Source organism: Diadema antillarum, unplaced genomic scaffold (assembly GCF_040938485.1).
Source record: "Diadema antillarum isolate AM-2024a unplaced genomic scaffold, OU_Dant_1.0 seq00001157_RagTag, whole genome shotgun sequence".
Classification (NCBI taxonomy): domain Eukaryota; kingdom Metazoa; phylum Echinodermata; class Echinoidea; order Diadematoida; family Diadematidae; genus Diadema; species Diadema antillarum.
Genome location: NW_027271967.1, coordinates 109533 through 181621, shown reverse-complemented (window position 1 = coordinate 181621; position 72089 = coordinate 109533). Strand labels below are relative to the sequence as shown.

The following is a 72089-nucleotide window of genomic DNA, read 5'->3' as shown; positions in this document are numbered from 1 at the left end:
TTGCTTTTCCTAAACCATAAAAGTGGCTGCTGGGTATTCAAAATAGAGTTAAGCAAATGTTAAGCAGAGATATCATATGAGCTGTTTAGAGTGAAATTATTGATTTCTCGGTGATTGAAATACCACTATTCCTGCCACCTCGGAATTCACGATTTCAATTAGAGCATCTCAGCGCATGGTTTATTGTTGACTATATGTCGATTGGTTGAACCAGGGAGGTTGATGAACGTGGCTATGATTGAAAAGACAAGTTCAGAATTAGGGCCATGTTTGCTATATTGATGAGGTCGAAGGACAAGGTTACTTTCTGCGGATCGGCATTTATGTCACAACGCCAGAAATATCAATAGTTGAGCTTCCATAGCGCATACAAGAAATCAATGTTGTCTTGGCACTTTACAATTTTATATTTCATACGCACACTATAATTCTTCAAAGAGGATCTAAATGAAGCCTCTAAATGAAGCTAATGGGAAATGACTGACGAATGTGCCGTGGTATTAACCCATACAGCACTCTTGGGGCAGCATCCGAAAAGGACCTATCACCAACATTTTGTATTAACTTTAGGGAGTAGAAAAAGAAGTCCTTGATGCTGTGCTCTACGACTACGTGTGGGAACAGGTGGGGTAACTAATCCTTAATATACTGTAGACTACTCAATAATATCATTTTGTGCTATATAAAGAAGAGGAAGAATCTTAGATATGGGACACTTTATTGGACGTCAGTTAAGTTAAGTAAACGTATTAATACGAGATTTCACTATGCCTATGGAGGGAGCTTTTCAATGATGCGAGCAGCAGTATTTTGAATACTTTGAAGATGACAACGATCCGACGTGTATATAGGAAGATTAATTAGACAGTATACTGACAATCCATAGTGTTCCATCTGTCGTAAGTCATGATACCTGAAGCAGTTGTGTGACAAGTGCAATCGTGGATTATATATTGGAGAAAAAGTATTGAAGGTTATAGTTGAAAGGTTAGAGCGAAAGTTTTCATCAGTTGACGGATGATCTGAATATTTCATATTGTCATGCCTTTCGACGAAATCTTCGTCGTAACACAAGACCCTCTGGAGATAGGACTACAATGTCATAAAGGTCTATAGTCAGGTGTTCATTTGAGTTTTTTAATGTTTACATTTGATTTAGGTTCAATGTCAAAAACTCGAAAGTAAGTCGCTGTCTGATTGCTTACTTGCAAAAATTTGCAAGCAAAAACTATCAACCCCCTTATTATGAATCTCGGGGGTATGCCAGCCTCGAGTGTAAAAGCCATCGGATGAACGTGCCTGGATTGCTGGGATCGTCTGCTGCTACATGTCTGCCTGTCAAACACAACATACCCTGTAGGCCACAGGCATGCGTGATGTGCCAGTATATTGGAGATCATGCTCTTTTGTCCCCCTCTTCAAATTTGTTTCCAACACATCAGGCGTATGGCATTGATCTTGATAGTTTTGACAGACCCGACGGAACAGCGAGCGTGGCCCTCGTGATTGGCCTATGTCAACCCATTCTCTGTGACAGTCTGAACCAATGCATCCGATTTTAAAGCAGTTGTTGTCTCGGCAGTCAAAAAAAAAATCCCTGCTATAGATGATAATGCTGAAAGAAGCTATAAAGAAATTAGCTATTATTATTATCATCGTTATTGTTATTTTCATTATCCTTATTATTATTATTATCATTACTATTATTGCTATTATTATCATTGTCATTATTATTATTATTATTATTATTATTATTATTATTATCATTATTAATTTGCCTGTTTGAATTGCACCTATTTATTCACTGTTTTCATGTGTCATCGTTTTCAGTCATTTGACTATTCCGTCAAATTAAGAGTTTGATTTCACGGTTTATTCCTATACCCTTGGAAATATTTAGTAGTGTGAAATTCATGACATTTGGTAATAGCTGGGCTTTTGGAAAAATTGCACCGTCATTATGAAACGATCTCCCCTAAGCATGAGATGTATTACATATTTTGATGAATTTAGATCTGTGTTAAAACAAAATCATCTCTTTTAAAATTGTTTATTATATTTAAGTGATATAATTATAAACATTGAACATTTTGTAGGGTTTTTAGTTTTCATATACACGAATAGACTATCTTATGGTATCAGGCGTCTATTGAACATTGTCTGTTTGCCATTGATAGTCCAAACACTTTCACATCCCACACGCTATACTTTTTTTGTGCAGCTGAATAATACAGCTTTCAAGATGCTTTTTAACGCGTACTTGACCTAACAGCGACTGTTGCAACTAAACATATCAAGAATGTAGAAAGAATTAAAGAGAATAGAATCAACAGTAAAGCATCCACAAACGCGAATATGTTTATCATCATTCTGCAATATCATGCAAGGAGTTAATTTTGCAGGAAGAAAATGTATTTCTTGGTTGGGAGATATCAAAACATTAGAGATAGGTGATATCAGATTAAGATCTTTGCACCCAAAATGAGCAAAATGAGACCATCGCGGAGAGTATATTATTTTGTATTTGATAGCACTAAATGTGCACTTCATTCTCGTAATCATTCTTGTCTCAAGCTACAACTGTCTTAAATCTATGTGAACGAAGGATAGCGTCAACTGCTGCTAAAAGACAGCGATGGAGACAGCCTGGCATATTTCCCGTGGGACCAATTAAACGAATTCCGTCGGTACTATATATTCTTGTTCGTCTCATATCTTGGATATGAGAACCGGACTTTTGGAGAGCAAAACAAGACTGCTCCTGCGATAACAAGAAGAGATAGATGACGAATATCCAAGTAATTGCTTAATGGATTGATATCATTTACGTATCAATGATTGGATAGATAAGTTCATAGATGGATGGATAAATAAATTGATAAAATGTGTAGAGGGACAAGTAAGGAGGTAGATATGAGGGAAGATGTAATCTTATAACATGTATTTAAGATTGTCAGATTTGAAATTTGATAATCAAATAGATAAGTAATTGAATAGATTTCTAGATTGGAAATATATATTGGAATATTATGTATATGTATATATATATGATATATATATATATATATATATATATATATATATATATATATATATTACTAAGAGAGAGAGATTGAGAATGATGTCAAGTGTTTGTTGAATCTGCATTTAATACTTCAAGGGGTAACTTGCAAATTTCTAGCTTCTGTAAATACATTATGAAATAGATTAGCAATGCATTCATAGCAATGTTATATCATGTCCTCTCTCACTCAAAAATAGCATAATGAAGCGCGATATCATATTTTGTCCCTCCGCGTTAATTTGAGTGTCACCTCTTGCCAGTGAGCACCTTTTTCTCTCACTCTCTCCCTCCCTCTCTATCTCTATCTACCTCTCTTTCTCTCTCATCCGTCTTTCCACAAGATATTGAAATCTATACTAGAAGCAGTTCAAATCTCTCAGAGCTGTTAGATTGTGTGGAAGCCTGAAGGAATCTAGCCAGTAAGCCTGACAGATGCTCGGTGAATTATCTCCAATCTCGAGATTTGTTTCCTGCATTCTGTCTTACCGTTCGACGTGAGGGGTTAATGACAACTCTAGATGTCTCAAACGTATGTGTGTATGTGCGTTTGTGCCACTCAAGGTTTGTCATTAAGCTTTGTGATTAGTTTTCAATTTCAAAACAGCATTCTTTTTTCTTTAATAGCAATATTGCGTACTACTATTTCAGTTTATTTTAGTTTGTTGAGATCACGTATTTGTCCACTTGTTTGGAGTCGTCACTCCACGCTGCTTCTTTTTGTCTTAGTGTTGTAGAATATGAGCAATTTGAAGGCTGTGAGAACACAAAAACCCTCTTGGAGAGAGATCTAACCTGTCACATTACAAAAGGCACGGAGTAGACCATTGTGAAAATGATGAACATTTTTGCTGAATTGCCATGGAGTTAGGAGGAAAATGACATGAAATGACCATAGACCGTACACAATAATGTTTTTACTTTGGTGTTTGAAGATTTTTTTGTTTATTTTTTTACTTCTATAAACTTTTGAATTCTTGATTACGCGATTAAGATGCCCAAATTACATTTCCGGTGAGTATTATGATGGACAGTCGCTTAATACTTGCATATAATAATCAACCTTAATACCACAAGTATCAGAACAAGATGGAATGTATGTCACTTGCAGACCCGGCCAAAAGTCCCCAAATGCATCTGTTTATGTTGAGATTTTATCGTCGAATTTATCATTGAACCAGCGATCGATGCACCGTGTTCACTTTCTGTCAGTCTGTTGCATGAACTCCGTATCTTTGAGTACGCAAATAGTTTTTGTTTTCACTCATGATTTCATGGGAGATTCTACAAGTAAGTAGCAAAATCCAAGATTTTCTAAGATTCCAAAATTCCTTGTTTTCTAAATCCGGGTATGTTTTATAACAAAGTTAATGGCCTTGTCTACACAGTTTTGCTTTTGAACGTGATGTTTACTGGTAGGTCAGTATGGATATGTCAAATAGTTTATTATGTAATTGGTAGCTATACCCTTCCCACCAACTTCAGACGAAAGACTGAGAGGGAGAAAATATATGTGCGACTGTGAGTAAGACTATTGACGTGAGTGTATTAAAAAGGCCTCTCTGGTCATTCTGAGTATATCCGATTTGATCATATCTATAATGGATTGATTTGGAATAACCCTGTTTACTCCCAATGCGATGACGCAGATAGCATATATATTTACCAATAACAGCTCAATACTTGTGCCAAGGATTTGCACAAATTAAGAACTTCCTCATTCTTATTTATCTGCCTGATGTCTTCTTTCTTTTCCTGAGGATATAAGACGGGCGACGTCGGTAAACCAGAGTGGGAAATGTAACCAAAATTTAGTTGCTGAAGGGATTGAGGGATATAGCAAATCTGTTTAGAGTGGGAGAGAGTAAATATTACATGACATTGCTTTTGGTTTGATACAAGACATTGCAATACAATAATTATTATGTTTACGATCACTAAGCAGTAAACAGTGGTATGCTTGCTTTGCAATCCAGTTTGCACTTTTCTTTCATTTTTCTTTGTTAATGTGCAGCATCTGAAGGTTACTAGTATATGTTATACAGGGAGACATTGTTCGGAAGTCCATCCCATAGGCCTATACAAGACATTCAGTTGACCATTCTTATGACAGTTGATTATTGTCATAGGTATGTCAAGATGAAATGTAATGTCTAGTTGACCATTCTTATGACAGTTGATTAGGTCTACTGTCTTGCATCTATCAAAAGTCTACAGAAGCTGTTGTACCCGGTATCATAGTTCCACGAGAATTTGAGGACTTATTCAAACTGTTTCGGCCAAACCTGACAAACATTTTAAATACAGTTTAAAGCTTGTTCTTTTGCTAATTCTATTGACAGTCCTAAATAACATATAGCAATAAAGATTTACCCCCCAAAAAAGGAAAAATTGTACCAATAAAATTTGATGTATATTTGGACAAATTAGCCGTAGAAGGCTTATATCTTTGATTGTGACTAGATTCCACCAACGACTGATGAAATTTTGGCTCGATTTGTCCATTTTGGTGTCCAAATTGCCAACCTTCCCGCCGGCCCCAAAGATCCGTCATCAGGAATCAAATCAGTCCGTGAAGCCGGACGCTCTGGAGTGAACCAGGGGCGTGAACTTCCTCCCAGAGAGAGTACTTCAGTCTGGGGAAATGGTGGCCAACCGTGGAGGATGGGGGAAGAAGTGGGATCGTCAGGGTTTGAAGAGACCGACAAGAACTGACTCAAGAGGGTCTAAGGGAAAACTGGCGCCGTTATCAAGGGAACTGCACTTTCCGCACTTTCCAAGAACAGGAAGCATACTGACCACTGGCTGTTTAAGGCTCTTCATGCAGCAGAAGAGAAATTACAGTAACTTGCGTATACGTTAACGGATTATCAGATACAGCAAGGCATTTAATTGCAGTTTATTTTAGCAGGAAGAAGTTGCTGTGACTAACTAAGTATGATTGATATAAGATGCTACGATTTTTTTCATCTTTCATCGATACTTGAATTAATACTGGTCTTTCTCAGTCATTTATGATTTCGTTTACAACCTTTATTTTTATATCTTCGATAAGAGGTTCTGAAATGGCCTGAAATATACAGCGTTGTTATTACAGAAGTGCATACCGTAATGCAGCAGTGGTCCTGTGTGATGCTTATTTCAAGCTATGAGTGTGATATGGTCATTTGAAAGGTAGTACTTTTTGTTACCCAGATGTGTTCTTTTAGATACGTCTTGAACAGTAGCCAGATAGCAGCTGATGATCGAATCTTATTCAGCTGTACTAACGAATTTCGCAGGCCTCTATCTGAGCTGCATAATTAGAAATAACGCAGGTGGGGTTGGCGGAGATAAATTTGTCCTGTCTGTATATGATAGATGGTTCCTTTGCTTGTGCAGGTGATAGCTATCCCGGAAGACGTATATATATTCGTTCCGTTCTCTCCTCCAAAAATAAAGAAATGTATTCCAGATGTGATGGGAGGAAAAGACTAGTGATACCGTTTTATATCATCTTTCAAAATGATTGATTGCAGTAGATGACCCTGTGACATGGTAGGCTATTTCGAGTGCGTGTCGACACTGACTTAAAGGTGCACGCCGACTCTCGTCTTGCTGCCGTAGTATTTTTTTCGCGTTGCTGGGGTATTCATTATTTCATCTTACACAATATGAGTAAAGTGTGTGGTTTAAATTCACAATGATTTTCATGAATGAAATACTTTGGCCATAAGCCTTTCGGAAGGTTTCATTTGCTGTCACAGTGGTACACTCGATCTCTTGTTCTGGCGCAATTCTGGTTGACAGCCGCCCACGAGTGTTAACATGACTTTCTGTCACAAGGCCAAGATCTTTGGGTCTGTCATTCAGGAGTGCCCTTCTCAAGCATTTAAACATGGTACGTCACTTCTAAAGGTAGCTTCTAGAAACGTCCAGTCGGTATAAGTGACGCAAATTTTCCTGCTTGTGACATGGTCGCAGCTGAGAGTATTGGATGAACATTACAACATGTTCATATCTACCGACGTTGTCATGGTGACAAAGGTTACGTATTTATATTGCTGGCACTGACTTTTCATTATTGCATATCGTATGTTCTCAATTTTAATTTCCTCACGGCGTGGAGCTGATAGATGGCCAGATTTATATTTGATTTATGATATCAAAGCTCCAATTATACAATTCTTTAATTACCAACAAAGAAATCATTATTTCATCTTTGTGCCGGCTGCATACTATACTAAAAAGAAACGTGTTTCACGAAATTTCTTGAAGAAGTTGCCATATAAAAGGTTTCAAAAACATTGGGTGTTTTCGTGAAGAGTTAAAATTTCGTATTAAAAACTTAACCCTTTAGAAATTATAGGCTTATACGCGTGCGTATGTGTGCTGATTTTTCATGATGTCTTGCCTGACGCATTACAGATTCAGAGTACACTTCACTGAACATGTTCAAAATTTCTTTGTGACAAAAAACCCTATTTACGACAATGAAAACTGTTTGCGAATTTGGTTGCAATTGTTTACAAGTTTGATTGCAACTGTTAACGAACCCTGAAATTCGCTAAAATTCGCTAACCTTGCAAACATTGGCAGCTCAGTGAGATACCCTCTTAACTCTGAATGTTGTACGACATGACCAAACAAGCGAGGAGCTGTAAGGCTAGCTTTAAGGCCCTGGAAGCTGTCTGGACGTCATTAGCCTTCACGGATTGGGACCGTGACAATATTGTGAAACAGCTGCTATGCTTCAGCGCGCTTAAAATCATTCCCGCCAAAGTGATCAGATTTATAGCATATATAATATCTCGTAAAACATCTTAGCCATGTCCAGTATATTAAAGGGATACTTGTCCTCAATATGGCGCTTGGGCAGACCTCAATTCATAATCGACTCTAATGAAAGTATCGTCTTCCTCAAATCAACGACCGTGCTGCGACATGCAACACCATTATTTGTTCACGAACAGATTTTGTCATTAAAATAGTAGCATATCGGCCGCTATTGGGGTCTTGAAGATATTCATAAAAACACTATCGAAATCTCAATGAAGAAATACACTGATTTAGCAATTTTACCGAGCACTGCTTTGTCAAAAAAAAAATATGAGTGCAGGATGTTTCAGATTGGTTTGGATTGGTTTGGTTTGGTTTGGTTTGGCTCGCTTCGATTTGATTTGCTCACGTTTATTTCTTCATTCAAACAAATACAAATTAAAACTCAAATTTCAAATATACCAGTAACGACGAATGCAATGATTAAGATTACAACAAAATATTAGTATACACAAGCAGAATAACGTAGGCAATAGTGTTGTACAGTAAACATACACAAAACATGTTCATAAGAAGTAAAATAGTACATATTTTTCCAGTAAATGAGAGAGATAATTAAACGCAGGAGACGTATGTATGAGCGGTTAGGCTGGAAATGGATGGGGCCTCGTGGGAAGTTTCAGTTCCATTCAAATTGTACTCAAGCAATTGGACTCATCGGATTAAGCAACAGATTGTATAGATAGATCTCTACCATGACGTTTAATCGTGCTCGCATGCTGCAACGTGACGACAGATGCGTTGCCCCAAGACTACAGTCAAAGGATCATTCACCAAATCATTTCATTCCTTTTCAGCTGGTTCAATAATATGCTGTTGATTGTTCGATATGTGAATCACTCAACAGTTCTACCGTGTTGATCCACCAAAACATATACCGCAGTTTACATCGTTCATATAACCCTGAGTATGATCGTTGATCGACTATATCTTTTAGATATAGGCAACCATTATATTGATCTTCTCGCTCTCGAGTTCTGATTTACAGTTGAATCGTGAAACCATATTAGATAATCTCCCCACACCTATCAAAGGGACATGTGAAATCTCGCCATCAGAAGAGATTAGGTTTTCATTGAACTATCAATATTTTATTTTTAAGAACCATCTGTCAGAAAGAGGGAGTCGTATGCCCATCTCGACCCCCATTATATATCAGTTATAACCATTGAAAGATCATTATAATGTGTTCCAGTGTTGAATAATAGGGCTTTTGTTATATTACAATTGTGGGATTTGCTTGCTTATCAATTCAAGAATATGTATATATGAGATGATAAATGGAACGCCACACCGATTATTGAGCAACTGTGGTAACGATCACTATTTTGCCTCTCCTTACCTCCACTTCCCTGTTCTAACAGAATTCCTCATATTCATCTTTCCCTTTGCGAGCGCGCGTGTGTGTGGGTGCGTGCACGTGTGGGTGTGTTAACGTCCTCAAGGAAAACTAAAGAAAGAATATCGTGGAGAGAACAATACTTTGTAAAAAAGCGTTCATGAGAGCTGTAGCACGACTGGGAAACTGATAATCGCTGCGAATGAAAAATGTGGATGAATCCTCTCATATTAGAACTGAGGGCTTTAGAATTCGACAACGCCCATCTATAGGAGAAAGAAAAAACTTAGGAAGACAGTGGTATCTGTTGTAATAGTGGACCGGATTCAATGATGAACAGAGGACTCAGTTGTTTAACGATAAAATGAACAACTTTAATCCACTATCACAAACTAGCGTCATGTAATGACTGCTGCTCTGACCGTATCACTCAAATATAGAATACATGGAATATGCGTACACTTGTGATAATAGTCCAAGAGCATTAGGTCAAAAAAGGCCTAAACCTGGACATTTTTGGTAACAAGCTGATTTTTTCAGGATAGGTCCACAAAAATGTCTAGAATAACATACTAAAAGTCCTCATGAATCCTCCTTGAGCGTTTTCCGCAATCCAAGATGGCGTCCAAAATGGCCGCCATTTCCAGAAATTCTTATAACTTTTCAACCAGAGAACCCAAATACAAAATTTGAATGTCTAAATATATGTTTTGAAGCATGAAGAACTCAATAAAACACGTATTAAGAGATGTTGATGCACGCAAGTACCGAAATCCAAGATGGCGTCCAAAATGGCCGCCATTTTCTGAAATTCTTATAGCTTTTCAGTCAGGTAACCCAAATACGAAATTTATATGTCTAAATATATGTTTTGAAGCATAAAGAACTCATTGAAACACATATCAAGAGATTTTGATGCACGCAAGTACCGAAATCAAAGATGGCGTCCAAAATGGCTGCCATTTTCTGAAATTGTTATAGCTTTTCAGCCAGGTAACCTAAATACAAAATTTAAGTGTCTAGATATATGTTTTGAAGGATGAAGAACTCAATATAATACATATTAAGAGATGTTGACGCACACAAGTACCACAATCCAATATGGCAACCAAAATGGCCGCCATTTCCTGAAATTTTTATAACCTTTCAACTAGAGAACCCAATACACAATTTAAGTGTCTTTACACGTTTCGAAACATGAATAACTCAATAAAATACATATGAACAGATTTAGACGCACGAATGTGCTGATTTTAACGCTCGAGCTCTTCCTTATATGGAAAATGGGGTGCAAAATGTTCCAATTTTATCTCACAATTATGTAAATAAATGTCAATATATTTCATAAGAAACTTTTTATTTAAAATATAGTTCTTATGTGTAAAGTATACAAATAAAAGCATTTGAATGTAAACGTCAAGGAGTGTGTCCTTGTTACGAGAGAAATATATCACCAACAGATTTTCGTCACCTTAAGCACATGAGATGAAAATTTAGTGCTAGCCCCTTTTTATTACCAATGCATTTGATGTCTACCATGAGGTGAGTTCCAGTTGAAACTGTCAGTTATCACTTGAGAAGTAAAAACAATTCTTTGAAAAGTAAAGTTATTTGTGCATGGAGGGGGGATACTCCTCCACCACACGAGGGACCTTTTTTCTTTCTTTTTTTTACTCGAAAGTGAAATACATAGTGCAAGCGTTTGGTAAGATATTTAATCATTTCCATCAAAGAGTAGGAAATTGGATATAAAGTAGTATTCAGGGAAATGGGCAATATGATTCTGAAAGGGTGTGTGTGTGTGTGGGGGGGGGGGGGTCCCCTCCCCCTCCCCCCTCCCCCCCCCCCCCCCCCCCCCCCCACATGAGGGAGATTTTGCATTTTCAGACCTGATATTCAGACATCCTGATGTACCTTATTGGTGAAATATTAGATTTTTGTTTCCATCAAAAAAGGAACAAAAAGATATACAATCATGGAAGTGCGCGTTTATAGGGTTGCCTGCTCCCACACGAGGGAAAATTTCGTATTTTCACAGAGCTGTTGCATCCATTTGATGAAATACCCGATATTTGTTTTCTATTTGAAAACGTGAGGAAAAATATATATTCAGGAAAGTGTCGGGGAGGGAGAAGTGTGAAAGGAGAATACTCCTTCCCATACCTCAGATTTTTTTTTTTAATTTTCCAATTTGAAATTCAGAGATTTAGCGCACTCTTTGGTGAAATATGTGAGATTTGTTTTTGTCCTAAAAGTAAGAAAATAATACTTATGGCAATATGCGGGGGAGGCGTATGAGGTGATGCACCTTCCCACAAAATGGAGATTTGTTGTTTTTTTCAGGTTACGAGTTTTATGGTGCGCTCTGTTGATGAAATACTAGGTTTTTGTTTCTATTAAAAAGTGTAAGTAGAATAAAGACTAGTATATTCAAGGCAATGAGCTAGTAGATAATGGGGGGGGTCACTTTCGACTGGAGGGAGTTTTGCATTTCGATGATCGTCATTAAACGGCCTAATGCACCCTTGGTGTTATGTGGAGAAAATTATCCATTCTCAAAGAGTAGATAATAATAGTCTCATTATCCCCATCCCCCATCGAAAAGAGGGAGCTTTTACACTTGAATAGAAATGAAATAATTATATCATTTACACACATTTGATGGAATATTTGGGAATTGTTAATCAAAAGGGGAATTTAATATATATTGGGGGAAGTGAGCGGTTGAAGAGTTAGGGCAAATTACCCTTCAATATGAAGGAACTAACTTTTGCATTTTGTAAGTGAAAGATCTAGTGCACACTTTTTGATGACAGATTCGGAAATTTGTTAATCTCAAAAGTGTACAAAGTCTATAAAAAGGGGCCGAGCGAGGGACGATTAGCATTTTCATGATTGCAACTGAATGACAAAGTGCAAATACTTCAGGTTGAATATTTGGAAAATAATGATTGTACAGGCCACCACCTTCCCCAAGGAGGAGGGGGGGGGGGGGTGCATCCAACCCAACCTATACCCGTTTTGTGCACATTTAAGGGAAAGATTCCACTGGACCTTCTGAGTTGTGGAATCTCGAACATTATGTTGAATTTCTTTGTCTCTTGAAACAGGCTAAAAACAGCAAATTTTGATGAACAAATGGCGGCCATTTTGGGCAACATTTGGTTTTCGGGAAGAACTCACGTGGTTTTATTTGTACTTATGTGCTTCATGATCTCTAAATAAGTATTTCGTTGGGTTCCTTATGTCTTAGAATATTTATTTATACATTTACGTGCGTATCGCAGTTACGTAGTTGCAGGGTTATGAGAAAAACAGGAAATGGCAGCCATTTTGGACACCACTTTGGATTTCTGGAAGTGCTCAAGTGCTTAATTTGTGTTTCAAAATCTCTGAATAAGTATTATATTTGGTTCCTTGAGACTCAAAACGTATATTTCGACATTCCAAGTGTGTACAGTTGACATCTACTTGCAAAATTATGAGAAAAAAAAATCAGGAAATGGCGGCCATTTTGGACGCCATCTTGGATTACGGTACTTGTGAGCTTCAACAACTATTTAAACGTACTTAATTGAGTTCTTCATCCTTCAGAACATATATGTAGACATTTAAATTTTGTATTTAGGCTACCTGGCTGAAAAGTTATAAGAATTTCAGAAAATGGCAGCCATTTTGGACGCCATCTTGGATTACGGTACTTGCGTGCATCAAAATCTCTTGATATGTTTTTGAATGAGTTCTTCATGCTTCAAAACATAAATTTAGACATTTAAATTTCGTATTTGGGTTACCTGACTGAAAAGCTATAAGAATTTCAGAAAATGGCGGCCATTTTGGACGCCATCTTGGATTTCGGTACTTGCGTGCATCAACATCTCTTGATATGTATTTTATTGAGTTCTTCATGCTTTGAAACATATATTTAGACATTTAAATTTTGTATTTGGGTTCTCTGGTTGAAAAGTTACAAGAATTTCTGGAAATGGCGGCCATTTTGGACGCCATCTTGGATTGCGGAAAACGCTCAAGGAGGATTTATGAGGACTTTTAGTATGTTATTTTAGACATTTTTGTGGACTTATCCTGAAAAAATCAGCTTGTTACCAAAAATGTCCAGGTTAAAACTAATACTCTTGGACTATAAATGTAGTGCGCTCATATAACACAACATCCCCCTCCTTCTGAAAAGATACAATGACGAATATTTTTAAACTGCACTTGTACATATGGAAACATTCACATTGATCTTCCAAGTATTATAAATGTGAATCTCTGACACAAAATGTTGAAAAATGGAGGAAGCTTGTTTGAGATTTGCATAGATACGTTGAATTACAATCAGGCAGGCAAATAAAATCTATTCTTCTTGAAACAGCCGGTCTCACAAATGCAATATACTCAGTATCAGAAACTCTTTTTTATCAGTATAAGTTTTACATTTTTCATACTGAACAAATCTCGACATATCTGGTATCGAAAGATAGAACGAATAAAACGATAACGTTATTCAAACTTATTGTCACAAAAATGCATGCAGTTTAACACCAGCATATTTACAAATAATTTCACGTATATCTTCGTGATATCTTTAATAATATGAAACAGAAATAATTGTATTCATACGGAATGTACATATGTATGTAATAGAAACATAATGATTTAGCATTTGAGTGTGTACTCAGATTATCATCAACACAGGAAATGATTTATATATGCTTGTATGTTTTTTTTTTAAACATTCAGTTGAGATGAACTTTTGTATGTGAAATTAGTGAACAGCTACATCATAGTTTCAATACACAAATGTGATTAACAGTTATACACAGATATAGCATGCAACAAACATTTTGATAAATGTAGCATATGTCGTAGTTGTTATGGTTCCTGACTTAAATTTCAAATATTGTCTTGTGAAATAAAATGATGTGTATCACTTGGTTACACAAATGTGCTGTAAATAAATCTACACTAAACATAATGAATATATTATTTACACTGACAATGCTGCTAGTTTATCTTCCAGCATTGCATTACTCTTGGTACCGCGATGGGGGTCTGACTTCACGTCCATATCGCGTTATGTACCGGGTAGAGACTGACTTCCTGTCAGATTGTCCTTGTCTTCTGTCTGGATGTTGTCTCCTTTCCTCACTCCTGCCGTCGTCTTCGAAATGAACCCGTTTTGGAACTATTGGTTTCGTTCCAGTTGGCATCTCTCTCAGGTGAGATCTATTTCTCCTCAAAATGCTACCGTTGGGAGTTGCTACTTCATAGGATCTTGGTTCCTGACGTACTTTGCTCACTTCGGCAGGAAGCCAAGTGTTGTCTTTGGGATTCAGAACTCTCACTTTCTGTCCGACGTGCAGAGGTGGTAAATCTCTACCTCCATGCAAGTCGTGATTGTGTTTCATGTTCTCCTGTCTCTGAAACAACAAATCAGGCGTAGACGATTGTCTGGTCAGGTGGTGACTTGGAAGTGTTGTCCTGATTGGTCTTCCAAAGAGTAATTCAGCAGGTGATGGTAGGTTGGAGTCGATTGGTGTGGCACGAAAATGTAGTAGTGCTGTCTGGATGTCTTGTCCAGTTCTGGTACACTTGGTCATGATTCCTTTCACAGTTTGTACCATGCGTTCAGCGAGTCCGTTGGATCTTGGATATCGTGGAGACGATGTAATGTGATCAATTGACCATTTCTCACACATCTCTTGGAATGGTCTTCCAACGAATTGTGGACCATTGTCTGATATCAGAGTTGCTGGTGGTCCGAAAAGACTGAAGATACCACTCAGTATGTTTGCGACTGCCGCACTGGATGTATCCTTCAACTTGCGAACGATTGGATACTTTGAATGGTAGTCGGTCACCAACAGGTATTCTTCCTTGTTGAAAGTAAACAAGTCAGTTCCAAGCTTCGTCCACGGCGAAGTTGGTATGTCGTGAGGTTGCAAGGGTTCTCTTTGTTGCTTGACCTGATTTTCTTGGCAGGCGTAGCAATTCTTTGAGATTTGCTCAATGTCTTTATTGATGTTCGGCCAATACACGGTTTCCCTTGCTAGTCTGCGGGTACGTTCAATACCTTGATGACCCTGATGAAGTTGATTCAGGATGTCTTGTCTGAGGTCTGTGGGAATGATGACTTGATTGCCTTTGAAAAGTACACCATCTGATACTCCGATTTCATCGCGGTATGGCCAAAATGTTCTGACCTCTCTAGGTACTTCCTTGATTGTGTCTGGCCAACCATTCGTGACGATTTGCCACAGAGCTCGCAAGGTAGGATCTCTCGACGTCTCTTGTTGCAGCTCATTTCTCTTCTTTTGTCCAAAGAAGATAAGGTCAATCTGTGATATGTCGATTTCCTCACAGATCTCTTCCACATTGACATCAAGGGGAACGTCTTGATTCTTGCTTGGATTAGGCATTCTGCTCAAAGCATCTGATATGATCATCGATTTGCCTGGCTTGTACTTGACATCATAGTCATAGCCTTGAATTTTGATGAGAAGTCTCTGCAAACGTGGTGGCGCACATCTCGGCGGCTTTCTGGTGATCATCTCTAAGGGTTTGTGATCAGTTTGGACAGTGAACTGGTTTCCGAACAGGTATGTGTGGAAACGTTGTATTCCAAACACGAGGGCTAGCGTTTCTCTCTCTATGTTGGAGTAGTTAGCTTGTGACGATGAGAGAGACTTTGAAGCAAATGCGACATGTTTGCCTTCTTGCATCAAACAAGCTCCTAGGCCTTTTGATGATGCGTCGACTTCTAGGATCGTTGTCTTCCTTGGATCATATAACTGCAAACAAGATTCTGCAGAGATCGCTTTCTTGAGTTCGTTGAAGGCATGTTGATGATCGTCTTGCCATGTGAATGGCACATCTCGCTTCAGTAGTTCACGTAAGGGTGATGCCTTTTCAGAGAAGTTGGCGATGTGTGGAGCGAGATAGTTAAGAAGACCAAGGCACTTCTGTAGATCTTCTTTGTCTTGAGGCGTTGGCATGGCATGAATGTCTTCAATCTTCTGTGGATCAGGGCGGATGCCATCTCTGGTATATACAGAGCCGAAGAAGTTGATGCTGTCAGTTTTGATGATACACTTCTTACTGTTGAAGACAAGTCCTTCTCTTTGGGCAACTTCCATCAGTCTGTGGAGGTTTTTGTCATGCTCTGCCTCGGTACGTCCAACAACTGCAATATCATCAGCGATACAGATGCATCCATCTACTTGACCAACGATACGGTCCATGTGTTGCTGGAACAAGTCTTGGCTGACAGAAAGTCCGAAAGGTAGGCGTGTGTAGCAGTATCTGCCATATGGAGTACGAAAAGTTGTCAGCTCCTGGGATTCTTTGGATAGGTGAACAGACCAATATCCGGATTTCGCGTCGAGCTTAGAGAAGAGTGGAAGACGGGACGTAACTTTTAGAGGAATTATCTATTAAGACGAAGTCACACAGGCTCGAAATCCTATTGATGTATAATACATTTTACAGCAAGAAATTATGATGGCTCTTACGACTGTGCCAACATTTTGCAATTTCATCTGCTTTTATCCAGATTTTATCCACTCTACGAAATTGCTTAATGTTGGTAGAAGCCATACACGTTGTTATTCCCAACCGATGAAAATTTTCTGTATATTACATTCTGTTGTCATTTCGTTGCATATCAGAATGTTAATATCCTTCAGTTACTGTTTCTTACGGAGAAATGTAAAACTCTTGAACGATCAAGGCTAGGAAATTAGATAAATGACATAATATGCCTGTCTAGTTTTTAGGATATAGTCATCTCGTCAACAACTACTAGTATTTCTGACGACTCAGGTAAATAACGATGTTATTGTTGCTGACAATTGATGAGAGCAGATTTATTGTCACCATGGTTACGTCTACTTCTGTGTTGACTTTCATTTGCATCGTTTGACTCCCTATCCCGTCTCTAATGGAACTGCTGTACGTGACTTTGATTTTGCTTTGTCAACATGGGCCTCACTTGTCCCTCCTCTAGCACACCTTTGTCTTTAACTTGGGACTCTGATTCACAATCCAAACTCAAGCTCGCGTCACAAAACTGCACAATCATAGGCAGCGTTGATGACATAATACTTTTCACCTAATATCAGCTTCCTCTCTTTTGCAGTAATTAGCCGCTATGTTGGCTGAACGTACTATTAATTTTTTAGAAGGCGTAATGACCAGACAATCCGCTCATTACAGTTAAACATAGTCATGCTTACCTGCCGGGATACGCCGAGACAGGCATCTCAACCCCCCAGATGATGTGCTGTCATTTTAAATCAGGTTCCTAGCTCTCCTTATTTGCGTATGTTCACGCAACATGCCACTATGTTCCTGCACATAATGCCTCGTTTGATATCCCGAACTATTCCTTTAAAGGAAGGCTGCGAGAGAGATGAAAATTCTAAATTACATTCTGTGAGGCTTACCATGAAACGCTTTTACAATACCTGAATATCTTTGTTGTTGTTGTTTTTTGTAATCGTCCCCATATGTCTGTCCGTTAATCCAAAGTCAAAACGAGAAAGTTTTGCCTTCATTTTGTCTTTCTGTCCAGTTATTTCACGATTAGTTTTATTGTTTATATCATAAAAGATATATACCGTGATCATGGTTTCTTTGAGGCTCTGCCAGAGAGACCACACTTTGCCGCAATGTCGGCAGCAGTGGCTGTCAGAGACTGACTGTGCCCTGCACTTAACTCAGGATATGTCGTTAAAGTGGGTGCTCCTAAACTAAATCGAAACCGTGAATGACTTCTGTCGGTGGAGGTACGGGTCATGACATTCCAATGGCTGTATGTCAAAATGTTTTTGCCACTCAGTCTGCGTCTGTCTGATACTTCCGAACCGTCTCATACAGCCAACGCCTATAATGAACTGCATTGAGATGTACAGCGCCTGAGGGCAATACTAGAAGTCAGTTTATTCCCCGTTATTCGTGTGGTACAGTGTATCACGTAATTCGCAAGAATCAAGTTAAATCAAAATGTTTGCATTCTCATACATGTATCAACAAGCAGGAAAGGCAATATTTTATGCTTGATCGATCATTTCAAGGACATTAAGCTACAGTTCCATAAAGTTATGAGATCTCTGTCTTTTGTATACATTTCGTCATGTTTATACTCCAATATTTTTTTTTTCTTTAAAGTCTGCCCTGGTTTGTGATAATTTGACTTCGGATGTTTTCAGATAACCTACTCTTCATGTAGTCTTTCACCTTTAGCAGCGCTTGTTGTTGCCGAATATGTTATGTAGACTGATTGTGAATAGTGTAGGTCGTGTGTTTGTGTGCATGTATGTTACTGAAATCGTGTTGGATGTTGCCATTAAACGGGCATTCAAGTAGCATCCTTTTTTTTTTTGGGGGGGGAAGAGACATGCCTAAAGCAAAAAGAATGTCATCGCCAAAATACCCCAATTAAATGACTTAATTCACCCCGCACAGCATCTCCGATAGCCGTTTCCCTGCAGTCTGTACTGCAGGTGTGATGTATTCTAAGGGGATTATGTTGTTGTCGGTCATTTAATTGGTCGATTATTATCCCAATATCCGACAGACAGATCCCATCAAGTTGTCCCGTTTAATCCGGGTATTAACAAGAAGGACAGGTTTGGAAAATGGATATGCTATATATAAACCGTCCTTCGCTACTCACTGAGGCCCAAGCATGGAAAGAAATGATAGTTTCTGTTGGATAGTACACTATATTCTTATGAATCCCTGTGAGACTGTATCCGTCGAAGTGTGAAGGATGTCCGAAGAGATTATAATCATAGGTAGAGATACGTGCAATTGTAGCCGAAGATAGCTGATATCCTCTTGTGAGGATTATCGAATTTCGGTTCATGGACGTTCGATGTTAATTACTGTGAGGAAAATTTGGCACCTTCCAGTCACGAGGATTTGGAATATCGTCCATGAAACATCTTTTGGAGAAAACATATATCAAAGGTATGTTCATCGCCAAATAGTGGTAGTTTTGAGCCGTGCGCGCTTTAAACACCTATGATGGTTGTAGCGTTGTATATACATTTTCACTATCATTGCTCTTATTTTACATAAATGTCGAAAAATATAATTTGAAGTAAGATCCAAATGAAATTGAAAATTAATTATATTTCATATGTTAACAGCTGCTTTAACGGGGAGTTGAATCTATTGATTGACTGTAGCGAGCGATGAGTATTTTGTTGCTTGATTGTTTATATTTGTGTTTAACTCTAAGACTTATAGGACGATGACAAACTGCAGAATGCAGTTCGAAAACCAGACCTTAAAATATAGCGCATTTATATGAATTCAGTAAGTATGACATGAACTGTCATCAAGCAGTTATTGGAACAAAGCGCCTGTTTATGATTCTTCGCGGGGGACACTCTAATCTGTGCGATTGACAATTGACGATTGATGACTGCGGATTTCGATATATTATCAGGCCGTGATATAACGACCCTCTGCTCAGATCATGGAGCTATCTGACGTTCGCTCGGTCGTCCAGTTTGCCTATGTAAGAGTTCATTCTTCTCATTTTTAGGTTTTCGTACTCGATGTTCATTATCATATCATGAAAATCAATCATATTTCGCCTACGTTTTGCCAACAGTAATGCATAAAGTAACGCACAATACATGTATATCCAGTTAAAAGCTTTCAACTCGTTTTTGCAATGACTTTGTAATCAAAGTACATGTATATATAGAAGAAATCGTTATTTACCTTCCACATGCATACTATACTTTTACATTCTAAATGCATTTTCGTAATCATTCCTATGAAATCAGTGTGTACCTTTTTTATAGTCCAACATATCGAGTTTTACTATGATGCCCATTTCCTCATTACTATTTTTAATGATTTAAGTGTATGGCATTCAAGAGGAAGTACATGTATATACCGAGTACTTCATGCGGAGGTAACATCAGGGGGGCATTTCATGAAGCATTTTTGTCTGACAACTTGTCGGACAAATTTGCTCTTAGCCAATCAGATGCAAGGATTTCAACAGCTTTTAACATTTTGTCAGACGAAATATCTGACAAAACGCTTCATGAAATGCCCCCCAGGGGGGCATTTCATGAAGCATTTTTGTCCGACAACTTGTCGGACAAATTTGCTCTCAGCCAATCAGATACAAGGATTTCAGTAGCTTTTAACATTTTGTCAGACGAAATATCTGACAAAACGCTTCATGAAATGCCCCCCAGGTTTTCACTTCCCATGATCATTATGCTGAGAATCTTATCAACTCTCGTATTGCGTTCTTCGATAACAGTAATTTTGCTTTTCTATTTTTCTTCGTTGAGCAGCTAGGCACAATTTCTGAGCTGATCGAGAAACAATAATGTATGCCGAACTCGAGAATATGGGAAGCGTTAATTAGGAATCATAGAAACGGGTTTGTTAAACATCCAACCAGGCGGAGCAGAATGTGTGTATCAATTCGTCACCCGATCATACAGCTGCTGCGAACTCATCATATTCTCAATGCACATGTTTGGGTTGTCAACTCGTGCCCAAGCCATCAGCAGTGTTGTAATCAGTCCAAACATCTTTTTACTTCACCATTTTTATATATGCGTTGTCACCAGTGTCAGCTAGTTTTGAACGGGGAAGGGGGAGGGAAGCCAGGATATCTGGCGGAAATGTCGAATTTTCACCGATTTGTTTGCATCCGTGGTGCCAACTAAACTTTTACCTTGAAAATCATACCATTCTTCCATCAGTATTTTGAGTTTTCACAGAAATAAAGCGTCGGGGAGTTAAGCACCCGATAAAGGCTAAAACCCAGGCTAGATCGCATGGTTTCAATGCGATTATTCCCTGCACTTTAGTTGCTCTTTGCCAAACCACAGTCTGCAAAGGAAAATTTAACATGAAACCTGTTATAGAGAAGAGAAAATGTATGCATAAGCAGGTTTTATTCCCGAAGCAACAGTGATTTCAAAATCATCGAACAGGAAAATATCGCATTGATGTATAGGGCTACTGTGGATACACATGCGAACACAAAGCTAAAACAAAACATTGAAAATCAAAAATTATCAAAAGAAATTATGGAACTTGCAGTAAGTTTCCTAACGTTGCCTATTTCAGGTTTCTAAAATAGGAAATATAACTTACGAACATTTTTTAACACATCACTGAAATATCATCTTGTCCAAAGAACCATGATGGTTGTGATGCGTTCGTGGCCAAATAAACTGAAGGTAGTTTTTGTTCGTTTATTTGTTTGTTTGTGTGATTGTTATTTCATTTTTTTTTCCTCTGAAAATATGGCTGGATAGCACATAAGTAATTCAGCAGCACTAGCTGTCTTTCGTAGGGTCCCTTGGCCTAACAATTGATTGAATGTGAGGCGGACCACTTTACTAGGTTATTCACCCTGCTTTGGTCTTTGCGTTGAGTGACTGAAGTGGGATTTAATAGTATACGCGATTTAAGGTGTAACTTTCTCACACATGGGACCTCCATGTAATGTCCTATCCGAGGGGCAGAATCAGGTTTTGCATCTTATTGGAGGGGATGGTGTAATGATTACACACAACACTGTTTAGACCAAGGAGCCTCAGAAGCTCCTTGTTTAGACTCGGGAATCGAACCGACTGAACCAACTCACACCAAACTGTGGTTGTTTTTGTGTATCTGTGCATTTCTGCGTTGTACAAGTGACCATGGCTTCACTTAAAACAAACGGAGGTTAGCCTTTCACCGTTCTGATATCCCTGGAGAGCAAAAAACAACAAAGCAGATGGGACCTATATTAATCAGATTTGAACTAGGTCGGGAGAAGTGTGACTCATCACAGACGGATATCGTTTAATTTTCAAAGTGAGAACGCTTCCGACAGGCAATATCTAGGAGCATGTTGATCAGTTTATCGGCCAGATTTATTCATTTCAACTGCAGATAAAAGTGCCCGGTCAGTATGGCTGATTTTCAAAGTGGCCGTATTAAAGGTAGGGCCTATTATTTACCATTAATAGTTTGCAGATGAAACAAAAACCCAACTTTAGTACTTCAAAATAGTTCTAAAATTGTTGTTAGGGAGAGAAATAACCAATGTAAAAATGTTAATCAGTATGATCAATGTTAAGTATCATTAACTATATGAAATGTGAACAATAGTTATGATAAAAAAATTATAGAATAAACCGTCTTCAGTTGTGGTTTATTGAGAAAAATAGTGATATCCTATTTTAGGCTTTATTGCGATTTTTTTAATTGTGCGATGTTTTGTGATACAACTAACCTGCATATATGCATCAGTTGTGATAACTCGGACATTTCTTTTTAAAATCACTGCTCCCAAAGTTAAACAGTACCTTTAATACAATGTATCTTGTTCAAAAGTAATCATATTCATTTCATACATTACGATAGCTCGATATGATCGCCACGTTCTTCCATGAAAGTGACTTGAATCAATACTGTGAAGCGTGACATGTATATAAACGCCAGTGTGTATAGTATTCAATCCAATTCAATTCATTTTTATTTTCATTCTCATTTTTCTTCCAACAAAACATAACACAGAATGAATAAGGAATTATATCATAAGCATATACATTAGAATGTGCGAAACGAAAAATAACAAATAGAGATATACATACATATCAGCAATATACTGAGTTATATGTTTAGAGTGGGTAAAAGAGAACTGAGAGGTCCACTGAATAGTAAAAGCACATAATTGTTTATTATTGATCTTTCAACTTTCAACTTTCAATTTCATTTTCGTTTCCATTCAATAAACAGGGAAAATTATATACAATGCATTAACAGAACATAATCTTATTTGTAACAATTTCAAAGAAAACGTACATGTGATCACGAGTAACAACATAAATTCATTTTCTAAGGCATATATCTCCATATGCATAATGTAAGGATTGGAATGGAAATGGAGGGTCCCAATAAAAAGCAAAGCTTTTTAATAGCAAAACTACTGAGGTTATCAATCCATCAATCACACCACAACTTCACAATGTGTTTGACTCACCTTGACGTAGGCCATGTTCCCCTAAAGATGATAAAAGTTCATCGGTACGAGACAGGTTCAACGACTTGTATGTATCACGGTTTATCAGTGTAAGTGATCGATGTATACGCATGATTGATCGGTCGGCCAGGATGCTTGATTGATTGCTTGATCGGTCTGTATTATCTTCAGCATAAATGCTTCCAGCAAGCCCCCTGTTATAAATCGCCTTGGCCGTTTTCCTCAAGCATGCCTGTACACAGTGTCATGGCGATGGTTAACGGGCCGTTAACGATCGCCCCGACACTGTACAGGCATGTTAACCTGGAAACATTGAACTGCACATTACTTGAATATGAGACCATTCTGAGGCAAATAATGTTCACACAACAATAGATATATAATGTACTCTTAATGAATCCCACAAGGATTGGAACAATCATCCCCCAGCATTCCCACTGATCAGTTACTAGCCATCCCCTTTAAGTGACTGCAGATTTTTAAAGTTGTAAGGCTGTGTCTCAGTCAATCCCAATGCCAACAATTGCTTGAGTCTTTTGAAGATATATTTCCTAAAGATAGATATTTGTCATTTTCATACAAAGCTACTGTTTTGATGTTACACGTACAAACTTAAAAGCGAACACTTACTGTGTATACGGTATTCCGCGCTTTATTCATCGCTGAGTTCAGCGATAAATTGTATACTATTCAGTGAATTTGATTCAGGAGTACAGACTCTTGTACGGCATGAGAGACATATTTTACTTCGAGACCTTTGCTTCCGCAGCGACAGGAAAATGAGTGAGCTTGCTGTTACCCTCTGGCTCTAAACTCAGTTTTTAATCTCTCCATCATCAACTTGTCATTATCGCAGGCATCCTTTTATTAGTACACATTTTTCACTCATCTCTCGTTATAGCGCAATCATGTTTCATCCGTCTATGGCATACTAGTAATCTCTCATATACGCAGGACCAAACGGAGAGAAATCCTTGTATTTGGCTCTGTGTGTGTGTGTGTGTGTGTGTGTGTGTGTGTGTATGTATATATGTGTAGAGATAGTATTAATCAATGTCTTTGAATTATGAACAATTATAGATAATCAGCAGAATATTGATGATGACAAGGATCATTGTACATGCATTATAATGGTTGTAATAATGATGACAATGATATGATAAAGTCGAGGCTTAGATTATGAACTTCTCAAGACAAGTCACCTTTATAAAGGAGTCTCTAATACACTGCAGAAACATCGGTGTTAGATTTAACACCACAGGTGTTAAATCTAACACCGATCAAGTGTCAATAGAGGACCACACCCACAGGTGTAGAAAGTATGTTGTGATGGTGTTGAAAAGTGTTCACCTGGCACTTCTTCTTGGGTTAATGCAGCTGGTGATATTTTTGACACTGCGCTGGTGTTAATTCAACAATGACATATCATAACAATGGTGTTGATTTGATATTGCTGGTGTTAATGTCAATGGTATAACACCCACCCAGCTTCAATAGGAGACCACAGCAACTGATGTTACTGTGGTGTAAATGTGTTCACACCTTTTTTTTTCAAAAATCAAGAACTTTATCGGAAAATTCTTGATCTTCTTGTTGAAGTGCAAAATCAACAAGAAAAACAGTAACTAAGAAACTTTTCAAAAAACAATATTTTGAAGTGACACCCGGAGGTGTTGATCTAACACCACAAATGAGCACCGAAAATTTAACACCAGCTCGGTGTTTCATATCTAACACCGGACTTTTTGCAGTGTATAATGCAGAAACAAATGAGAAGTTCTGGAATGGACATTAAAACTGTTCAGGTCTTCAGGATCTCAAGGCTAGAAAGGTGATTGTTAAAAATGGCATTTATAAAGGCCTCTCTAATATAATGCAACAAAAATGAGAAGTTTTGGACATAAAATTATTCAGGACATCACGGCCAGAAACGTGATTGTTAAAAAATGGCATTGAGGGAGGAGGGGGCATCAGTGGACTGTGATTGACGCAAACCTTGAAATAGATATACTCCCGATGACAATGATGATAGTTTTACCCCTGCGTCATATATCACCAAGTGACGATTACTAAGTAAAGTTAAGATGAAAATTATTCTATTAGAAATCGATGAAACTGGCATTCGTATAGGTTTAATTATTCTGCTGACTATTATATACAAGCATAAGTATGCAATCGGAGGGGTTGTTGGTGGGTGTATATTGTAGCAATAGAATTACTTGGCTGTAGCAGTCCCAAAAAAGACAAATGTTATTCAAAAGTAGGCGTGGTAATAGCGAGTGCAAATTGTTATTGTAGTTATCATTATCATTATCATTATCATCACCATTAGTAGAAGTACTACTAGTATTAGCACAATGTATTGCAGATTCTTTGACCATATCCTACAAGTCAACCTCGCAGTGACTGAGTGACCCGTTGGCCTCACCATTGAGTATATCAAAGAGGGCAACAACAAAAAAGTCAAAAAAGAGAGGGAGAGCGACATGATTATGTAGTCAAAAATGCTTAGATATGAAAAGACTCTGGTATCGTTTATTCTGCCGATCAAGACGGAAGCGCCAAAAACACTGTGACACCAAAATGTTTTTTTGGGCGCCAATATCCCTTCTTGTCTGGCTGATAGTAATTTTGCCTGCTTTGCCGGACTTCGGTTTCAAAAGTTTAGTATAATAATGTATAGCGTTATGAAATATAGGGTATTTTAATGCATTACAGGTCAGGAAAGATGCGCTCAATTTACATTCGTGACAATCAATGACTGCACGGCGACACAAAATATGACATGAAACTAAATAGAGGTGAAAGTATTCTTGGTTCTCGTGCCTGCTCAGGAACCGCTGTCTTCCTGTTTACGTCTCTGAAGTTTTTGCTCTGGGAGGCATGTTAGTGGACATTTCTTCACAGGGTGAACGGCCAAACTTACAGTGCGGAGACGCAGATACTGCGATCAATTATGTCTCCGAGATACGCGGTCTCGATTTTAATTACCAAAAACTTGCGTTGGCAGTTCTGGAGCAATTCTCTCCCTGTCTATAGGGAACATCGGTTGTCACCCAATAATGATAACTTTGCTGGTTAGTATGTAAACATGCTAAGTGCGTGTGTGTGTGTATGTCTGTGTGTGTGTCAGTGTGGGGTTTTCAGCTATGACTTGACTAGTAAGATTTAAATTACGACATTTCACTCGCATTTTCGAACTTCATGCTTTCCTCAGTAACAAAGTTTATTTGTGATTGTAACAACAAATGTCAGAAGCTTACTTGACTATAATGCATGCATACTCGGCTTTGATAGCGTCAATATACTTGCGAAACTCCGCTTTGTTTAAGGCGGAGTATCAGAAAAAATGTTTATTTTTTTCCGAAATATTTTTTTATGATTTTTCCACAACATTAGCAATAAGTGAATTTATCTTTTATTCTATGAAAAAGACATGCTTCTTTTATTTTTTTTTTTGTTTTACGATAAACTACTCCATGATAATCCGTTGAAATAAGAAGAGGTTTTGTATGTCTATTCGCGTCTCGAGCGGACCATAATAATGTGTGACTGCTAGTATTTATGCTGGACAGAATATTTCGGGATCACTTTCTCTGATTATAAAAATCCTTTCATGAACACCATGTACAGCCGTTTGCTATAATTTATCTCTGCCGGTCATTCCACATGCCAATCATTCATGTGAAGAGTGGCTTTGAGGAATGTTATGCCAAGGAGTCGCAATTAGTCCACTTTTGAGTGCGTCTTGAACCCACAAACTGCCTTATCACGAGTCAAGTATAGTGCGTTGATAGACATGATAGACGAACTGTTTGAATTACTGGTATCCAAATATGGGCAAAAGCGTATAGGCACTTGATTGCCTTTCCTTGAGGGGTTCACCTAGTATGGAAGAACTTCCAAGGGCGTAAGAACACAGTCGTATTTTCAAGAGTGTAAGAATACCGACAGTGGTGAACTATCAATTGGTTCATATTGTCTAATGAGGTATGAACAGTTCCATGGATCCATTTCCCTTACCTCCATAATATAGCCAGTTAACTATCCACACTGAATCACCTCAGCACGTCGATAGCTTGTTTATGACAATAAAACAAAGAGTAGATGTGCTTAAAACTTATACCCGTGTTTTAGCCAGACGACCTCATTCGAGTTAGCTATGATTTACGCATATTTGATCTGAGAAGGACAATTGAAGGAAGTATTTTGAAGTGTGTGTGAAATGCATGCGTGATTGCTTGCATCCTTTTCTTTCCTTTCCTGAGTGTGCACACGTTTACTACCGTCCTTCCCATCAGGCCTCATATATACGCTATCTGTATGAATGCTCCAAATTTTCGTGAAATTTGGAGCCGTGCGTTTAATGAAATTTCCCCCAGTGTTCAAGTTCATTAACGGGACGCACTGTTCGATCTCGAAGTCGAGCAGATGTCAGACACTCAAGGGGAACTCAAGGGTAGGACGAGTTTTTAACAACCGAAAAATACTAGTAGCGTTATTCCAGATGTCGCGCTATCATTCCTCCAAAATGACGCGTTCATTTTATGAGTAGCTGATAGTTCCTCGTTTGTAAACTGCTGCTGCCAATTAAGTCGTGAATAGGATGTGACCATTAATGTCTGGCAACTCGTCACTTGATAAATACATTTTATAATGTTATAAATCTAGAGTCAAATTCTAGATGTTATAATTTATATATGTTGTAGAAATGACTATGACTGGATGACAAAAAGTTGTCAATACCCTAAGGAGATTGAAGGCCGTTTTCAACTTTCACAGCCAATTGGCCAAACGGAAAGCATATTTTGTTCTGATAGTTGGCACCTCTTACTGCATAATTTATTTTGAATGACATTTTGCCATTCTTGCAGTCTGGTCTAATTTCGTGGGCTGCTACTAAAGTGCTAACAAAATATCTCAACCGACAGCTTCATTCAACATCTAGCAGATCCTTTGCGTGCCGAGTATCGTTGATATTTCCATTTAAATAACGAATATCACGATGCATACAATGATAAAAGTGTCATGCTTTGTTTAAATGATCATCTCCGACACCGGTATCTATATCAGTGTACATTCCTGCACAAGTCAATTCTTCACTTAACCTATATCATTAAGATTTATTCACAAATAGTTCAGATATTCTCATTTTGATATCGATCCAGCAAGTTCACAATAATTACAGTCACGTAAAAAGATCCAACAATAACAGAAAAAAAAAATTTCTCGCAAAGCAACTTCAAATAACGTCTTGCATCGAGGCTAGATGAAGACGGTGACATTTTAATACGTCCGATGATTAAGCTAAATAGTTAATCCTCTTCTTGGAGACGATCCAGCGTCTGGTTCGGTCAAGAGTATGCTCCATTTAAATAATGAGTGAAGAAACGCTGTATGTTATTAAGTTACTACTTTTCATGCATAGATTATGATTACACATGTTGAAATTTTAACGCATTTTCATGTTGTCCACATGTCTGCAGCGGGTTGGTAAGGTAAACGGCTGCTTGTCCATTAACAATTTGCAGTAAGCCAACCATGTGCAAATGAAGGATATCATACCATTTCCCATGTACTTGTTACATAAAAGTCAGTTGACTGCAAGTCTTTGCAAATCAAAAGTAAGTTCCCTGAACCAAATGCCAGCTGGAGTCAGTCGCAGCTCGCTTTATGCAACGCACCTTGCGATCGATCGCAATTAAGTTGCGTTTAATACCATACGTTTGATCCGAGCGTAATCAATAAAAACACGGAGTTTATGCAGCATGGACTTGGTCCTGTTTGTTTTTCCGTAGGTTGCTCTATTATGGTTCCAGTAAAGTGGACAATATTCCTTTAATATGCAATCCAAACAACACTAACATCCAAATGAAAGCTCATCTTGTAGATGGACGAATGATTTCAATCCAGAACGCTAAAAACTTCGGTTTTGTTAAGGTGTAGGCAGAACATCTTAAAGATATATCAGTATTATCCCAGCATATAAAAAAGACATGAATGGTGATAAGATTTTGAAACATTATGTAATCTTGATAGAAGTTTCACGATTTCTAGATAGATTTCTTGCTGGAAACTACTGTCAGTTGTTTGATATAATAGCCCTTTAATTTGAATCTGTGCACTGTTTGCTTTATTTTTTTTCAAATAAAGGTTGGGAGAGAATTAAGGTTTCTTTGCACACACCATATCCGCTATACTTCTGTCTACGCAGGTGCTGACAGGACGAGGGCTAACTTTGTTCAACCATGCGCCGTTAAGTGTCATTTGTAATGAAATAAAGAGTGAATTGCATCTCCTCCCAAATGAATATTGTTCTTTCAGCATATGTCTGTCTTGTAGAGAAGTGGTCTTAGTGTTATGTCAAGGTAAAGGACCTGCAATATGATTTTTAATCGTTCATTCTAGAGGGTTTAGTCAACATCCTTAGCTCGTTTGTTTCTATATTTGCTTCAATTATACATCTCTTATAAGTTTTGTTTGTTGTTTGATATTGCAGTAGTAATTAACCCCGGTGATTTCTTTATCGACTAAAAAGTATCATGATTGACGCTCAAATCTTGATCGAGGCAATCATGGACCACCTAGACCGAAATCCGCCATTTGTGATTCGTGCCGTGAATCTGTTCCAACAGAATCGAAGTGTCCCTGTCCGTCCGGGCCAAGACCGGACGACAGGTGAATGCCAATTTGATAAGAGTGTGACGCACAATCCTCCTTGCGATGTCCCAGTGCGATAACCCACCCACTTGCTACCGAAAGAGATTCGCGTGTATATCAGTTGAGATCGCCGGGAAACAAGCAACAACAGAACGAAACATTAGTTCTTATCGGAGCTGTATTTCAACTTTTGGCATTTCAATTTTTCTGGTCTATCTGTCATGGTCGTCAACAGCCACGGATATCCAGAAGACATGATTGATAATGTTGGCAATGTTTGTAGGCATTACATTTATTTCGAAGTTGCCCCTTCGTCTACTATACTTCTATTCAGAAGGAGATAAGATCTACTTTATAGTATCAGCAATTATATTTGAATCTCTTTGGGTTTGATGGAAGGAAATTAACTTCATGGACATATGTTACTGATTTGAAATGATCATACTCAGCAGGTCGCTGAACATTGCACCTTTGGTGCAAAAACATTACATTATTTTTACTGAGATAGCATACCTGACTTGTTCGACAGACATGCTTTAGAGTTGGATTTAGTCTTGCATTTTCATGTGTTTGTATGTGTGCGTGTGTGTGTGTGTGTGTGTGTGCGTGTGCGTGTGTTTATTTTCATAACTAAGCTGATTGCTAGAAAATGTCAATCAATGAAAGATTTGTTTTTGTTGGTTTGTTTGTGTCGTTTTTAGGGGGGTTTGGTTTGGTTTGGTTTTTTTTTCTTTTCCATTTATGAACTCCCGAGACAGGCCTTGTTTGCATTGTCATTTTGTCTTTTCTTCTTCTTTTTTTTTTTTTGTAACAAGAGTCCGTGCTAAAAATGAATTATGTAGTTACGTAGTTGTAAAATGATACTACAGAAATCGTATATGATGGTGTCAGACATTTATGTATTTAATGTCAGTGAAATGCCATCTCCCTGGCTACGAAAATAAGGTTCCATTAAGTAAAGGGAGAAAGGAATTACACATTTCGAGCGACCTTTCCATGAGAAGTTTGTATATATACCAGACATGGCTTCGCGTCCAGACAGTCTGCGAAATACAAAGTTCCGACATTACCAGTAAGTTCAAATGTTCGTCTCTTGTTACGAAATTAGTTTAAAGAAGAGTAGTAATTGGCATATTATTCATTTGTCTCGTTTCGTAATGTCTATCGAAACATTGTAAAAGGTCTCTGCACTTATGACACAGTCATGACAAAAACCTTACAAACATTTCACGGCTGCCAAGATTATACATTATGTTTGCCGTAGACGGAAGTGACAGGCCATGGTAACTAATTTCTGTACAAAGAGATAACATTTACCTTCTTTTCCAGATGATATGAAGTGTCAGCATTTCCTTGAGTCGTAATTCATAGTGAGTGTTGGCAACATTTATTCTATATCTGACAGCGAACATGTATGTCATTATGATAACCTTTCATGCTCGTGGTTAAAGAAGTACCGATGCAGTGCGTTTGAACTTTGTCTACGTGTCAATTTCGCAGAAAGTATTTCCCTATTATTCATAACATCATATTTTGAGCTGTAAGTACACATACTCGTCGACTATCAATGATTTTATCGGTTGAGAACTGTGAACAGCATTCGGAAAAGTAGTGTTGTAACCAAATTTCATGAATTCTCCTGAAGCATTTCACGTAAGACTTATTTTCGTGGAGATATGAAAGGATCTGACATAGTGAATTTGGAGTGCGTGGTACAACTTTTTTTTTGAGCGAGTTTCTTTCGTCTTTGATCATCTTTCAAGTAATGAAAATGACCGACATGACTAGTAGTTACTTTTGTGTTTTACTTTTCGGTATGGCATTATATCTATCAATGGATATAATTTGGTGAATGTAACTATTAATATCGCTATTCCAACTTAAATTTTGAGATCCAAGGTACCCTTTATGAAAGTCTTATATGAGAGATCTTTCGCTCATAATTATGACACACTTGCTTGTGAGAGACTTCATGAAATTGATTTGAAAGTCTCATAATGAGCGACATGAGCAACTTTGGCCATTCTGAGATTTCTGTAAAGACGTTTATGTGATGACTTCATGAAACGGACTCCTGGTTCTCCAAAAAGTTCATTGACCTGTCTGTTGTGTTGGGTTGCTATTATACCCACCTACTTCTTAGCTTAAAACTTATGTGAACTAGCTGGTCTATCCAGTAAACTCTCTGAGTCAAATCGAAACATGTCTTTCGATTCTAGTTCCGCTCCTGTGTGAAACTTTAGCTCCCACACAGTGTCTGTATTTATATTATTTATCTATCAAGCTATCTATCTATCTATCCATCATGCCAACCTCCCTGTATTTCCATCATCGCATCTGACTGTCGATTATTTGATCGCTCTACCTGTAATATTCTGTTTGACTCCCTGTCTGTCAAGGACTGTAAACAACTCACCAAAACGCTGTCAATATTCAATGTATGTCCATTTAAGGAAGTAAAGCCAACATGAATAACAACGATTGCATGCTCCGTGCTCATAAAGACTATTGAGCCTCATGTAGCAAAAGTATTGTCATCAACTTCTAATAATTATCGATGTCAGTTCTCCCTTAAAAAAATGTTTTAAAAGTCTGTGTATATCAGCCAACCAAGCTCCAAGCATAACGCGATATTTCATTCTTAGTTGAACTATGTGGGTGCAGCAACGATGATGAGACATGACTGTCTTGTTCCCCTTGGTATTCTGCGTTTACAGGACATGTCCTTGGAGAGGTTTTTCAGTCTCCAGTCTTCTCTATCTGTCATCTTTCCATTTGTCCCTCTTCCCATAGTGTATAGCTCTTCTTCCTTTCACTCGTTTCACTTCTGGTTTACATTATAGCGGCAGTTAAATACCCTGTGTCATCATCTCTCTCCTTTTATATTATCATAACACGAGACTGTCGCGTGAATACCACAGTTTGTGAGTTTGTCATAAGTAACCTTCCGTCCTCTTTTCTTGTTCGTTCCCTTCTCCAGAATACGGTGACATGGCAGCCATGAGGGGCATCATTCTTGTCGTTTCTACGATCCTTCTTCCAAAACTGACGTCAACGGCCCAGATCGTGCAAGGTCCGGTCAGCACTGCCGTTGCCTTCGGGGGACAGGTCACGATGAAATGTCAGGTTACTGAAAAGGGGACCGACCCAATCCGATGGTTTAGAATCGACACTCATACTATCATCAGTACCGACGGGAAAGTCATCAAGCGATCGCTGAGGAAGCGCTACCGCATTGTAGGCAACCGCGAGCAGGGAGAGTACCACCTCTACATCCGAAATGCACTTCTTGCTGACAACGGAACTTTTGCGTGCGGTGTTCTGTCGGACGTACGGGACCGTCACATCATGTCAGTCTCAGCCAATCTCGCTGTCGTTAAGGAGCCCATCTGTACCATGACATCGACTCGTCCACCCAATCCCGGAGTGTCGGTAACGATGTCGTGCCAATCGCAGAACTCTGGCCTCGATGTCGCCCTTTCCTGGCATCGCCCTGCCCAACCAAACTTGGTCTTTCGAGACATTGCGGATGCTAACGTAACATCTGGTGGACTTCGAAAGAGCATCAACATCACCCTCGGACCAACGGACGTCGGTGAAAGTTTCCTATGTATGGAGAGCTTAGTTCATGCGGAATTTTCCAGAAGTTGCACAATAACGCCCTTGAAAACTCATCTTCCTGTGATTCTATATCCTCCGAATATGATATCTGTCCAGGGTCAGAATGGCACATTTACCTGTATAATCGCCAGTAAGAACTCTTTGACCTATGAATGGTATATCAACGGAGTCCGGGACTTTAACGCCAGGGGGAGCAAATACGTAATTTCACCAGTGACCGTGGAACACAACAATACGGAAATAGAATGCAGAACTCGTGACGTAGTTACAGGCATGTTAGGAAATGCTACTTCGACGTTGTACGTTCATCCTATCAGTATGTCATTAACAACTACAGTTACTGTTGACGAAGATACCAGTAGTCAGTCGCAAGTCAGTCCTTTAAAATCTGACATTCGAGCAACTACCCTCGACACCGCCATAGACCCCGTTCAACCCGATAGCCTTATTACTGAAATTCATCCTACACTAATCAGTAAAGCCATCTCTTCATCAGTACCTGTTGGACATTCTGTTGACAGCAATATGAATTCCTCGTCATCACCCGTTGTTATCGTGAACGACCAACCACTGAATGTTGCAAACCCCCAGCAAACTTTTCCAACTTATGGTGGTGACAACAAATGGGGTGATATGATGATTCCTATTCTCGTGGTCGGCTCCATCATTGCCGTTCTCCTCATTTGTGTCATCGTGGTGCTCCTTCTCTTCCTCGTGCGTCAAAACCGTGTCGCTCACGGCAGCGTGCACGGAAAAGAAGAGCAACGCAAGGGCGATATACCGCTGGATGAGATTAAACCTGCAGACTCGGCGAGTCCTACTCACCAGGGCGAGTCCTTGAGGGAGGAAACAAGCGAAATCAATGTTGAGGAAGAATTGATACACCCAAAGTATTTTACCCTAGAACCAGGCAAGCGCAAAGTCAGAAGGTTGGAACGAACAACAAGCCACGTGATCTTAAGTGACTCCAGCTCCGAGTATAACTTGCTCAGTAAGAACGGAAGTCTCAGATTACCGTCTGGTGTTTTAATGAACGACTACGCTCGACCTGCATTGCAGATGGGCACGTTTGATGGAGACATGAGTACTGTGTCAGCGTATGCCGTCACGGATGTGACCCTAGGTCGAGGAACTACGTCCTTGAAGCGAAGCAGATCCTGCCTCCGCCCTCTCCCCGCTGCCCCAGTGGAGGCAGCCCTGAACAAAAGCCACTACAGCATTCCAAGAGAGGCCTGCGTCAAAATCCCATGCCAAAATGAAAGTAGCGGGGACAGCGAAACGTCGCGGTGGGGCGTTGGGTTACCGGAGTCGTTCAAGGCATCGAACAGGAGATCGCTATGCGTAAGGCCTTATGTGCCCGCCGGCGACGAGTACGCGGAGATCGATTCGCCTCCTTGCCCTGCCTCACCGGTCAGCACAGACTGCTCGCGACCGAGCTCGCCCGACTTGCCGAGAGAGAGGCACCAAAACAATCCAGCTCTGACAGACTTAACCATCTCCTTGGCAGGTAGTTATGAGAGCGGGTACGACGCAGCGAGTAGTGACGAAATCATGGACTGCGATTCGACATCACAATATGCAACCATCGATGGTTTCCTTCACAATAAGCCAGCAAATTCACCAGTCTCATCACAAAACTCAAATAGTCTCACAGAGAAATCTAAACCGACAGAAAATGCGTCTAAGACAAAAGACTTTCCAGTGTACGCGAAGGTTAAACGAAACAGAGGTACCCAGGTAGAAGACGCTAATATAGACGATTATCAAGAAGAACTAAATGAAGCCATTTGCTAATTTGGACACAGATTTGTACATGACTGATATATTTTTTACGCTTTCTTGTAGAAAGGACTCGATGAATCTTATAAGATGCAGCTTAAAATGAAAACATTTGTGTATTTTTGTTTCATCGCTGTGAAAACGTGAATCGCAAAAGCATATCGCCGTCACAATTACTTGTGATGGTTGTTAACTGTCACTATGCATTGTCTGTACACATGGCAGAGCAGTTTTTGAAAGATTACCGCCACTCAAAAGAATTGTATTTCATCACTTAAATTTCAGAATTTCTCTCGTATACAGTACCGTCTCTGCTGGAAATATCACAGTGTCCCACAGTGTGAGAAACACAGTGTGAACACAATGCGAACACAGTGTGAAATTTCTTCACACTGTTAAATTCGAGCGTTTCAACAGTGTGAACACATTGGAAATCAATTCACGATGTGACACAGAACATTACCATGTGAACACTCTGTGAAAACCAAACCACAGCGTGAAATCATCTCCACACTGTTTGATAAATTCGAGTGTTTTCACATAGTCGACTATGTGACCACACTGTGAACACACTGTGGGACACTGTGTTCTTTCCAGTAGGGGTAATCGTATCGGTACATTTATGCTGATGTAGAAAAGTGTCATTGGACAGGCTTGATATCAAACTGAGAATACCATGACGGTGGTTCCGCACATGATGTCATCTTCATACCACCAGCGATTTTAGCACTTTTTTTCGCACTGTGACGCTAACCTGTCGCAGTTGATACTAGTAATACCTAAGATACATCAGTGCAAGAACCTTTTCATTCACTAAACTACGAATCGGTGAATATCGGACAGTCTGCATCATCAGGGCTTTCAGTATTTTCTTTGACCTGGAAGATATGTGTGGTGAGACGACATCGTGAAGTGTGGAATCCTGCGTTTGCATAGAAGAAATAGGGCCTCAATTACATTTCCATGATGAACGTTTATTACATTATGATTATAATAACGAAAGAAATTGTGTGGCAGCGTTCATTCATTACTTATCATGTGACTTCAAGTTCATGTGAACTCAAGAAAGACGTTTCTCTCTCTCAATGCTTAATCCAATAGTCAGTATCTTGAGCTGAGGTTTGACGCATACCCTCGTGACGGTAGATACGATCTTGTGAAAAGTGTTGTGGAAACCGAGATGATGGTTTCCCAAAGAGATGCTCCTACAGGTATACTCAGTGACCTCTTTCCCAGTTTCGTTCTTTATCTGAATTTGCACTCCCGCTGAATAATTTCTTCCTCTTCTTCTTTTTTTTCTTTTCGAATTTAGAATATGAAATGTAGGATAAGGAGCAGCTACGTAACAATAAGAATGAATTTATTTTCCAGAATCATCAATGCATTCATCCTCGATACAGATGATGAAAAACCCAGCTCACTAACAAAACCATTGGATTGTATGATTTTATTGAAAACATAGGATCATAAAGTTGGACGTCTGCGACAATGAATATGATGTCATTTTGCAATACGATGATTAAGCAATGTGCCACGAAAACTTTCTTTCGAACTTTTGATGATCACTTCGTTTTTGTATCAACAAATAAGCTCAACCGCTGAATTGACATGCAAGCGATTTATGGAGCTCTGTGTGGGAGGTTAGCACTGGAAACTGCATTTGTCGCTAAGCAACTGCATCGTGTGGGCCCTTTATGCTGTGGGTTTTTGGCACACTCTGCAATACTTCGTTCTGAGTTGAGACACGGTGGCGTTCGAGAGAAAACTTAAAGCATATGTTAACAGTGATGTGAGCCACGCAAGTGTACGTCCAATACCCTGATCATTATTGTCAGTGTGCATGGGTGGATGACTTTATGTGGTCGCCCCGCTCTCACTGCACAGGAACAGGGATCCCCTCAAGGTGTATGCTTTCACTTACACCTGTACCAGGGAGATGAGACTCCTCATGACTTATACAACCGTTATGCAAGACTGTGACATACTGTGGGAGGTCAAAGCTAGTTATAGACAGCATCGTATATATACGGAGTCATACAATTTTTTTTTTATCGTCATGTGCATGCCACGGTGTCTTGCTACAAGAAGCATGATGTTCTGGTAAAGAAATGAACGATACGAATTAACTTGTGGTATATTAAAGCGGAAGATAAGACATTATGCAGATCACGTGATTAGTTGCAAAACAAAATGTCTTCCATCTGAAGAGATTCGCTGATTTCACACGATTTGACTAAAATACTGAATGACGAATCACTGTATTTGTAATTACATCCGTGAGAAAGATTTTTCCTATCGTATTTTGTACGTGCGTCGCACGAGGATTGTAATTGCGAAGGCATGATTCCGAGATATCCTGATATGAGGAATGGCTTTGATACTATTATAATAAAGATGTTTTATAAATCGAACTTCTCCCATGAATACATTTATGTTATGGAATCTCGAATATTCAAAGTTTCTAACAACATTGCTGATGAGTGTCTATGGAGCCGACAGTGTGGATAACTCATCGAGAAGACACACATTAATGAATTTAACATCATCCTTCCTACTTAACACTACGTGTATTTAACTTTCTGATCTCTGGATATCTATTTCCCTGCCCATTTTCCAACAAGAACAGCATACATTGTTGACATTGTGACGATGTTTTTTATGAAAATATAATGATCGACACAGCCGGTATAGTACATAAACATGTGTATGTTCGTGCGACCAGTAATAATCACGTACATTTGTATTGACATTTGCATACTCTTATTGGTCCATTAAAAGGAAATGGGCTGTGGAATTGAGCGCAACTGTCAGAGGATGCGCCATAATTTTGATACAGATACTGCCTCTTCAAAGGTAAAATATAACACTGGCATAGCATCCCCTCTGGAGTTATATATTCTGTAAGGGAAATGTACTCCCAAGGGACTGTCGAGCGTTACAAATTAACGATAGATAATGCAATAGGCCTAGTTGCTATAGGGATTGTCTACATAAAAACACACAATTTGATTCCTGCAGCTAGTCAAATTCTGGAATGATATTATACGGAATTATATTACCTGATGTGACGTCACCGCAGACAATAGAACAGTTGCGATACTTCATTAGTCACGTGATTGCAGTAAAATTAATGACCAATCACCCACCTGTCTGAATGTAGGCCATTTAATATGATATATCATCATTTATTCCACCAAGACGGGAGAAAGAATAATTTCAAGATAGAACCAATCATTGAGATGACTGCTTAAATGCCACTTTAGTAGATGTACCCAGTGTGTATACACACATACACACACACACACACAAACACACACACACACACACACACACACACACACACACATATATATATATTTTTTTTTTTTGAAACAAGGAAGGAAAAACTGACCAGAAACAATTGTAATAATAAATAGTTTTTCCTTCCTTGTTTCAAAATATATTACAAAAAGCTGCATCGCTTCGGCGATCCCTCACATTTATTCCAAAGTTGATTTACATAATTTGGGTTTATGTCAGCTTAATGTGTGTGTGTGTGGCACACATACACACACTATAGCTTCTGACCACACGAGCAAAGAGAGTTAAGGGTTTGGGACGAACACTGATCTAGGGCTTTCAATAGCTCAGTCGGTAGAGCACCGGTCTAGTAATCCGGAGGTCTCGGGTTCGAATCCCGATGAAAACCCATTTTCTTTGCTCAAAGTTTTCGCTATATATATATATATATATATATATATATATATGTGTGTGTGTGTGTGTGTGTGTGTGTGTGTACACTCAGCAAAAAAAGAAAGTTAACACCTTTTCGAGTTCATATTTTTCATAAAAACTGTATTATATGCCATATCAAAGTTAATTAAATTGGCTATCAAACTAGTAGGTCAATATAAAGGAAGACTTTACGCATGAATGAGCACATTTCTTTTTGTCCTTCAAGGCACAAAAGTAAAAATTGCAAAAATTGACATGTTGTTTTTCATTTGGAAATGCCTTTCAAGATAACAATGATAACAAAAGACCAGTTTAACGCAATGAGGGACATTAATGAAATAACAAAAATAAGTTTTTGTTTTCTTTATCTCTTGATAACCTCAAACAAAATCAAGCTTGGAAACTAAAGGGGGAAGATAAGAATTTTCTGTCAACTCAAAGTTCAAATGACATAGGGAGAGATGATTAAATGAACAGGATATCTTTATTTCATTCTTTTAGTTTAGTAATTCAAGAATTCATGTGACAAATTCAAGAATGAACTATCATCTCTCATTTCTTTTAAATTTGGATTTGACAGAAGATTCTTCATTTTCCTCCATTACTTTAGCCTTTATTGATCATTTGGGCTTCAAAGATATCACAGAGGTCATAGCTCTATATCTGTGACTTGATTCATGTTTTTTATCATGTTGACTTTGTCTTTTGTTCTTATTTTTACATGGAAGAGCTCTTATGAAGAGCACGCATGAATGACAATTTTTTAATTTTTGCAATTTTTAGTTGTGTGCCTTTGAAGAGAAAAACGAAGGTGTTCACTCATGCGTGAGAAATAAAGTTGAAAAAGTGTTTACTTTCTTTATTTGCTGAGTGTGTGTATATATATATATATAGTGTGAGAGGTGTATCTTCAGCTGCTAAACCCCTGGGCCGACGCATCTTTTATAGTAGTGTGTATAACGAGAGTAAAGAAGAGGCGGTAGACGTAGCTTTTGAATCCTCACAATTTGATTTTACTTCGAGCTTTCGGGCTCTGCCCTTTATCAAGACTGAGGACAAATCGGACAAAATACAGAACATGGAAATCATATACAAAAAATAATGATGATCAAGAAAATAATACAAATAATAACGACAATGATAGAGGCAAAGACGGCAGAAAATAAATACACTAATAGGAGTGTATATATGCGTCAACCTTAGATAATATAACATACATACATACAAACAATCACAAACAAGCAAACATAAGCACTTGTAAATACGTATGACTACGTATGACACATGTACATATAGATACGAATATCTATGCACTAACACACTTATAAATCTCCTCACATATGTGAAGACAGGCAACCATATAAACAACAGCGGCAATTAATAAAATCATAATAGCAATTAAATTAAGGAAAAAATTGACATTTTGTCATTCATATTTTGCAAACGCAGTTTAAGATAGCAATGATAACAAAAGACCAATCTAACGCAATGAGAGACATAAATAAAATAGCAAAAATAAGTTTTCGTCCCCTTGTATCTCTTTATATTCCCAAACACACAAAAAAAGTCGGAAACTAAAAGGGAAAAATAAGAGTTTTCTATCGAATTTTACTTGAAAAGACACAGAGAATAAGCAGCAAAGGTGATAAGATGGGCAGACTTTCTTTATTTCATTATTTTGATTTAGGAATTTAAGGATTCATGAGACAAATTCAAGAACCTAATGTCATTTTTACATTTCTTAATTTCAAATAACATTTGAAATTTCTACCATTTTTGTTAATATTGCTTTTTTCATGCCATTTCAATTTGGATTTGACAGAAGATTCTTAATTTTCTCGATTTTTTCACTTTTCTCTATCTTTGCGGGCTACAAAGTCATTATAAAGATCAAAGGATGATTTTTGAAACTTGATTTGTATTTTCTATTGTTTTTGATTTTCTTTTTGTCATTGTTATATGGAAGAGCACATACGCATTGATATTGTCCGTTTTTGCAATTTTTTTACTGTGCTTTGGACGAGAGAAATGATGTGTTGACTCATGCGTAAAGTTTACCTTTTTATTGACCTACCAGGTTGATAGCCAATCAATTTACCTTTAACAAAGTATATAAAACATTTATATTTTGCCAAATTTTCTATGAGAAATATGAACTTGAAAAGGTGTTTTCTTTCTTTTTTGTTGAGTGTGTATGTATGTATAACAATATCATATAATGGATGTCAATGCATCTGATGAGTTGGTACGTGGCTGTGTTATTTAATACTAATATGTTCGTGTGTGTTTCGTGAGTGTTTTCAACGAAGCAACTAATGAAGTGATCGGATACACAGGCAGAAGGTACTCGTGTCTTGCATCACAGGCTTGACCTCATGTAGCGAACCTAACACAAATCTCTCTTTGATGACCAGGCTATTCAGAAACCAATCTTGATTTAATATCTCACAGATATGAAAGTACATGAACAGAAATTAGCTTATTTCTGAAATACAGGTAGTGAGTATTACGTGTCTGTATACATGTCACTGTCACTTGGACTATCTTTTTTTTTTCCTTTCAAATAAGCCACTTTGTGAGAGTATAAATCCGGTGGGAAAATAAAACCAGAGAAGCAAGAGTGATATATCTGTCAAAAGTTTGGCAAGCTCAAGTTGATCTATGTCGAGGAAGTGTTTCTGTAAATGAATCATCAGGCGCCTCGAAATGATCGTGCTGCTCCTGCGGATGTGGGGTCGCTGTGCAGTTCTCATTCGCCAAGATGTCATTAAGTTTGTCAGGAAATCTCGTGATTCTTTTTTTTTTTGGGGGGGGGATTGATTATTCAGTAATATTTTGTTTATCTGCTCAAATCATACATGTCGCTATATTACCTAGATAGTACCTAGATAGAGATATCTCACGTGATGCCACAACAGACAATCCCGAAGAAAGCGCGGCGCATTGTGGATGCAATGCAAATTCGACGAGAATCATGCATGTATACTGGCCTGTTATGAAGTAGGCAGGGCGAGCTCTCATTTCGAGGTCACCACAGAATACCGTGCTTGATGACTTCCAAAAATTTACAAGTTCAATTACTTTCTCTTTCCTTTTTTTTTCAGATTCGCGTTAAAAAAAGATGCTGATCTTTTGCTCTGAGGTAACCGAATTGATCAACACATTTCTTCTTTCATTAACACACTGAGACTGATAGAATCATATGCAAGGAAAACTGCCTAGTAGTAAATCATTTATTGAATCACAAAATTTTACGGTCAGTATGATAAACCAACAGTAACGTTCCCGATTAATTCTCTCTGTCGTCGAGATGCGGTGGTTTTCTCTAGATATGAGCACAAACACGGCTGAAGAAATCATATATAATTATGAACTCTTGATTTGTTGTAAAGACAAATTTGATTGGCTGTTTAAAATCACAGTTATTAAGGCACTCGATGACAGAAGATAACGAATGTCTTCTCAGATTGCGGAGTTTGCAAAAACGAGCGAGCAAACCACATCCGGGACCTTTTTAAGCGAAATAACGAAGACTTTTTAATGCGCGCTATTCCGTCATTCTACATCAGCTCTCGAGATCTTGGGATTTGGAGCAACAAAGAGGAAATGCGTCAAGACGTGTGCTGTGGAACCGAACGAGACAGCTAAAAGGGCACACATTGGCTTAAGGGGACAGGATATCTTTGGCTAATACATTGTACCTCCGTGCTTCTCACAGAATGAGTCGTCTACCCATCTGTTCCTACGAGGTTTATAAGTTGATGATAGGTCATGTAGCACATCACATCAGTAAACCACCATTTCGAGCTTAGACTACAACAAACTTTGAGGAGATACAGCAACAATTTGCTTCATTTTATTTACTATTTATGACCAATACAAAATGTTGATTAATTCTTGATCTTTTCGTGATTCTTTCGTATATCATCTTCATTTTCCAAAATGCCTCCATAAAGCCAAGAGGGCTTTTTTCCCCGCAAAATAGGACCAATGGAACATGGCGTGAGATTTTTTAACACTCGTTTCGCCATGAAGATTTTCATGATAAAAAGTCTATATATATATATATATATATATATATATATATATATATATATATATATATATATATATATACAACCTATAAACCTGCACATTGTTGTTAATGACCACGGATGTTCTAGACTGCTGAATAAGAATACGTCACTAGTCATGAAAAAGGCATTGGACGAGTCCAAGGAGTGAACATGTGTGAATGTCACAAACCCATTCGCAGAGGACGTACGCATTCAGAGGTCTCTACAATATGAGGAGGAGTGATGGGGTACATGGTAATCATTCCTAACATTCCCGAAGACAGAAATTATCCTGTACGACACTTTTGACACTAGGCTCTAATTCACGAAGGTGGTACAATTGAAACCATGGTTTGAACCATGGACAAAAACCATGGAGCGCCAAGTGTCGCACGGAATATTTCGTTACGAAATTGGTCATTTTGTCGACAAAATGACCGTTTCGTTAACGAAATTGTCATTTCGTGGAAGAAATGTTCATTTAGTTACAAAATGTTGTCATTTCTTTACAAATAATCATTTCATTGACGAAATGACTGATTTCGTGACGAAATATTCCATGCGACACTTGGCGCTCCATGGTTTTTGTCCATGGTTTAAACCATGGTTTCATTTGTACCACCTTCGTGAATTCGGGCCTTTGAGTAAATAGACCTGACCGGTGTAATGTTATCGCGTCTGCGCGTTGACTTCGTGCCAGCTCAACGTTAGTCCTGGGAGAAAGTTGCGTCGAGAATCACAAGTGGTTAACGACGAAAAGTCGGAAAACTAAATGTCGCGTGATAACCTTGTCTTTTGGTATTTAGACAACACCAGTTCGTCAGTGTAAAGCAAGAAAATAAACATGGAAAGCCCCGTCATCAGTAGTTCGTACTCTGTAATAATCAGTTCATCAGCTGACTTGATGTTCCGTCGTTGGCTCCATACATCCCCGACAATCTGTCACGTTGTTCGTGGGGTCACACGAAAAAACAAGCAAACATGCCACAATATGACTCATTCTTGGCACCAATTCGAGATGACATGATGTTCGTGTTATACCGCTTGTTAAAGAATCACATACGTTATAACTGACGTTGGGAATGTCCGTGCGAACTTCTGGACACCGATCAGGCAATCAATGTACAATTCATGACAGTTTACATGCATGGGACCATGTCTCATGCCCCAACAACACTCCGTCAATATTATAATGTCTTGGACCTGAGGAGGGTTCTTTATTTGGGTGTTAAATCTATCAAGAAATCATCAACGCTGAACCAAAACCAGCTCATATTGTGATTGACTTTCTTCTCTGCGTCTTCTTCCTATATTTCAAGCTTGTCCAGTTTCTGAAAACTTGACTAATGGCACCAGGCAGGGTCCATGGATTGTACTGACATCTATGCCTAATGACTCCTTGAAAATTTTGATTTGTGTGTTTGTTTGTTAATCATAGAATTAATTTTTTATTCTTTATTCAAGTTCCATATTCCACATTCCATATTCAGGTTTCATATTCCATTTGATTTCGGAGTAAAATATGTATAACACAACATTCAATTTTAGACATAATTTCACAAATGTATAAGGACATGTAATAAATGATGTGTAAATATGAGGAACCTACTAAAAAGCAATGCTTGTAGGATGTAGGTTCCAAAGAAATGATATAAATTAAGAATGAAAACTCACTCATAGACGAATGACCAGCGAGGAATTATTATTCTCACGGCAGCCTTTTCTTCTTTTACCTATTACAATCCGAGATAATATATCCTCAGGGAAAGCCAGTTTTCTTTGGTGCGTGAGTTGTAGAATTATCGTCAGGAAACGTTTTTCTTATTTGTTTTCTACGGGTATTATTATCAGGGCGGCATTCTTTGTCGTTAGTTATCGGAGGCTAATGATCACTCGCATAGGGTTATTTCTTCCAGGTAGGAAAGAATTCATGGCCAAGGTAGGGAGGAGTCTAAAAAAGCTGGTGGTAACATCATTATGAATCTTTTAAGTTACCATGGTAACCATAGGGGTTGACACGTTGTATCTAGATGTGAGAGTGCGAAGCAGGTGGGATTCAGAAGATATTCATTACGTGCTGACGGAATGGTGGGAGATCTGAATCCTCGCTTTGTTTTCGACGCGATGATATGACATAAACACCTGTGTATACTTTTTCAGATCCGCTCCAGACATAGATAGAGCGCGCCAAAACAAGAACAAATGCATTCTTTGTCCATCGCGCCTGAAATGTTATTGCAAAAGCCCAATATGAAACGACAGCGTCAACGTAATTCCGCGCAAAATAAGCGGACGTCGAGGGCAGGGTTTCGGGTACGAGGGAAGCGAGGTACTGATTACCTCGTTCGTGAGAGCCAAGGGCACACAAGAAATGACCTGGTTGTCGAAACTCCTTTTCCAGATGGGGCTTGTGTTCCTTCGTTACCGTGCAGGCATCGTAATGATGTGAATGCCACGATGGGAGAGTATCTCACGGTGCCCGAGAGGAGAAAAATAATGATTTCTACTGCTATCTTGTGTACAACGCACTTTCACTGCAAAGAGGGTGCATGTTTGAAAAGTTACATTGAACGTTGTCTTTGTACTACACATATAGATCTGTGTCCAATGTCATCCACGAGTGCATGTATCTAGCACGGGAATTATTCTGACATAAGATCTGTGACGTATAACAAAATTAGATTGGAGGAAATGTAGAGGAAGTCTTTGTTTGACCCTATAAAGTGCCTGTAACCCTAGTTACATGTACCTCTTAGTCATCTATAAACCGTTTTATCATCAAATGATCGTGGTCTCACTTTCGTGAAACTCTCCAGAATAAGGTGTTTCCAGAACGTGAGAAGAAAACAACCGGAATAGCCCCCTCTCCCTCTCCGGACAGAGGGAGAGGGGGGGGGGGGGGGGCTATGGAAAAAGGAAAAGAAATAATTATTATATCCACATAAGTTTATATTTCATACGTACAGAAAGGAGAGAAAGAGAGGGAGGTTGATATAAATAAATCATTATATCCGTATAAGTGTGGGAACATGCATGAATGTTATTAATGTATGCAAATCTTTATGGGGAAAAGGTTGACAAACAAATTTATGCGTATTTGTCCTAATACAACCGGCACTCTCCACCATATTTTGTCAAATTGCCCGGCATTTTTGGAAAGGTACGAATGGAGACACAACAACATATTGCAATAGATTTACCACGATCAAAGAGCCTCTTCCCCCTGGCCATGTCATATACGCTGATCTAGATGGGTGCAAAGTGGCAGGCGGAACGATTCCACCCCACGTAGTAACAACTAATAAACGACCAGACATAGTAGTCTTGCTAGAAAGAGTAAAGCGAATCCTAATTGTTGAATTGACTGTACCTTTCGAACCTAACACTGAGGCCGCTAATGAAAGAAAAGTAGAGAAATACAAAGTATTGTTGAATGAACTAAAACGCAAGGGCTATAAGCCTTCCTTTCTTGCTATCGAGATCGGAGCACGGGGGCAGATAACACTAGAAAACAAACAACGACTGCAAGGCCTACTCAAAACATATAGATCCAAACAAAGTAACACTGCATTCCATCAAGCATGAGTAGATATGCAATAGTTTCATTATTCACCATATTCTATGCAGGAAAAGAACAGAACTGGGGGATGTTTAATCACTTAAAAAGTAACATGTAGGAATGAAAGGCACTTGGTAATAATGTAGTAATCATGTTGAATTATTACATTGGTCATTGGTATTACAGTGTATATGTACTGCGTGAATGTTCTGTAATTGTTGTCAACCTAACAAATCTGTTGCGAATACAGTTATATTGTTATTTATTTACTGTGTAAGTATCTGTAAGTGTGTCATTACATGCCATGTGTCCAGAATAGGACCATGGACCTGGTATGTCAACATGTCCTTTGCTTGTCAATAAAGACATGATTACAACAACTACATTAAGACTGATGCCACAATTTATAGGCCCCCTACTACTAAACTATGCCAGCAGTTCAAATCACAAGTATAATAGTTAAGCTGTAGCGGAGTTCTGGCAACCACTATGTAAAAAACAACAACAACAAAGCAAACTGATATGGGATCCTATGCTTCTAGATCACAAAGAGTGAACGTCAGCATTTTACTCTGAGATGTTCGTATGTTTTATTTCTCAATAAAACGTCCGACATTTTGTGACAAAGACCTTCTCGTATGTGTTCTTCTTCCCTGTACTGTAGACCCTATCTTCTTCTTGTTGATGAAGTGTAAGAGTGTAAATTTTTCAACTTGCTCACAAAATCACGATAACAAAAACTGTGACGGCTATCATGAGTATAACAATAATTTTCATCATAATTGTAATCATTATTATCATCTTTGTTATAAAGATTACTATTTACACCATCTCTCTGTGTATAATACATATCGTGCATTAACAAGTATAGTTACCTTATATCAAACATTTATCATTGTATAAATCTTCGAAAGGGCTTACAGCGTGAATTTTTTGGCGTGCGATCTTTTGTCGTCGGCGTCGTTCACGATTTACTGTGTGGTTTATCGTCAAAAGAGGGCTCTGTCTCGAATTCGCGAACAGACACCTAGATTTAAAAAGCTAACAGGTTCATGCGAAACTGCGTCAGAAATTATCAACATCGCACTGGGTTGTCACATAATGATAGTGTGAAATTAAAGAATTATGCTCTCCTATTTTCTATCCCCTTTATAGATCAGCCACACTTTTAGAATCGCATAATGGCGGTTTGCCTTCTTTTTTGTCTTCCTCCTCCCCCCCCCCCATCCTTTATGGTTACTTTTCCTTATTTTCTAGTCTAATGATATTTCCTTTCTGTCTATTTTCTATATCATCCTTGTTTTCCATTTCATTCTATTTCATTTCATTTCACTTATTGTTTCTGCATGGTACATATTAATAAATCACTTTACAAATCATGCACATTGATTCGTCATTTAACATGATTAACTTTGTACATGGTATCATTCATAAAGAGATCATTGTTTTTTATTAGGAATAATTTCAGAAAACGCAATCACTGCATACAACAGTATATCAGTTTGCTTGTTTTCATTCCCATCTGATAAGATGGCTTGTAGCCCATATTCGGCTAGCTGCACTAGCTGGTCTTCCCTGCATGGGGTCCGGTACGTGGGGACCACTTCACCGGATTATGCACCGTTCTCTTAGCAATGAATGAATGGAGCAGGATCTTTTACGTGCGTGGGTTGTGACCCAGTCACACACGGGCATTGACGGGACCTCTATTTTATGTCCTGTCCGAGGGAATGAGTATTTTGTCTCTACATGATCGAGGGGACGGCATGATAATGCACATATCTTACTTATTCTAACACTAAACGATATTTCAATGTTTATTATTTTAATCACTTTATTTCTCATCCCAATTTCTATTGTGGTATAATTTCTACTCAATGTGAAGTGTCCCTCTGTTATCATACTGTATAAGGTAGTGTAACACAAATCACTGTACAAATTTGAAGAAACAACATTAAATGAAGGTAGTAGTAGTAGTAGTAGTAGTAGTAGTAGTAGTAGTAATAGTAGTAGAGCACCCCTAGATAAAAAAACAAAAAAAACAAAACAAAAAGGTGTTCACAATATTAATAGCGCATGCAGACTTACTTCTAGGTATTTAAATTGCCTGTTGTTTATTGGGTGTTTTTTTTTTTCTCTCCATTCACGTTTTCAGAGTGAAGTTACAGTGACATAATGATATGAAAAAGTAACAAAGGTCGTCCATATTGGGCTTCTATTTTTCCTCTTAAATCATGTCTATAATTATTGTATAGCAATATGATCGATAGCAATATGCGTGACATCATCATCCTCATTTTTCAATTATCATAACAATATCGTTGTTCTTTCAAAAAATGATTATGAAAATTATCATTATAGATTCACTATATACGATTACGTTCGAAATGTCATCACTGATTACTAGTATTGTATCATAGTTAGACACGTGTCTGAACATTGTATATAGGCCTGCTCATGCTATCTATTTGACAGATCGTTATTGTTGTAACTGTTATTTCACATAATCTTCAAAAATAACCATACAAGTTATCCTGTATTCTTCTTCTTCTTCTTCTTCTTCTTGTAAAGTCGTATTTGGTGGCTTCTTCAAGCTATAACTCTACATGATAAAGCGCAAGGGACAAAGGGGATGGAGACAAGTGTTGAGATGGAGTTTGTGAACTAGGGAATATATCTTCGGTATCTTTCGTTGCATTGCTCTTTTGAATTATGTATGCTGTTAGTTCTTTCTTGAGTTGTTGTTCGAAGCCATTGTTCGGACACTTCTTCCCTCGCCTAATATATCTCACGTCGATGAAAATGTCCTTGGATCGATGATGAAACAAACACTGGCAGACTGATTCCAATAACACAAGGTTTGTCATTAACATCATCCTACAGCGTTCTCGCCTATTGTACATCATTGCACGAATCTAGATAAGACACGGGTTCAGATTTTTTGCCTACGCTATATCCGTCTTCAAATTCCCGTGGTGTATGTACAAAAAGGGCAAACAGTTACGTTTTGCTAGCGAGCTCCTTGTAAAACAAATATTACAATTGTCTCCGTAATTCTTGGGTTTCTTGTATCCGAGTTGATGAAGCCCGTGGGGAATGTTCTAAGGGGGAATTAACCAGGACTGGTACTCTAGAGCTATGTTAAACACTTCACAGCGCGGTAGCTCGTTTGCCGAAGAATTACTGCCCCGAGACATTAGGCGAACAATAGTTTACTACCGTAGCGTAGCAACTACAGAGCGGTGGTATATAATTGGCTGTTAGTAGTAGCGCACACCCTCCTCTTTCTTGTAAACCGAGGTGGAAAGAAATACTTTTAATTTGTGCATTTTGTCCCATTAAAGTTATTTTCGTTCATTTTTAAATAATAGAAAAAAATAGTCTAATTCAGTTTTATTCCTTCTGTTAAGGTTTGATATCTTTTTAGTTATGTTTGATTACCAAAACTTGTTTTCTTACAAGTGGAGTATATTTGTTGGAAGGGATCTCTGTACACACTGCGCAGCCATTACACTTGTCCGCTGGTACTGGTATCGGCAAATAACGTGCGAACAGAGTAGCACCAGTGAGTGTACACAAGTTTATGACTATTCAACTGGATACGGGACAGGTAACTTTGGAATAACTCTTCGTTTGGACTTTTTCCAACCTTCTGGTGTTTCGCAACTGTGAAACAAGTTGTGGGTATCATACTTTCACGTGCTTACAAATTCGGGAGTTTTTATAGGACTATTTTATGCAAGAATGATCATTCTATTTGCTTCGTCTATATCCGAAGCAGTGAACAGTTCAATGAAGTTGGTGTGAGCCAACAAACTTTTCGCTCTGTGTCCCGTAGCTGCAGCTGTTCGCTGTCGCGGAACATGTCATGTCATAATATTTGTCATGCATCGCTGTGAAGTTATCGCCAGGTAAATTTAGTCAACTAGTTTTTTTACCTATGAAATCGATGATGCACACCAAAAGTATGCCGGTTAAGGGCTACGAACATCGGAACGCTGGAAAGAGCGCACCCATCAAATCCCACCAAGCCGTGCTCGACGTCGCTCGCTCCCATGCCGCCTTCTCCAGCGCTCCCGCGGGCAAAGACGACTCCGCCTGCATACAGACCCGGCCGCTGCCGCTGAAATCTCACCAGGGCCTTCGTATACTCGCTCGGTCCGACAGCCACTACAACTGCGCTTCGCCCAACAGGGAACAAGTTTTCCTGGATAATTACGCCAGAAGGACCAAACAGATGAATGAACAGGGTTACAAGTCAGTCAACTACAAGCCCTACGAGTTGCTGGGAGGCCCACTGGAACTTGACTCGAAGCAGCTAATTTTGTCTGCTCTGGGGCAGCTTCAAGAAGTGAGTGTTAAAATACTGAAGAAACACACTTCAGTAAATCACATATTTGCATCCTCATCCATACTTATCAACTTTTTCAACAATTATAAGTAGTAGGCCGACAGTGAAATACACTAGGTGTGTTAAAGCTGTGGTGATTTGTTTATATAATTGTTTCATTTTCATAGATTTATTTCCATAGAGTTTTGGAACAGTTTGGTATATCCTTAGTAGTTTCGCTTATGTTATAGTTCAAGTATTCTGTGCGCTTGTGCAAGTGATTGTGAATTCTGTGAACATCGGTGAGCTGCTTATAAGACATCGTTTTGTGCATCACAAGCAATGAAATGCATCAAACAGTCGCCGATGATAGTCATTTAGGTTTCATCGACCCATGTAAGTATTCCTAGTAGTTTCTGTTGAAAAATTAAGGAAATATAGCGCCGCAAAGGCACCCGTTTGTTCAACATGAAGATCTTTTATGGGAGCACGGCGCAGCCGCCACACTGCGTGTGGCGGCTGTCGCAGTTAGTATATCCTGTAATAAATATAGTGACATATACAAATGTAGGTGCATGATGTTCAGTATAGCAGAAATTACATGTAAACAGTGTCTCAGTTGAAAATGAGACAAATACATTCATTTTGCAGCACAATTTCATATACTTTGACCTTTCCCCATACAAGAACTGAAAAAAAAAAACAATACGCATGTACAGCTGTATGTCATGCAATTCCATTACGAAATACATCATGTATGACATTACATGTAGAATATGGACATACAAAAGTGAAGTCTCATCTCTCTTATACCGAGATTAAAAAGTTGTAATTCATACATTTTGTTTAATATTTATATTTTCACACAATTATTCTAAGTCCCTTCTGATGTATTGCATCTACATTGTATAGTAGGATATCCGTTTTTTGTGTTAAAATTATAACATATCTCAACTTTGTATGTGCGATCAACAATGTTTGAACATAGTCCCTACAACAGCTGACATACAAATATACTTCTGTATACATATACTGTATACGCTATAATTTTCGCGTACATAAATTTTCGCGAATTGCCGCTGTCACACATTTTCGCGAGTGGTTAAATTCGCGATTGGGGGACCAGAGAAAATATGAAGTGGCAAAGAAAGTGTGAATTTTCAACTTACTAGCAAATAAGAATGATACTAGTTATACACTGCATGAAAAAAACTTACCAAACTCTGCGAACTAGTAAGTTAGAATTCAACATTTTTGAAGTGGTTAAGTCCATCGCGCTAGATTTCTGACGAGTGGTCCCCTTGCGATAATGGATTGGCTCTCTAACAAAGTTACAGTATTCGTAAGTACGGTAGACGTGGACGTGCGTAAACAAGCTTAGCCAGTATGGTCTGTTCGGTAAGCCGTGACATGGTATACTAAAATTTTAGTACAGAAATGTTCGTATCATCAAGGCAAGGGATTCATTTTGGAAGGTAATATTTTCGCATGTTGTTAATTTCGCGAATAGCTCCCGACTCGCGAAATTCGCGAAAATAAAACCCCCGCGAAATATATAGCGTATACAGTATATGATTTGCTAGTGGTGATACTCCAACTTCAACTTGTCTGAATGTATTTTAGTAACATACACATACATTGTATGCATTATTTCAGATATATTTGGCTGCTGTTGTAAAGTGCGAACATTAGTTCAGGGTTTGTTAAATGCTTCATCTCATCTGTTTCCTCTTTCTCCCTAAGCCCGCTGCCGATGAGCCCCTCAAGCCGTCCGACGAGGATGGGGAAGACAAAGACAAAGATGGGAAGGACAAGGGGGCTGAGGAGGACCCCGACAGACCCAAACCTTACAAGTTTGTCATCCGACGGAACAACAAGAACCACAAGTCCCTCAACAAAGAGGTTTCGACAGGGAGGTATGCCTCACAGAACCAGCAGTGATCAATGTTTATCATGAACAAAATATGAAGAATTTTATCATAAAGCAAGCTAACTCCATTCTTGTTAAGTTGAGATGTTTACAATTAAAACTTTAAAGAAAATGATGAGAAAATAAAGGATATCTTTTATCGTAACTTCAAAATATTCCTTGTCAAAATCACGAGTGAGTTGTCACTGGAAAGGATTTATTCTCTCTATCTTATAATGGACTTAGGTACTTTAGAATGTTTGAAAATGGCGCCATCCCATTTTCCTATGCAACTCTTCATATGTTGCATATTGCTTGGCATAATGAGTGTTTGATACAGTTTGAGATGATGGCAAGAGCTCATCAATATACTGAGCCCACTTATCCTTCACCATGAATTCTGAATTCATCATCGTCACCACTTAAACTAAAACACACTTTATGCTTTTGTTTTAGGCAATATATTGTATTCAATTTTCACATCATAGATTGAAAATAGCTGTGATGTGAATCAGAAAATTCTTTACAGCAAATATTACATGAGTTAAAGTTCAGATGCTGTCCAATAGTCTAAAGTACACTACTACAACAAAATTTGAACTGCACTGCATAGGGATAACAAACAAAATCTATTCACTGAGATACATTTATAGGATATGCAGTGGAGGGTTCATTACAAGCTTATATACATGGTTTAGATTAATGTTTGATATTGAAATTGAAAGTGCATGAGAGGAATTCTGTATATCACATTATCCATTTTTGGTTCTCCCACAATACTAGACAAAATGCCCCAGCTTATATGTTTGGTGTACACAAATGAAATTTCATCCAGTGTTGTACACTGTATATACATGTATGAGCATTGATAGTGTAGATACAATTTCCCATTCTCAAACTTTGTTGCATTTCTTATTGCTGTCTCTCGATCTGTATTTCTTTCTAATCTCTTCCTTCTCCCCATCTCTCTCTCTCTCTCTCTCTCTCTCTCTCTTCTCTCACTGTCTGTCTATTCATCTAATATCTCTATATCTACCATATATATTCTTCCTTGTTCATATTACTGGTATATATGGTCTTCTTCTTTTTTCTCCAGGGTAATGGTCAAACTGGCCAAGTTGGGACATGGTGTCTTTACCATGATACGGGAGCAGGAAGAAACAAGGGTAAGTCAAAAATTTCATTTATGACATGAATACCCGTCCTGCTTTCTCTACCTCGTGATTTCAGCCAATTTATATGGTAGTTTGATGACCAGCTCCTGATAAAGACCATGAGACATTATCCGCAGTCATACTGGCAAAAGATCATGAAGTTTAAGATCGAGAAGTCTTTGTGAAGTGTGCTCATCCAGCCACACTTGGGGCCAAACTTCTCGAAGTTTAAGTTCACAAACTTAGGGTCTCTGGTGTGCATGCACAACAAAGAAGTTGGAAGTGTGTGTCATCTGTCAACTCTGATTTTGACATAGCAATGCACACATGTGCAACCCATTGACCATGCACTTTAGAGGCACTGCCCGCAAACAGTTGGAGGACTGGTCATGTGACAATCTTCATGAAGTTTCAGCTGCGAGCATTCAGACTACCCAGTCATGGGTTGAGGTCTCTTAAATTTCCCTAGTTTGAGTGGGAAGTTTTGCAAGAAGTTTCGCGTGAAGTTTGCGGTTTACACTGGCAAAACTTCAAGATCTTAAAGATTACAATATTAAACTGTGCGATCTTTTGCCAGTGTGACTGTGGCCAGTGTAATGTAGAGTGTAATCCTGTACTTGTCCCTTTTCATCATAACATTTTCAAGGGTCATCCAATAATTACTACTTGACACTGACCTTTAGTACAATTATGAAGGGTGTAAGGGTTTTTATGGTGGCAATCATGTGGTGATTATTTTCTCAAATGGGGCTTCCAGAGGATACAATACATGTATCAATGGTTCAAAGGTAGACATTTCATAGCGTCATTCAATACTAGTAGGCTCATAGGCTGGCAGTTTATGACATCATAATATACCAGAGAGCAGATAGTTCAAATATACTAAAATCTTACCGGGTGCAGATTTTGTTGCATGTTGGGTAAAAAAAAGATCTGCATAGAGGTCGTTCCTTTAAACAAAAGTGAGCTACTTTTCTTTTCTTTTTTTTAGCTGATCAAAGTTTGTTAAATGACCAAATAAGTACAAGTCTATATATTGTGAATTGATAGATAAATTCAATATATATTGTGAATTGGAAGTTCAAGTTCTATAAGTGTATGCATATGACACAATGTGCACGTTTGAGATGTCAAGTGTGGTATGTGAAACTATCAATTCGTGGAACCAATTTGCTCGTTTTGTAGGTGAATGCCGAACACAATGAAAGGCTGCGAAAGGAGCAGCTGAGGAAGACGGAGTGGCAGCCAGCCGTGGTGGAGGTATCCGATGAGGGCGAGACTGATGAGGAGCTAGAGAAAGAAGAAAGTCTCAGGTAAAGGTCACCTGACCCATTCAGACCCAGGAATACTGTCACTACTTTTAACTACTTTGCCCAAATCCTGGATTTATGTTTCATTCAGCAATGCACTTGATGTGCCATGTGAAGAGTTTGTTCGCAAAGACTGATAAGTCCATATTTGCCGATATTTGCGATTAAAGGTCAAGAAAAATAAAGAGAATAATAAGAACATTTTTGCTTCTTTTGACCATAATTTCAAAAATGTACCTTTATATGTAATGACCAATATATCATTAAAAAGGTATTATTTTGTACTGTATGACAGAGACCGTACTTCAAAATCTTTAAAAATGGACTTATCGGTTTTTGCGAACATATTCTTTATATGTAGATCTGAATGATATCAAAAGCTTGTAACCTTAGTATATATTCTCCATTGTACAAACGGAAGTTGACATCACATTTAGATGCAGTATGATTGTGTTTAGCGATAGGGTTATGTTAAAGCTGTTGTTTCTATTCATTGTACCATTGTATATTTCAGTGTATTGTAAAACAGATGGAAGCTATAGCTTAAGGTTTCATTCTCTGTCACTGTGAAGTTAGAAAGAATCACAGGAATTCATTACATTGTTGTGTTATTATGTATATTCAAATGTTTCTTTATTATTTTAGTCAAATGACTATATTCAAATGATTATATTTGTTGGAAAATGGAATAAATGAAATGAAATGAAGAAGACCTGTAATGTTCTAAGCAATACATTCTAACATTTTTATTCTATTTTATTCTGCAGTTTGTACATGACGCAGAGACCAGAGAGCAGAAAGGAGGTGACATTCCAGTTGTAAGTACTGATGTGTGAAATTCAGCAGAATATGATGCGTAATTAAATCCTCATTTGATGAATCCTCAATTCAAATTGATTGAAATTCTGGGCATAAATTCAACAATTGCCCAAACTGTGCACAGCTTCATGGCATTATAGTGTCCAGTGGCCCTTATAGAACCCAAACTACCCTCTTTGAGGATTTATATGTCTGTATCTATGCAGTATATTGTGTAAAAGTCTTTTGAAATGGTAATTCCATCTGTATGAAAATATAATGCTCATTACCAATATTGAGCAATCTTTTCTGCTTTGATTTGTCCTTTGAACTCTCTCAGTCTATCACACTTCTTAATGAAAATGCAGAACTTTGGATTCAGTTAATGATAGAATTCAAAAGTGAGTGGCCTATTTATATGCGTTTAATATGACCAGAGCTGGAATTTTAGACCCTTTAGAGCTTTATATGATGCACGACATGTTTATTCAGTCATGCTTGAATGGAGTGTTTCTTGAAGGGCTTGCTTTGATCTAAAAGGTCTTGAGTATTGTAAAAAAAAAATGTTTGGGGAGTCTGTTTGTTTGTTTGTTTGTTTGTTTGTTTGTTTGTTTGTTGGTTTGTTTTTTTTGAGAGCTGGTTCTCTGATAAATACTAACTACCATTTTGCTGCTCCCCCTTTCCTACAGCGATACCCCATCTACCCAGCCAGAGAGCCAGGAGGATCAGCCATCCTCTGCAGACCACGCCCCACCACCCACTGCCATGACGATGGCTTCTTCCAAGTCCATCCTGAGCATGGCATCCTCCCCAAACAAGAGGAGGAGGAGCAAGAGACTGGTCGAGCCGCCACGCCCTTACACCCCCTGCCACTCCAACATCAACATTGATCCAGAGAGTGATGAATCAGACAAGTAAGATATAATGGTCATAGGCAGTATTATACAGTCAGCAGGCTCAATGTATGATATGTATTGATGGTTCTGTTAGATACAGATATTGTATTGTACAGTGGTATATACTGCATTCTAACATACTGAGAATGATGATAGAAAAACAATTAATGTAATGATAAGTTTCATTTGAAGAAAAGAAAGAAAAAGCAAGGAAAATGAGAGATACCAAAGAAACATGGATACTAAATTACATGTAGGCCTAACTAAAGCAGAAAAATCTGCTCATGATATATATCAGTATATCAGTATGAAGATGAATATAAAGTGCAAGCTCTCTAAGACATATTATACATGATTGTCATCAACCAAGCAATTTTTTTCTGCAAAAAAAAAAGAAAAGAAAAAAATGCTGTAAACTTACATTTCCATTTTATGACTAGTGATCATTCAGAATCTTTTGATTGCATAAAGGTCCAGCACAGAATTTGGGATCCTTACATGTATACGATTGCCCTGTTTGTGCTTAAGATAGTCTCCTCTTGTTGTTTCTTGTCTTACAGGAGAGCTATCTTCCGCCAGATGTGTGCAGTTAATTGGATCCTGGAAGCCATGACGATAGAGCCTCCAGCAGCCATGGAACCAATTAGCAAATGCTGGAACATCAAGTATAGGTGTGTTGGTGTCCTCTTTTTTCCACCGGATTTTTTGCTTCCTGGATTGTGTGATGTGTTGCATTCTTTTAATCATGATTGGCAGTGCTGCTAGACGTCTTTTCACCTTTAAAAATGTAGGAGAACAATGACAAGAAATATCAATTATATCAGATATGGTGGGAAAATGTTGGGAACAATAACATCTGCTTGATACTATTAAAGCTGTTATTTTCACAAACATATATTTTCACAAATGAGGAGGTCACAGACATTTTTGTGCAGTGGCAGATGCGGGGGGGGGGGGGGGGGCTCATCATGTTTGCATACAGTTGTAGCATGTTATAGTACAATTGAAGCAAGGCCAGGCAACAATTTTTTTTTATTTCAAAGCAGTAGACTAAGACTCTGTACCTATGCAAATATAACAATACCCTTCATGAGTTTGGTGCATTGTGTTTACAACAACAAACCATTTGCCTAGCAACCCTGCAGAATTTGAGGAAAGACAAAGAAATGTGTACCCAAGTCCCAGAATTGTACAAGTTGTCAGTATGTGACCATATTATCACCTTCACTTGTTACTGCATGTCAGATCTCTGGAGCAGAAGACGTTTTGCAAGACAACTGTGCAGAAGTTGAGGAAAGACAAAAACCTCGATACAAGGTGGAATGCCTTCATCACAGGGGAGGGTGCTGGCCACCTGGTAAGTCATTTTAACTCTGTTGCTATGGAAACTAAGACTAAAGGCAGACATGCATGAGCAGCACTAATAACTTTAGATATAACTTTCACTGCTAACAAGGCCAATAAAGATTGTTGAATTCATATTATTGCATGAGAAAATGTGACCTCTTTGAAGTAACTTGGGATACGATATTATGATAGAATTTAGCACTGATGTGTTGATGTGTAAATAGAAAGAGTAAATGTCTGAATGAAAGAAATTGAGAAAATAGAAACCTGGTTCGGAACTTCGATGTCAATAGGTCATTTCTGTATAATGTTACAAGTCATGAATATTTCTTTTCCTACCGCCTAGTAATGAATCATTGCATTCACCTGCTCACTCCAATTAAGTCCAATAGGCAGCAATTCATGTAGTAGTTGCCAGGTAGCTTCTGGCAAGCTTTATGGTGGTCAAGAGCTATTTTATTGGAAAAAAAAATGCATAAATTTTCAATTCATTACCAAGAGGGTCTATCACAACTGCTGCTGCTGATTTAGTTTAAGCAATCCAAAAATGATTGGACTGCAATCATTTGCTAATCATTCATACCATCAGAGTATGCTTTAATTACCGTGGTACAAAATCACTTCTTTTGTTTACAATTCTACCATGCCAGTGATATGATACTTGTTGGCTTAACAATCATGCTAGGCACAAATGCATGCCAATTAAATCATATACTTTGATATCTTTTTTCTTTGCAATCATCTGTGTTAACCAGGGGAAGAGGGGAAGTGAACAAGTATGACTACAATTTATCTGTTTGATTGTTTTACTCTCAGAATATAATCAGTCATTATCAAACATTAAACCATTGTTCACTTGAGTTTTTGCACAGTTATGATAATCATGCTATAATCAATTGAATCCAAAGTGCATACATTTCTTTATCGTGCAAACACAACATGCTTCCATACATGTATGTTTGTTGTGCAGCAATGATATTGTAACATGTAGCATCTTTATATGCTTGCTTATCTTAAGCAGTAAGAAAATCATTCCCATCCTTTAAATTCCTCATTTCCAAATGTTACATCTTTAGCTTTTGTATTCATACTGATTGAAAAAAAAGGGAAAAAATATTTTAGGTAAATACCTGGACTCTGTTATGGAAACGTATTACACGTGCACATGCATGCAAACATCGTTTTGCACAATCTAATATCAGAGAAATACCATGCACATTAGCCTATCTTGATTGTGCATTTTGTACAATACAGATATATTTCATTTCATAACCATATACTGTAACAGGATCAAATGCATAATGGTACTACATACAGCAAGCAACAAATTTGCTTGCATTTATTTCTGGGCTGAAATTAGTGTTGTGCAGCCCGCAGTGAGTTTGTGCCTCAGTTGATGCACTAGTTCATTCTTTCACTACTTAATTTGTAAGCACACATTGAAATTTACCCAATCAGATAAAGGGAACATAAATTTGTGGTACCTCATTCACACATTCAGACCCAAGAGATCAGAATAGCTGAATAGATATCTTTTTACTAAACCCCAAGAACACCTGTGATGTTACATTACAAGATCAATTCTAGCTCAGAAGCTCTGTGATAATGAAATTGTCACAGCAAAAGAGCAATGTAACACCAGGAGGGCATTATTATGTACTTATATACATAATTATGTACCCACCTGGTAATCATCTTATATCCCACAAATTTGTGTGACATTTGTGTATTATTTTTATAATGACTAATATAGTAATGATAACCACGGTGTACATGTATCCTTTGATATAGTATTGTGATACAACAGTAATCAAAGTGAACTAATTCTACCTTTCACAACAAATAAATTGTAGTTGCATGATATGTGATTCAAAATGTACCATTGCATCACTTTTTCCCATCATATTATCTTGTGTATATGGCATATCATATCCAATGGTATTCTTTGTTTACATCATTTATTAGCCCTTGGGTTGTTAATTCATGATCCTGACTTATTATTCCCTTGATATATAGGCTGGTTTGCCCAGTTTGTTCCAGGTAACACATTTCATCCAATATTTAGAGTGCAGTGAGAATGTGTACTAACAACCATGCACAGTGTGCAAAATGCACCGAAGTGTTTAATATTGTCTTTTTTATAACTTTGCATTAGATGTTCATGCCATTTTCTAATGAAAAAAAAAATACTTCTTTTATTTCACCACTGTAATGGCCATGTGAGGATTACAGCATTGTTTGTTTTAATTGATAGTTAGTAGTAATTCATAGTAGTATAGTGTAAATATAGTCGCAGCAACACCACCACCGCCAGCAGCAATAGTAGTAGCAGTAGCACTGGGAGTACAACTTATAGGGTAACATCAGCCACATCAGTGGTAGTATAGTAGAAGTAATTATACTAATAGAGTATAGTAGTAGTAATAACAGTGATTTCAAAAATGTTGATAATGATTCTAATGATAATAGAAAATGTATGCCATTAAGACTGATGATTTTAATTCTGATTGTACAGTAATTATGATCATAAAATTGGAATTGCTTTGGGTCTTTTAATAAGAACCACAAGGACATGTATTCAATCTATTGTTGAAGGATATTCTCAAGAGCCCTCCTACAGAGTAATCAATTATTATCATTCATTTTAGTTTTCATCTTACCTTACAGTGTACTTAGGTACGTCATGTATTAGATATAGGAATAAATATGTTATATACAGTGTTTGATAACAAATAAGCATACAATATTTATGCATGACATTCCTCCTAATAACATTCTTTTGACAGAGACAAACAAAATTAGTGGATGTTAATGTAGATATTGACAAACTATGCATGATCATTGCAATCCTCCTTACAATTTATTCTTTACACCTGTGATGGATCATATTTTGTAATGACATACATGTACGTTATAAATCATTGACACTTGGTTTACATTACAGTGTAGCTGTAATCAACACTGTGACACTGGAATCATGGAAGATATATGTCCATGCTCATTATGTATGCATAATTTGCATTTGGTGTTGTCAGGGGCAACATTGTTACCTTACACACTTGTAGTGTGATTGTGTGATATGGCAGTGCTACACTGTGGTAGGGGCGTTCTTGTCACACATCAGGAACAGGATAATTTGAAAAAGCCTCGTCATGGGGAGAATAATTTCAACCTTTACACATTTTGATTTTTCAGAGTCTACCTCTCATAGACAGCAGAGACAATCTTCATGTTATCAGTCTTTTTCTAAAGCTGATAAGACAGTGTTTTACTGGAAAATAGGTCCAACTCAATGATATTAAAAGCAATAATAATAATTCTGAGAGCTAACTAATAATTAATATTTGTTGTCTCTTTGCATCGATCAGCTTACTTTAGAGAAATTAAAAATCTTCATAAAAAAAAGAAGCTTCAAGGAAATCAAGCTGTACTTGAGGCTGGAAGCATGATTTCTAAATGTTCATCGAGGATGGTAAAAGTTGAACATGTTTTTTTGCTGTAGTGAGTTTTTTAAGTACAGTGTCATGTTAACACCTGTGATGTTAGATTGATTGACATAGCACTCTTCATTTTCAGTGTGTTTCAGTTTCACCATGTGCATTTTATTGACCTGTGGAATTAACTGTAAAACTTCTTTTTCAAAACACATTGAGAGTTGTGAATAGTTGGAGTGATGTTGAGATATGGCATTTGCTAGAAATCGTTGGATATTTAGTGTATCATGCACATTGTGTTCGTGTTATTTTAACCATTTTCCCTAAAGACATGATATTGATATAACTCTTCTTATGAAACACAATGTTAGTGATGTTATAACATGAAAATGAGTGTGATATTATTAAGTCTGTTTACTTGCCATTTTGAATTCCCGAAATAATCTTTTGCTACACCAAAAATGATAAATATACCAAGTAATTTCCACATTTGTTGTGCTTGGAATTGAAGGTGCAAGCTAAGATCCTTGAGATGGTGCTTAAGTCCTTAGCTCAGAAGGACAATCTGTTCAAAAATCATGAATTTTTCACAGTTTTGATTAATTTCAAGTTATACATCATACAAATGGGACCTCTACAACTTTTCATGATGTTACAGCAGTAGAATAGTATCAAGAAAATGTATAAAAATTTCACAAATATGAATTTTTCTCTCACACATCTTGCGGTATTGACATACAGTACACTAGTTTATCCTCCATCCACAATGTCGTTCTTCTCACAGAAATCACGAGCAAACACCAGAGGGTTCCTGGCCACCCAGAACTCCAGCTTCAGTCGGACGGTTCGGCGTCTCTCAGCCAGCAGCTTCAACCGGCCCATGTCCGTCATGGGCCATAGCTCCGTCGAGCCCCCAGCCTCACCCAAGAATGATGACACCACCAGCTCCTTCTTGGAAGCAGGAGCTGACAAGGGTTAGTGGCAGACTTTTTGTGGGACAAAAGTGACTGAAATTTTTCTGATGGCAAATTCCTATCACTATGAATAAAAGACTGTTCTCCAGGGTCATCTGCTAGAAGAATTGCACTATTGTAAAAGTTGCTAGCACCAGGCTAGCACAACCATTCTTTATTTTCTATCATATAGAAAAGTCGGTCATCATATTTAGTGTTATTCTTCAATTTAGTTTGTTTTATCAATTTCCAAGCAAAAAATTTGTCAAACCTAGAATTTAAAATGTCCCCCTGATAGTATAGAACAAAAACAAAAGAAGGAAATATTTGATGCTTTAAGAAAAAAAAATATGCCATGGAAAGGAAATGTATTCTTGCTATAATCATTGAGTCATCTCTATTTTCTTACTTGTACTTTTTATTCATATCTTTTATTCAGTTGGAGATCTTCCAGACAGTGTTTCTCTTTTAGGCAGACAAGAAGAACATGATACTCCAAAACACAGGTGAGTGAAAGTTATGCCATATCTTTGGCACTTCATACTACACCACTTGTGTAATACTTTGTGGTTCTAATTGCTAGGAGACCTCGCAATATTCAGCTTCACTTCAGTGGCAAATACAACATTTTTCTAGCAAAACCAATGATTTGGATCTGTAACACAATGAAATATTTTGATTTTTTGTTAAATTTTCTAATCTTGTATCATGGATCATTGAATATGTTCGTAGCAGAATGCGATAAAGCATCTGAATGAATGTTACAGATATAAGGCTCAGTTTATGCTACATATGTTTGAAATTATGTGCCCATGTCAAATCATAAAAGAGATGATATGTTTTGGTCACTGTTAGGCATTCAAGTGTTTATTTTCTCACATGTGCTCTTACTATATCAACAAATATCGAAGATAGGTCCATCTACAATGTGCATCCTATTTTATATTAACAGATGAAACTGAAGGAGCAACTTATGTGGGTGTATTGTATCATTTATGAGGTAGATCAGTCATATATTTCATATCTCTTTGTGCCTCTGCCCAACACAGATCTCCTTCAGTACTAAGTGACCGTTCTGGGACTCCCTCAACAAAGCAGAGCGAGGCTGTTGGAAACAAGTTATCGGTGAGTTTTGGTACTTGACTCTTAGCGATGATCAGAGTTTGTTAAATTTCTTCTGCCACCAGTGTCACAGCCTCCCCTTCCTTTCTCATTTCATTCTTGATTCTCTTTCTCTCCCTATCCCTCTATCTATCTATCTATCTGTATATCTATCTATCTATCTATCTGTCTATCTATCTATCTATCTATCTATCTATCTATCTATCTATCTATCCATCTATCTATCTATCTATCTATCTATTTATCTTTCTATGTATATATCTCTCTCTATTTGTATCTGCCTTTGTTCTCTTCAATATTTGTTGTTCTATGCACCATCCCCCCCCCCAAAAAAAAAAGTAAATAAATAAAAAAATCACAAGAAAAAATGCAGAGAAATGATAGCAGTGTTGTCAATTGAAGTGTTTGCCTGCCATGCAAGAATTCCATCCAATTATGACTACGATTGTATGTTTACCACCAACAAGATGTGGCTCAAAGTTTCACAGCTTTGCGATTTGTCATTTTATGTACATCACCTTTCGCAAAATTTAACTGTAAATGAGAAGTGTAATTTTATACTCCTTTTTTCTCAATTTACATATGAGAATGAGTTGTTTTCATTCTGTGTTTCCATAGAAACAAGATCTGGAGGAGAAAGACAAGCAGCAGAGGCCAAGAGAGAAACAAGTGAGCACATGGGTGGCATCCACCAATAGAAAACTCCACAGGACCAAAAGGTGAGAGCTTGTCTCTTCAGTATGATTAGACCTTCATTTCTCTTCTTTTCTCTTTATTCGTTCTTTCTGTTGGTGGATACAAAAATCACCCCCACCATGATCCATGAAGGCCATCTTTTGTGTCTTCTTGATTGCAGTAAATTCTTTCCCTTTCTATATGTACATATTTTGATACAAGCTTGGACTTTGCCGAAATTACTAACTGGCATTGGTACAATGTATATCATTTAATTGACCAAGCCCAACATAAGACTTGCTGTACCTATAAGCACTGAAGTCTGATCAAAGTCTGTCATTCCAACTTTGTTAAGCACTTCATTTCTTTTTTCTATTTTTTTTTTTTGGTTGTTGACTAATGTTGCTACAGACTTTGGATCATTGATAAACTTTCTTGCATTGGTTCTGGTATCATGCATCAGTAATCCTAGCTCAATGGTATAACCAGGAAGTGGTTTTAAAGGGGTTACATGGGGTTTTCCCCAGTGAGGACTACAAAGTTCTTTAATAAGGGGTCCATTGTTCAGGTGCATTCAAACATGATGAGTCTATTACCAGACACCTGCACTGATTTAAGAGTCAGGGGGGCAGGCAATTGTGTGTCAAATAATGGCAGGCAATGAGTATTAAAGTTTGTATACTCTTATATTTCTTCTTCACTCTGAAGAATTTCTTCCTCCTTGTTCTGTCATTGAGTGAATCGAAACCATCTAAGTCACTTCATTATTATTTCTTTTCAAAGTGGTTGCATTTGTAAGGTTTCTTAGCCTTGTTTCATTCTAATGCTAATTTGTTGTTATGCACTGAAAACAACTGCAGCAATCAATGTATGTCAATTTTCCCTGTGTCTGCTCTCATGCAAAGTTGTGTCCATTTATGCCTCTCTTGTGTGTATATGTGTGCAGACTTAATGTGTGTATACTTTGTTTGGCTTCCTGTTAGTTTGTTATGTGTGTATGTTCATGCATAATCTACGACCAATTTCTTGGCCGTACTTTAGGATTCTGGAGGCTTTTGTTCAGACACTAACAAAGTCTAGTAGCAGTGCTATTGATCAATTATGCATTTATGTGTGTTTGTGCATTTACATGTTTATGCACACAAGTAATCTCTCAGTCTGTGTGCATGTGTTTTACTTGATGATTCATGGATAGAAGAACAAAACCTACAGAGACACGTACATGTCATATCGTCATCATTTTTCTTGTGTTTTCTGGGCATATATTTTTTGTTTAATCAGCTTGTTTGTTCTGTGCACATATGCTACTGCTTACCAAGTGATTCGTATAGGCCCTAATAGAAGAACAAATCCCACATGTACATAAAAGATATTTTCATTATTTTCATGGGCAGTATTTGTTTGAATAACTTTACATGGAGTGACAATACTGCTAACAACGTTATGATTTTGATCTTCTTTACATTAGTCATGTGATGGAACTATGACCAATCACTGACCAGTATTTATGTAGACTATCTAATAATGAGCATTATAACAGACTAATCACTCTTAACCCCTTCTCTCCCATCATCATCCATCTCCCAGCGCACCCACCAGGAGCCAAGAATTCAAGCCAATCTTTCCAAGCCGCAAGCACGCCTACCTGTCGGCTGAACTCAGGACCCAGTTTGCTGACGTCACAGAGGATCAGGCGCTAAATCTACATGACAAGCTGGAAGCCATGGAAAAGTAAGTCACCACTGCATTTCAAAGGACTAAAGATTAATTATCAAAACACATAATTGATGTAAGAGACTGAGTACACAATAGGGAGAAATCTAACCATGAATCTTGAACAACTAGGTAAATGAAAGTCTGATATTTAAAAAATATGTAATTATATTCTTCACAAGTGCATGCATATGCCAGTCATTACCCCCCCCCCCCACCCCCCACTATAGAATTTGTGAGAAAAACTGTTCAACTTACACACTAACGATGCGGTCATTTGCAATTGAGAAATCTTGGCTTTCTTGATTAGCCTAGAACATGTCTTCTACAACTCAATGCATTCTTTATTACCATAACACTCTTTATGTTACTTTAATTCCCTGTCCTTAGGTATATGTGTGAAATTTGTGCACATTTGACTCATTGGTGCAGGAAGGGTAAAGGGTGTGTACAGTTCTGGGGGGTGTTTCATCAATATAGTCAGCGCTGACAAGTTGTCAGCGCTGACTATTTCAGTAAAATCCTCGGTTTTGATTGGCTGAGACGCTCTTGTCACTGACTGTTACTATGGTGATTGTCAGCGCTGACAACTTTTCAGCGCTGACAACTTTCGTGAAATGGTGCCCTGGTCGAGGTGAGGATTTAGCTTTTAACATTTTGCGAGATATTAAGAAACCACTCTGTGAGATGTCAAAGAACATGCAATTCTAAGGGGTATCAAAAGTTTATTTGATGAAAATTAGTTTTGAAATGGCTGAGATATCCAAAAACAAGGTGAAACAAAGAGATCCTAATAAAAGGCGTGGCCTGTCGCCTTTTATTATTATCATCACTTTTTTGGATATCTCAGCCATTTGAAAACCAATTTTCATCCAATAAACGTTGAATTCTTCTTAAAATTACATGCTCTTTTATATTTCATAAGAGGTTTCTCATTATCTCACTTAGGAATGTTCAAAACATGAATCCCCACCTCACCCAGTACTGTACAGTCCCTTTAAGCATCTGTATACACCACGGTGTACTTGCGAGGGTGTTAGCTATATAATGTGAACAAAGCAAGGTGTTTTAAGTTTGATTTTGTACAATATAGATGTTTAAAGACTGAACAAAGCAACAACAAAAGAGCGATGTCTGTTGATGTTTGTAAACTGGACAAACTTAAACTTTGTGTTATGTTGAAGAATGGGAATTATGAAATGGTTCTTGTATATTTCCGTCATGCAGGAAGAGGTTGAGTCGGAGCGAGAGCAAGTTCCAAGCCATCCGGACCAACATGCACATCGGCTCCCAGCTGATGCTCCTCAAGGATGCGGGCCAAGACAAGGAGGAGCTCCTCGCTGAGGAGAACAAGAGGAAGAAGAAGCTGGAGGATGAGAGCAAATGGTAGGCACACACCAATCCTGTCATCTTTAACCCTTCGTGTGCCTGTGTGCTTAGCCTAACGTGCCAGGATTTTTCATCAGCTTTTCGTCATCCATCCCTACTTTGACCCAATTGTAGATTAGAAAGACCGCTCGTATGTATTAATGTGCCACCGTACAATCCCACAGGAAGGCCATGGTGACAGAATAGGGATTAGGGGGATTTGTTAATCTCTACTCATGAACAAATTAGTTTCCCAACCTTTGTGCCAAATGGTAAAGAAAGCCCTCCAGTGTGTTTGCCAGTTAGCGGACAATGCAGAACAATTGTTAAGCAATTTGATAGTAATTTTACGTGAAAATTCACACACATTTGTTTCAGCTGACTTTATTGACTGGAATAAAGTTGCACAAACTTAACTTTCTTTTGTCTGATCTCAATGAAAATTCTTATGCTCTCCTTTGTTTCATTTCACTTTATCCATCAAAGTCAGTTTTAATGTGGTGTTCCACTGTAAGAGATCACACATATTCAGTTTGATTCCAATTTTATTTCCAGTATCACATTATTTATTTCAAATACAATATTTACAAAAACTCAATCCAATACAAAATGTATAACACACATTTGAAAGTGGAATGAGAAAAATAAAACAAATCATTGAATCATAAGAAAAGCTTGAAACGTGTAAGCTAAAAGAGGGCAGAATACTTTCTGCCATAATAATTTCTAGATAGTCTAGTCCGTTACAAATCTAGTCCGTTACAACCCTGTACTCTGTTGAATATGTGTCAGAGACAGGTTACTTCAGTTTCCTTTTCCAGAGGAGGATAAAGGAGGTTGAATGTTTCATTTCTTTTATGGGCACAAAGGTACCAGGAGCTGGTCCGCAACCTACCGCCGGACATCAACGATGACCTGGCCTGCTCAGCCATCTTGACTAAGCTCCAGAGTCTCGGCAAGATCGAGAGCCGGAAGGCCACGCCACAGAAATTCCTCAACGTCCTGTCTGGCCTGAGGCACTGGGAGCTCTGTTCCCCTGACATCAGTGCAGCGATTGAGGTGAGAGGGAGATTGTGATGGCTCTTTGCGGGGTGGATCCAGGAATTCCGTAAAGGGGGGATGTGGGGTGCAACGCACTTCCGGGTTTAGTCAGCTGACAAGCAAAAAACAAATGGGGGGAATTGAACAGGTATTTTCTCGTGCCACTTCCAGGTTTCATCAGCTGACAAGCAAAAAAAAAAAAAAAAAAAATGGGCTTAAGTGCAGTACAATCAGCTGTCAAGAATGGTTTCTTTAAAAAAACAACGAACAAAAATTAAAGGGAGGTGCACGCGCCCCTTTCAATTTTTCTTTTTATTTCTTAAAAAAAAGGAGAAAACAAAATTAAAGGGGGTGCGCACCCATTGTGCCCCCTCCTGGATCCGCCACTGATATAAAAATGATATACCAGCCCAGTCCCCCCCCCCCCCCTTCCTCTATCCCCACTTTGGGGGTCGAGGGACCACAGGTATGTTCCTTAAATCTGTGGTAAGGGCTCAAGAACTGTAATAGAGGAAGTCTTTGACTTTTCTTCTGGTGATTTATAAATATTAAAGAGGGTCTTTTATTTTCTCTCTCTCTGTTTTTTCTCTTTAGACTAAGGGGGGGGGGGGGGGGGATACGAGACCAAGTATACCAGACACCTAAACACCAAACAAAGAGCTTGAGAATGCTTTGTAGTTTGCTTATAGTTTGAGCTGAAATTCAAGACATACAATTTCATGGAAGAGGCGGTCTAGACAAAAACATACAAAAAAAAAATCTCCTGCTTGTAATAAATTCAAAGGCTTGAGGGTTGTATCTTGTTGAGGATGTATTTCAGAATTCAGACATTGTCTATTTCATTGAAATTATAGGCCTAGTGTAATGCACTAACAATACTGTTGTAAGTTCAGACATCAGAGGATAATATGCCCACTCTAAATATTTCATCTTGTCTTCGTTCTCCATGACAGTTTGTGCGGGAGAAAGTGGTGGGGATGTCGGTGGAGGAGTTTGAGGCTTGGTATCATGCCGAGATGCCCAACGTCTTGAGATCAAAGAGTGCTCCGCCAGCCACCATGTGATCCTCCTCAAATTGGCAAAGTGGGCTATACCAACCATACTTGCCACCAGATAGTGCCCGTTTCTGGACCCTGCACCTTAGTTCTTTCTCAATCACCTTGCAAGATATCAAGATGTGGACCAAATATGTGGCTTCAAGGTTATCCAGGGTTTCTTTTTCATGACAGCTATAGCATCAAATGGTTTCTGGAGGACCAACCTGTGGTGTGATTGGTAGAGAAAGATATTCAGTGCTTCTTGCTTGCTTCTTGAAAGCATGTGGGTGTTCATATATATTTCATAAATGAGCTTCAAAAAGGGGTTTAAATCCATGCATGAGATATCTTGAAAACATTATGTGCACTCAGACAGTGCTGAGAAGATTAGTAAACTTGAATTCAGAGACACATTATACAGTGGAGTATCACCACCGCAATGATTATTTAATGAACATAATTATATTTTTTATTAATATCAAACTAATTTGATATACATTTATTCAAATATGTATGTCGCCTTGATGGCAATATATGCCTTACATTGCTTCAGTACTGAATATGTTTGTCTCTAACACATGGACAACTTTACACATATATCTCATGGCAGATAATGATAGATGTTATGTAAACTAAGAAAAAACAAATCATTGTGGAACATGACATTATATCTGTCATACTTTAATCCAACTTACCATGTACTTCCAGTCATGCTACTGTCTGGATGCAGTTAAAGTGAAGTTTTCAATGTTCATGAGTAATTGGTTACAGCTTAGAAAAGAACTCTTTAAGGCAAATAAAGAAACTTAACCAAGAATACTTTCATTCAGGCAATTTCAGTTTAGTTTGCCTACATGCAAGACAACTTGTCTTTACTATCATAGTTTGGTTTTTATAAACGTGAGCTTTCATAGCTATGCAATGAGCAGATTGGTTCTTACTGAGGGGATAGTTAAAATGTACAAGCATTTCGTTTGTATTTTCTTTATAGAAAAAAAATGCATGACATTTGAAAGCAGTGATATCTATGTCACTGAACAATCATTTGGTGACAAAGGTGCAAACAGTGTGTGAAACCGAGTATTTAGATCCTGTTGGATTTCAGCCCAATCATTTTTTAGGTACTAATGTACCAATGGTACATCATACACAGATCAGGTGAGTAATATTGGGCAGATAATGAATGTTGGACATATTTACAGCATGCAGGATGTTGACCAAGTACAGTATTCATCGCATAATCGGGACAGGTTGGGAGTAGCAAACACGGCCCCTTTAAGCGAGGTGCCCGATTTCGCGATGAGTACTCACCATACACTAACGGCATACGACATGTACATGTAGTGCACACACACACACACACACACACACATATGCATACTGACGTACTGTACATGTACATGAATACACAACACGCTACCCCTCGTTGCGACCCCCCAGCTCTCCCTGCATTCTCGCAATGATGTAGAGTAATCGCAACCGGGTTCGATTCTTCTGTCAAACACGCGTGTACACGTAATCAATGTCAGCTCATAGTCTAGATTCATAAAACGTTACGTATTCGCACATACATTGAACCCTTCTCATCTTTCACGCTCTCCCTCCCACTCTCTCCCCCATTTCACTGAATACGTAACTGTTCATAGCCCTCATTTCAATCCCGTAACTTTTGCCCAGTCACAAATGAGGAAGATTGTGACGTACACACAGATCACAGTGTACAGCTGTATTGAAAGTTGAAACCAAAGACAGTAGATAACAAGATCCGAAGGCGCGCGATAACAATGGACTTTGCCCTCAGAGTGTATGACTGAGATTAAACAACGCACACAGCCTGGGCTGTATGAGCGAGGCATGTTTTTTATTGGATGTGAGTCGAGTAGGAATTGCAAGCGAGCACATGGCTTTGCTTATGTAGGGGAGAAGAATGTTCGCGAAGGCATGTGCTTTGCAATGGCATGGATACTTATACACGGCGCTTTCGTGGCTGTGCATGTACATGTACTGGATGGACGGAGGTCAAAACACACCAATCCGAAGCTTGCTTTGTAAGTTTGTTGTAAACGACAACTGATACGGAATCTTTGAAATATTGTTGTGGTATTTTGGTAGATTTTTTTTGTGTAAAATATTAACAAAATCAAAGATTGCTTGAAGAAAAATTGTCCCGTTTATCAGAGGTCCCCGCCCGATTATCCAGTGAAAATAATGTGCGTTGGAAATGTTTCTGGGAAGCGTATATCATTTAAGCGAGGATCCCGATTATCAGATGCCCGATTATGCGATGAATACTGTACTAAGAAACAAGTAGAATAATAATAATAATAATAATAATAATAATAATTGCATTTATATGGCGCTTCATACTGA

At 38.1% G+C, this 72089-nt stretch overlaps 2 protein-coding genes across 2 annotated transcripts; both read left to right on the top strand.

Annotated features, from left to right (window-relative positions):
• Nucleotides 1-29786: 29786 nt before the first annotated feature.
• Nucleotides 29787-35319, top strand: LOC139744302 (uncharacterized). Its single transcript, XM_071654750.1, has 2 exons — nucleotides 29787-29922; nucleotides 32885-35319. The coding sequence occupies exons 1-2, from the start codon at nucleotides 29787-29789 to the stop codon at nucleotides 35317-35319; spliced, it is 2571 nt and encodes an 856-aa protein (XP_071510851.1).
• Nucleotides 35320-50581: 15262 nt separating this feature from the next.
• On the top strand, nucleotides 50582-70004 carry LOC139744305 (coiled-coil domain-containing protein 60-like). The gene is made up of 17 exons (XM_071654753.1): nucleotides 50582-50989; nucleotides 52706-52878; nucleotides 53968-54037; nucleotides 55211-55338; nucleotides 56103-56153; nucleotides 56823-57047; nucleotides 57590-57700; nucleotides 58275-58386; nucleotides 60393-60416; nucleotides 62595-62784; nucleotides 63203-63269; nucleotides 63813-63888; nucleotides 64504-64604; nucleotides 66148-66291; nucleotides 67501-67659; nucleotides 68511-68700; nucleotides 69636-70004. Exons 1-17 carry the CDS (start codon nucleotides 50582-50584, stop codon nucleotides 69744-69746), a joined length of 2340 nt encoding a protein of 779 aa, XP_071510854.1. The 3' UTR covers nucleotides 69747-70004.
• The last annotated feature ends 2085 nt before the right edge of the window (nucleotides 70005-72089 follow it).

Bases quoted from the DNA above. Each gene is read 5' to 3' on its own strand.
- LOC139744302 (XM_071654750.1), top strand. From the start codon at position 29,787: ATGATTGACGCTCAAATCTTGATCGAGGCAATCATGGACCACCTAGAC. The intron at 29,923-32,884 runs GTGAATGCCAAT...TCCCTTCTCCAG, and splicing joins GGGCCAAGACCGGACGACAG to AATACGGTGACATGGCAGCC.
- LOC139744305 (XM_071654753.1), top strand. From the start codon at position 50,582: ATGATGCACACCAAAAGTATGCCGGTTAAGGGCTACGAACATCGGAAC. The intron at 50,990-52,705 runs GTTAAAATACTG...TTTCTCCCTAAG, and splicing joins GGCAGCTTCAAGAAGTGAGT to CCCGCTGCCGATGAGCCCCT. The intron at 52,879-53,967 runs GTATGCCTCACA...TTTTTTCTCCAG, and splicing joins AAAGAGGTTTCGACAGGGAG to GGTAATGGTCAAACTGGCCA.